The sequence below is a fragment of the Sorex araneus genome, chromosome 8, assembly GCF_027595985.1.
Source record: "Sorex araneus isolate mSorAra2 chromosome 8, mSorAra2.pri, whole genome shotgun sequence".
In the NCBI taxonomy this organism is placed as follows: domain Eukaryota; kingdom Metazoa; phylum Chordata; class Mammalia; order Eulipotyphla; family Soricidae; genus Sorex; species Sorex araneus.
The window spans coordinates 18,449-89,134 of record NC_073309.1 but is presented as its reverse complement, the minus strand read 5'-3'; the positions used below and the strand labels follow the sequence as shown (position 1 = coordinate 89,134).

At 48.1% G+C, this 70,686-nt stretch overlaps 3 protein-coding genes across 6 annotated transcripts in view; 1 reads left to right on the top strand and 2 right to left on the bottom strand.

The window, feature by feature from the left end:
- The window catches only part of GAS8 (growth arrest specific 8), a 17,289-nt gene extending 7,897 nt beyond the window's left edge, over window positions 1–9,392 (top strand). For 2 of the 3 annotated variants that reach the window (XM_055146379.1, XM_055146381.1), the window contains 7 exons: window positions 776–830; window positions 1,361–1,566; window positions 1,870–2,037; window positions 2,356–2,442; window positions 5,979–6,188; window positions 8,158–8,223; window positions 9,243–9,392. In XM_055146379.1, the coding sequence (XP_055002354.1) occupies window positions 776–830; window positions 1,361–1,566; window positions 1,870–2,037; window positions 2,356–2,442; window positions 5,979–6,188; window positions 8,158–8,223; window positions 9,243–9,392 (942 nt within the window). The remainder of the gene's footprint in view (window positions 1–775; window positions 831–1,360; window positions 1,567–1,869; window positions 2,038–2,355; window positions 2,443–5,978; window positions 6,189–8,157; window positions 8,224–9,242) is intronic. The other variant, XM_055146380.1, reaches the window with a different exon arrangement.
- A 154-nt stretch (window positions 9,393–9,546) lies between these two features.
- Window positions 9,547–11,909, bottom strand: LOC101557107 (5-hydroxyisourate hydrolase-like). Of its 2 annotated transcripts, none has more exons than XM_055146382.1 (4): window positions 11,550–11,909; window positions 11,008–11,204; window positions 10,091–10,226; window positions 9,547–9,783 (listed from the first exon to the last, which is right to left on the bottom strand). In XM_055146382.1, exons 1-4 carry the CDS (start codon window positions 11,607–11,609, stop codon window positions 9,694–9,696), a joined length of 483 nt encoding a protein of 160 aa, XP_055002357.1. In that variant the 5' UTR covers window positions 11,610–11,909; the 3' UTR covers window positions 9,547–9,693. The 2 variants fall into 2 exon arrangements, with proteins under 2 accessions (XP_055002357.1, XP_004600847.1); XM_004600790.2 differs by having other exon boundaries at window positions 11,008–11,147; window positions 11,550–11,900.
- A 10,571-nt stretch (window positions 11,910–22,480) lies between these two features.
- PRDM7 (PR/SET domain 7) lies at window positions 22,481–68,322 on the bottom strand. Its single transcript, XM_055145556.1, is given in 11 exon segments — window positions 22,481–22,624; window positions 23,202–23,215; window positions 24,229–24,422; window positions 26,774–26,841; window positions 27,240–27,511; window positions 28,017–28,118; window positions 29,278–29,434; window positions 30,844–30,893; window positions 35,615–35,722; window positions 35,910–36,033; window positions 68,317–68,322. Coding segments are annotated over 11 exon segments (1,239 nt in total).
- Window positions 68,323–70,686: the final 2,364 nt, after the last annotated feature.

The window sequence follows — 70,686 nt, the reverse complement described above, 5'->3', positions numbered from 1 at the left end:
TTTCCCTTTTATTTTTGAGCTGTATCTGGTAGTGCTCAGAGCACCATGTGGTACTTGAAGATCAAACCCAGGTCAGAGGTGTATAAATCATGCACTCATTACATGAACTATCTTTCGAGCCCCTGACTTTGGTTTTCAAAGGCTTTCTGTAGGAGCTGGAGCAATAGATAGGGTGCTTGTCTTGCATGCAGCCAACATCCTCAGCACCCATATAGTCCCCTGATCCCCCTAAGGAGTGATCCCTGAGCACAGAGCCAGGAGTATGCCCTGAGCATGGGGTTGTGGCCCCAAAATCAACAAAATAAAATGGGGCTGGGGAATGGCTTAAAGGTCTGGAGCACATGCTTTGCATGCAGAGGCCCAAAGATTGTTTTCCAGCACTGCTGGGAGTGATGGGAGTGACCTCCCAAAACACTACCAGGTGTGGCCCTGGAACAAAATAATTTATAAAATAATTACTGCAAAGCTTTAAATGAAGCTGCAAGTCTCAGCTGGAGCAGATGAGTGGGATCCCACGGAGAGTGTCTTTTGCCAGCCAGTCTGCTGTGGACACGCAGTGCCCAGAACATGTTCACACCTTTCAGCTGAGAGCAACTGTGCCTGAGGAAAGGGGTCTCAGACATGGAAGTAACTGAGCACGTGGTCAGGCCCTGAGCTGTGAGCTCGGACGGGAGAGACCCCACTGGCATCAGCATAGCTCTTTCTTGACAATAACAATAACAAGTCTCCTGAAATGGGCTCTGTTTGTCTGCCTGACTGCTCTCCGCCTTTGCAGAAGCACACCGAGGAGATCACTAAGATGAGGAATGACTTTGAGCGGCAAGTGAAAGGTTAGTATCTGTGTGCAAGTCCCTGGGCTAAAATCAGTGTTTAGGTAGAGTGGTGGTCTCTGAGGCTGAGGACCACCTTGCACCCCAAACAGCTAAGTGATGCAGTGAGGGGTGTGCCCCTCACCTTCCCAGCCAGGCTCACTGGCCACTAGAAGCAGGTGGTCATTTTATATCTCTTTGGCCTCTCCTATGGCTCCTTGTCTAAGGGGCTCCCATTCCAGAGTTTGGTCCTGACAAAGTCTCTGTCAGGGTCATAGGTGGTGCCCACCATGGGTTAGTGGCACTAGGCTGCTTACATCTTCTCCCCAGGGTATCTCATTGATGCCAGTCCTCATCAGGCAGGCACAGGGTGGCATGCATGCAGTCTCCTGTGAGCACCAGCAGGAAAGGCACCACTGACCGCAGCCTGTTAGCAGTGTTCACATGACCTCTGTCCTGTGGGTAGTTTTGGACCCTTGACAAACTTTGTCCACTCTGATGACACTGGGCATCTGCTTCTCCCCTGCTGAGCTCTTTTCTCTGTGTTTCAGAAATTGAGGCCAAGTATGATAAGAAGATGAAGATGCTTCGGGATGAGCTTGACCTGCGGAGAAAGACGGAAATCCACGAGGTGGAGGAGAGGAAGAACGGCCAGATCAGTGTGCTGATGCAGCGCCATGAGGAGGCCTTCACCGACATCAAGAACTACTACAATGACATCACCCTCAACAATCTGGCCCTCATCAACTCCCTCAAGGTACCAGATATGCCTCTTACTGCACCCTCCTGTTCTTATGGCACCCTCTCTGCCCGCCGGGTGCTGTGGGGAGGCAGAGGCTTGCCAGAGCAGCAATGGGAGCTGCAGCCACGTCCTGTTACTACAGCAGAGAAAATGCAGAGTAAGTTCAAGTGCAGGGATGCACAGAAAAGGCTCAGGTTCTGACTGTGTTTGGCCAGCAGGGCCTTAGTGTGGGCAGTAGAGAGCCTGGCTCTCACCTAGAAGTCTGCAGCCCCTGGGCACTTCCTGCTGAAAATTTGCACATCTATTTTCTGCCCATAGGAGCAGATGGAGGACATGCGCAAGAAGGAGGAGCACCTGGAGAGGGAGATGATGGAGGTGTCTCTACAGAACAAGCGCCTGGTGGAGCCTCTGCAGAAGGCGCGGGAGGAGATGAGCGAGATGCAGAAGAAGCTTGCAACCTACCAGAGGGACAAGCAGATCCTGTTTGTGAGTGTCCCTCTAACCCCCTCCTGTCCCGTGTGTCCCCGGAGCTCCTGGCTCTTATTCCTGGGCTCAGCAGAGACATCTCAGAGCCAGTTTGTTCCAGAGGCAGGAAGAAGAGCCTGCAGCTTTTTTCTCTGCTCACTCTCCTCCTGGGGCTGTCGGGGTATCGGAAAATGTCGTGGGGTTCCCTGCTGTGGGCTCGGCTGCTGGTATCTTTGAGTTTGTCCTTTGGTGGGAATTTGGGCGTCTTCCAGGGTTCTGTATTTCCTGGTTGCCTTGACCCTGACACCTTTATTCCCCTGCCCTCCGTTTTCTTCCTAGTGCACCAAAGCACGTTTGAAAGTCACTGAGAAGGACCTGAAGGGGCTGCAGTGGGAGCACGAGGTGCTGGAGCAGCGCTTCATCAAGGTTTGTTGCCAGGGTGCCAGCCAGGGATGGCCTTTCTGCTGCCCTTTGACTGGTCCAGGGTATTCTGACGCTGTTGCTGGAGCTGTGGGTTTGGAAGTTGGGCATCCCTGTGCCTTCTCCTTCAGTGGAGCTTTGAAGAAGGCCTCGGGGTGTCATAGAATGCTGGCTCTCTGGTGGGGAGCGGACCCCACTTTGTTAGCCCCACCCTGTAACAGGGAAAGGCCAGCTGACACCCCTGTGGACATGCTCCCTAGTTATCCGGGAAGAGGCCATGCAGTTTCCCTCTGGGGTTCTTGCTCAGACCACACTGTGGCAGTCTGGTCCTTAAAGCCACCTGCACTGCCTGCAGGGTGCTCCCCTGCCAGTGTTGCTGTTTCTGCTCTTTGCAGCCACTGTACTGCTCTGCTCCATGTCTGTGCACTGTTCACTCCCAGCATTGGAGCTGCGGTGCTAGAGCTTGTGTTCAGAGCTCCAGGTGTCGGAAGAGCTGTCCCCTGCAGTTACAGCAGGCTGGAGCTTGCCAGGTGTTTCTCTGTTGTTTTGTTTTGCTTTTTGTTTTTGTGTCACACCTGGTGGTGTTTGGGGGCTCTGCCTGGAGCTTTGGTGTCACTCCCAGCACTGTAAAGTAGGATCACTTGGTCCCAGGACTGACCGGAGGATCTCGTGTGCCAGGCATATCCTTAGCCCTTTGAGCCCACTCCCAGTCTCTGTTCTCTCCCATTTGAATGAAGTGTGTGGTTTGTGCCAGAGTCGTGCCCATCTCCAGGAAAAGCTCCAGCTCAAGGCTGGGGAGGTGGCTCAGTGGCAGAGCCCTTGCCCTGCATGCGTGAGGGCCTAGGTTCCTTCCCTGGCCCTGAGAAATCAAACCAAACCAAACCACCAACAAAGGGTCTTGATTTGTCCACAGATTTTTTTTTTTAAACTTGTAAAAATAATGTAAAATATATTTTTTAAAAATTAAAATTTGTCTTTTTTTTGTGTGTGTGTGTATGTCACACCTGGCAATGCTCAGGTGTGGTGAATCATTCCTGGTGTTGCTTGGGGGACCATATGGGATGCCAGGGATCAAACCCATATCGGCCATGTGTAGGGTAGTTATTGTGCTTTCCATTTGGCCCTTATTTTACTTTCTAATTTTCCAAATTTTATTTTATTAAAGCATTGTGAGTTACAAAGTCACTCATAGTTGGGTTTTTGTATCATTACATTGTTTTGGGATTACACCCAGTGGTGCTGAAGGATGAAGTGCTCAGGGGCCATTTCTAGTGGTGCTCTGTGGAGTGTGTGGCACAAGAGCTCGAATCTGGACTTTCTACATGCATAGCCTGTGCTCAGTTCATTGAGCTCACTCTCTCCTTGTCAGAAGGGTTTAAAGCTGGACTGGGTTGAGGCAAATCTTGGAGGTTGGATGTAGACAGTGGAAGGAAACATACATATAGACATACATAGTTTAGCACTGGCCATTCCTGTTCTTTCACTATAAAGAATGTTCTGGAAGGAGTCACACCACATATTCTCATGTGGCCTCTATACATTTACTTTTTTTGTGTTTTTTTTTGCAACACACCCAGTGGTACTCAGGGGTTACTCCCGGCTGTGCACTCATGAATCACTCCTGGCAGGCTCAGGGAACTGTATGGGATGTTGAGAATCAAACCCAGGTCAGCCTCCCTGCTGTGCTGTCGCTCCATCCCCTTACATGTTTACCTTTTAAAACACATTTCTGTGGGGCCAGAGTGGTGCATTAGTGGGTAGGGTGCTTGCCTTGCACAGAGCGGACCTAGATTGACCCCATAAGCCCCATATGGCCCCTCAGGCTCCAGCAGGAGTGATCCCTGAGCTCAGAACCATGAGTAATCCCTGAGCACAGTGTGGTACAAAAACAAAAATATTCCTGTGATGTTTTGATTTTTCACAGTGCTTAGTGAATGAATTGGGAGATGAGTTTCATCTGGTCATTTTTAGTGGGGATATGAGGTAAGGACATATCTCTGGTTGAAGAGAGCTGACTTGGGTTCGATCCTCAGCACTACCAGAAGTGATATGAGCACAAAGCCAGGAATAATCCCTAGAATGCAACTGGGTCCCCAGCACCACCCCCCCAAAAAATACTGGAAAATAAAAGGACACAACCTAGGGCAAGGTTGAACTCACCTGCCCATGGAGACTTTAGGGTTCACTTAGCTGCGTGTAGCTTCCTGAGCCCTTTCTTAGAGGAGGGTCCAGCGTGCTTCTCCTGCCTCCAACAGCTAGACTATCTCTGTCAGTGACATGGGTACCACAAGCCTGACTGCCCGAGGCATGGGCCCTGGTGTAGACACACACCCGCCTGCCTGAGGTGTGGGCCCTACTGTAGACACACACCTGCCTGCCTGAGGTGTGGGCCCTGCTGTAGACACACACCTGCCTGCCTGAGGTATAGGCCCTGGTGTAGACACACACCCGCCTGCCTGAGGTATAGGCCCTGGTGTAGACACACACCTGCCTGCCTGAGGTGTGGGCCCTGGTGTAGACACACACCTGCCTGCCTGAGGTGTGGGCCCTGGTGTAGACACACACCTGCCTGCCTGAGGTATGGGCCCTGGTATAGACACACACCCGCCTGCCTGAGGTGTGGGCCCTGGTGTAGACACACACCTGCCTGCCTGAGGTATAGGCCCTGGTGTAGACACACACCTGCCTGCCTGAGGTATAGGCCCTGGTGTAGACACACACCTGCCTGCCTGAGGTGTGGGCCCTGGTGTAGACACACACCCGCCTGCCTGAGGTGTGGGCCCTGCTGTAGACACACACCCGCCTGCCTGAGGTATGGGCCCTGGTATAGACACACACCCGCCTGCCTGAGGTGTGGGCCCTGGTGTAGACACACACCTGCCTGCCTGAGGTGTGGGCCCTGCTGTAGACACACACCTGCCTGCCTGAGGTGTGGGCCCTGCTGTAGACACACACCTGCCTGCCTGAGGTGTGGGCCCTGCTGTAGACACACCCCTCTGCCTGAGGTGTGGGCCCTACTGTAGACACACCCCTTTGCCTGAGGTATGGGCCCTGGTATGGACACATACCCGCCTGCCTGAGGTGTGGGCCCTGATGTAGGCACACACCCGCCTGCCTGAGGTGTGGGCCCTGCTGTAGACACACACCCGCCTGCCTGAGGTGTGGGCCCTGCTGTAGACACACACCCGCCTGCCTGAGGTGTGGGCCCTGCTGTAGACACACACCCGCCTGCCTGAGGTGTGGGCCCTGGTGTAGGCACACACCCGCCTGCCTGAGGTGTGGGCCCTGGTGTAGACACACACCCGCCTGCCTGAGGTGTGGGCCCTGGTGTAGGCACACACCCGCCTGCCTGAGGTGTGGGCCCTGGTGTAGACACACACCCGCCTGCCTAAGGTGTGGGCCCTGGTGTAGGCACACACCTGCCTGCCTGAGGCGTAGGCCCTGGTATAGACACACACCCGCCTGCCCGAGGTGTGGGCCCTGGTGGGGTGCAGAAATGTGTTTCTTGCGCAGGGGATCCCTTCAGTGCATTGTCCTGGCAGGTGCAGCAGGAACGGGATGATCTGTACCGGAAATTCACTGCAGCCATCCTGGAGGTGCAGCAGAAGGTGGGCTTCAAGAACCTGGTTCTGGAGCGTAAACTCCAGGCACTCAGCGCTACCGTAGAGAAGAAGGAGGTGCAGCTCAATGAGGTGCTGGCTGCCTCCAACATGGACCCTGGAGCCCTGACTCTCGTGTCCCGGAAACTGGAGGTATGTTGGGGGTCCTGGGGAGGAGCCCACACAGGTCAGGAGTCCCCTGTCTCGTGTCGGCCCCCTATATCCTGCCTCATGGTTCTGGTGGAGACCCTCAGCTGGCCTGGGCAGAACACGGTGGTTCCTGTCTCGAGTACAGACAGACTGCCGTACCCCTGCTTCCAGCCAGTGGTACTGGGCATGGTTCCCATGTCCAGGTGGTTATGAGCCTTGCCGTGTCTCTGGGCTCTTCCTGGCACCCTCCAGACCTCTCTGCCCATTACACTCCTCAAGATGGGCTCAGCTTGGTTCTTCTTAGCTGCCACTTCAGTGTAGCCCGGTGTGGCTCTGGGGGGCAGCTGCTCTCCACGGTGTGGCCTCCAGTGACACACTCAGACAAGACTGTGCCCCACGCACTGCTGTGTGTGGCCCCACAGCTAACCCTATTCCAACCAAACACCTCGACAGAGGGGACCTGAGCAGCGTCCAGTGTTGGTCTCACTGCAGTCTGGCCCTGGCAGGGGTCCTGCAGGTCAGCTCTGAGCCTTGCCTCTTATCCTGCACCCAGCCTGGGGAAGTGCTGGGCTGAGGGGAGGAGACCAGGGCCTGCTGGGTGCTCAGACTTTCTGCCTGTCCTCCAAGTCCCTGAACACATACCTTAGCAGCAGCAGTGGAAGGGTCTAGGGTGGGGACAGGCAGAAAGTCTGAGCTGCCCCACACCCATTGCCTGTGGGAGACACAGGAGTAGGAGGGGAGCAGGCCGACCCAGGGTGGGGGTGCAGCGGGGTGGGTTGAGGCCTGGGGAGACAGGAGCAGGCTGACCCAGGGTGCGGGTTGCTGCGGAGCCGGGTCGGGCCTGGGAAACGCTAGTGACAGGATCTGGGGTGCTGGTTTGTGGGAGTGGTGCCTGGAGGGACTGATCATCCAGAATAGCCCCTGGGGGCAGAGGTGATGCACCCACAGGGAGGTCTCATCCAGGCCTATAGCATACTGGCTTGGTGTGGGGGGCTCACCCCTTTGGGCATCACAGCACTATCAGATGGGAAATGACGTGCTGTTGGACGGGGTCCACTCCTCACCCTGGGCATGTGGCCAGCTCCTAAGTGCTACCCAGGGCAGCAAAGCTTGAGTTTCCCCTGGGTTGTTAGTCCCCTCTCCACCACCACCCCCCATTGTTCTGGGGCCTGTAGGGACACTGGCCTTTCCTGTCAGTTATGCACCTTGTGGGCAGGGAATGACACTCATGAACCACCACGTGAGGAGGGCTGTAGGGGTTCCCTGATCCAGACCAGCCTCACCCTCTCCAGCCCCTCACCACTGCGACAGTGACTTCAGGGGGACTGTGTCATGCATCCCCTGGGGCCTCTGCACAGGCTGCTCCTTCTGGACTGGTGTGCATAGTGGCTGTGTGTGAGGCATAAGAGTGGCAGGTTTGTGTAGTGGGTCTATGTGAGGGGTATGGGTGGTGGGTGTGTGAAGGATATGTGTAGTGGATGTATGTGAGGGGTGTGATGTGTGGTGTGTGTATGTGAGGGGTATGTGTGGTGGGGGTGTGTACATGAGGGGTATATGTGGGTTGGGTATGTGTGGTGTGTGTGAGGATCGTGTGGCAGGTGTGAGGGATATGTGTAGTGGATGTATGTGAGGAGTGTGATGTGTGTGAGGGGTATGTGTGGTGTGTGTATGTGAGGGGTATGTGTGATATGTGTATGTGAGGGGTATGTGTGGTGTTTGAGGGGTATGTGTGGTGGGATTGTGTACATGAGGAGTATGTGTGTGGGGGGTGTGTGTGTGAGGATTATGTGTGGTAGGTGTAGGTGACGGTGTGTATGTGTGGTGGGTGTGTGAGGGAATATGTGTAGTGGATGTATGGGTGGGATATGTGTGGTGTGTGTGTGAGGGGTATATGTGGCGGGTGTGTGCTCTACTGCACTCCCTGCCTGTTCAGGGTTCTACGTGTCAGACTCATGGTGACCTTCTCTCCTAGGACGTGCTGGATTCAAAGAACAACACCATCAAGGACTTGCAGTACGAGCTGGCCCGCGTCTGCAAGGTAGAGGCCCCTGTTGTCACCCTGAGCCCGATTCATACCTTTGACTTCTCCCTGCACGTCGTCACTTGGCGGACTCGTGACCTGGGGCATGTCTGCATCACGCTGACTACTCCCTTGCTGTCCCCTCTCTGAAAGTTTCTCATCTACCCACCAAGCTCTGACCCTCACTCACCTTACGGAGGCCAGAGGAAGGGCCTCTCCTGATCCCCAAATCTGTGTCAGTAATAGGCAGAACCTCTGAGTCTTATGAAAGCTGCCCACGACGGGGCTGGTGGGCACCCTGACGTAACCCTCCAGAACACTGCCTGGGCCACTCTTTCCCAGCCCAAAAGCCAGCTGCAAATCACTGTCCTAGCCTGGGAAGTCAGTGAGGGCCGCTGTGTGGCCCCAGCTCTGCACGGCAGCCATGGCTCTGTCTGGGCTTTTCCCACAGGGAACACAGCATGTGTACTGCACAGGTGGGACTCAGACACACTGTGACTGTCAGGAGTGGGAGGCTGCACAAAGTTGATGCCTGTTGGTGGTGCCTTTCAGCACTCAGCTCTTGGTGGCCCTTGGGCCCTGCATCTCAGACTCATATGCACAAAATGGGGACCACCAGTTGTGAGCTGGGGCTGTGGTTGAGAATCCCCAGGACCCGCATCTGATTGGAGTTGTGGCTGCAGAGAAGAGGCAGGTCCCAAGGCTGGCACCAGTGTGCACTATCATGTCCTCTTGGACCCTGTTGGTAGGGTCCAAGCACTTCTATTCTTGCTTTCCAGATGGGAAACAGGATGGGCACCGTGCTGGTGCCTGGAGCTGTTTTCAATGGAGGGGGCTGCCCGAATCTTCCCCCAGGGGCAGAAAGTGGGTGTCAGGCAGGAACAGTGTCCATCCAGGAGCAGCTCAGACCCCAGTGATGCTGAGTCTCTGCTTCTGCTCTGTTTTTCCATCTGTGAAATAGGTGTAACAGTAACCACCCAAGTTCAATCTCCAACCTGCCATAGGGCCCATGTCCCCCAACCCTTCTGTTCCCACAGGCCCACAACGACCTGCTGCGCACCTATGAGGCGAAGCTCCTGGCCTTTGGGATCCCCCTGGACAACGTGGGCTTCAAGCCTTTAGAGACTGCTGTTGTGGGGCAGATACTGGGTCAGGGCCCTGCGGGGCTAGTGGGCACCCCGACGTAACGCTCCAGACCACTGCCTGGGCCACACCTCTGCACACACCCAGGGCAGTACATGTGTGCTCCGTTGTGCTGTTAGTAAACGAAGGTTTTCGTATTTGCTGTATGGAGAAGTCACTTCAGGAGCCACAGCCCTGTCTCAGTGAGGACAGCAGCTCGAAGATCCCAGCATCTTTATTCCCTTGGTCCCCAGGGCAGCACCTGAAACCTGGTGAGGAACACAAAGCCCGTTCTGTCGAGGGCTGGGGGGTGGGGTCTGTGTATGCAGGCCAGCTGGCGATCAGGCGGAGAAGATGGCATGGGCTCTAGCTCCCTCGGTAGGTGGTGTAGGACCACGGGCTCAGCAGTAGGGGCACATGAAACTTGTGGGTCTCATCTGTGATGGTGAAGACAATCTGTGACCAAAAGAGAGGGAGTATTCCAGACACGGCTGTGAGTGGCTGGGCCCTCCTGGGGAGCCAGTGACAGGACAGAGGCCAGTGACCTTGAGAAACCTAGTGCTGCGGTACCCCAGTGGGGCGAGGAGACGGGGAAGTGGCCAGGCTGGGCTCGGCAGGATGCAGGCCGCACAAGAAGCTGAATCACACAAGGGCAGGGCAGGGACAGGTGTGTAAAGTACCCTGGGCACCTTTCTTCTGGGACCTCAAAGCAGGTGTGCTTGGCCAAGACTGCCCTGGGGATGTGGGCAGGACATGGCCTCACCTCCACATACGGGTAGAAGCTCTCCAGCCCTCTCTCCCTCCAGTAGCTCTCCGTGTCAAAGAACAGCTTGTAGGTGCCCACCTTCATCTGGCCGGGGGACATGAGCCCAGGGCAGCGGCCATCTGGGTTGGTGTAGCTGTAAGAGAACAGGGAGTGAAGGGTTGAGGGGCCACCCTTGGGTCCACCCTTGGCTCTTGGGTCTGCATAACCAGCAGCCACGACACACCCACAACCAATTCCAGCAGGTGACCAGGAACAGGAAAGCCCCGCAACAGGACAGATGCTCAATGCAGGGGGTCAGAGGACAGGCAGGAAGGGCAGTCTCCCAAAACTATCCCCTGATCAGTAGGCACTTGTAGCTGACATCTATGTGCTCAGATTTTCTCTATAAGTGCCCTATTCACAAATTGAACATAAAAGTGGGTTGTACTCTGTATATCATATTAATAGCTGTGCCCAAAACCCTGTCCCCCTGGTGCCTATGTCTAGCTACACTAAACATTCTAAGCTAGGGCAAGGCCTGTGCCCTCTGATTTGGAAAACTGCCTCTTCCTGCTGGCTGTGCACCCAGCATCTCTCCGCTGTGGGTGCCTGAAGGTGCTAGAGTTGACTGAGACAGGCCAAGCAGCCAGCCTCAGGTTCCCTCACCACCAGTGGGTGTCAGGTCTGGGTGGTAATTCCCCCACCCTCACAGTCCTCCCCTCCCATCTATGAAGAGGCAGTTAGTTTTGCCCTCTGGGGAGAACAAAAGAGAAACTCGCCACCTGGTCAGCTGCTAGCACAGGGTTAACCTGTTAACCTACTGATGATCCCAGCCCTGGGACCATCCAGAACTGTCTGTTCTGCCCTTTGGCCTCTGGGAGGTATCGGTCAGGACTCAGAACCAGCCACACTCTCCCTCAACTCTTCCCTTTTACCTTTTCCGCAGCTCTGTCCAAAGCTGGCCATGGTCCTCAAGCCTGGACAGTCGCAGGCAAAGACCCTGGGCTGGGACCCCGGAGGCGGTGTCCAGCACGTGTGTGGTCAGTGGGCTCGTTGTGGGTTCCATGCTGGGACCCTGGGCCATCAGAGAGGGCAGGGGTGAGTGGTGGGGGAGCAGCCTTACCCTGCTGGCCTGGATGAAGCAACAGCCCTAGAGTAAACACCTCTGGCGCCAGCGTCCCAGGTGCCCCTGAGCCCTGCGGGGCTGCGCCCGCTGAGTCAGCTCGCGAGGGCACAGGGTGGCCCCCAGCCACAGGCCTCGGAGCCCACCATGGTCCCATCCCCAGTGACCGCTGAGACCCGGGCCCACTGCACCGTCCTCAAGCAGCCGCTCCTTCAGCCCTCATCACTAGCCAGCCCCCGCCCTGTTGGGGGACCAGGTGTCCTTGGAAAGCTCGCTCTGGGCGCTGGCTCAGGGGTCACTTGTCACCACAGCCCCGGGCAGCTCGAGGGCCCGCGAGTCCGGGCCCGCCCTTACCTCCAGGGAGCGCAGGTGTCGCTGCAGGACTCGCAGCCGCGGGGTCGCCCCGCAGCTCATGCCCGCGACCTCGACTGAGGCTGAGACCACCCCCCGCCCCCGCCCCGGGCACCGCCCTCGCGCCGAACCGGCCCCCGGCACCGCCTCCACCACTGCCCCCGGGCCCGGCAGCGCCCCGCAGCGCACCGTTCCGGGTGCCACCCCAGCCAGTTCCCCCACCCCGTGCCCAGCGCCGCCCTCAGCGCACCGACCCGGACTCCGGCCCCGCCTCGGACCGACCCCTCCCGACCCCTGCCCAATCCCCTGCCGGTCCCTCCCGGTCCCTCCCGACCCCTGCGGGCTCCTCCTCCCCCAGGGCCCTCGGGGCCGCCCCGCTCAGGGGCGGTGGGGGTGGCGGGGACGCACGGACCTGGGACCACGGGACCCGGAGTGGCGGCGGGTGGGGCCGCGGGGCGTGGTCTGGGCGGCGGGGCGGGGTCTGGGCGGCGGGGCGGGGCCTGAGCGGGGCTACTCTGAGGGCAGGGAGGCGCGGAGGGGGTTTTCGAGGGTCGACGGGGGAACTGACGGGTGGAGGGGGCAGAGTCTGGGACGCGGGGCAGTGAGACGGGAGGGGGGCAGGGAGGGGGCAAGTGGGAAGGTGTAGCCCGCCCCTCTCTGTCGGAGCCCGCGGCGGGCACTGTCTCCATGTCCTCCCCGTAAAGGCCGCGTGAGGGGCTCTCGGCCCTGCAGTGGGCTCTCGACTGCGCCCACGCGGGGGCGGGGAAGGCCCCGTGGGCCCGGTGCGTGCTCGGGCACGGCCTGGCCCGGTCCCAGCGGAGGGACGGCAGGGTGGAGGCCCCGGCTGGAAGCACTTTCAGTCTGGCTCGCGGAAGGCCGGTGTGGACGTAACTCTGCCTTTCCTCTCGGTCTTCCCCTGTAGTCGGAGTGTTTTATTTCACTTTGTTTTGGGCCGCACCCAGGGGTGCTCAGGGCTTACTCCTGGCTCTGTCTCCAGAGCACTCTTGTGGCTGCTCTCGGGGAACCATGTTAGGTGCCGGAACCCTGCAGCCGGGCGTGGGGTTCCCACTGGCAGAGGGGCCAGTTCCACACTGAGAAGGCCAAAGCGGAGGAACCTTTATCTCCAGCTGGAGCGAGGGCCCGAGTCTCCTCCAGCACAGTGGGGCCTTGAGAAGTGCCCGGCTCTGGTTCTGGAACATCATACAGCGTGCAGTTACACAAGCGAAGTTGGCACCGTTGTTGGTGACAGTTTGCGGTTTCTTCAAGAATCGTGACCTTCCCCTCCCCCCGCAAAAAGAATTGTAAGGAAGCAGTCACAAGTTTGTGAGCTAATTGGCGTGCCCACCTGCTGTGCCCAGAGATATCCTACTTATCACGTGACTTGTTTCAGAGAACTAGGAGCCTGTGCTTTGGGGGAACAGAAACAGGCCTGACAGCTGAGCTGGGGCCTGTCGTGGCACATAGAGGCTTTCTCCGCCTCGTGCCAGCCGAGGTGCAGCCCTACTGGTTGTGTTCTCTCTCTGGCCCCTCAGAATTTAAAAAAAGTATATTCCTTATTCTTTTTTACCTAATTCAGTATCTAAGGCTACTTTGTACAGATATATGTGTAAATATGTTCAACCAGATGTGATAGAAGAAAAATATAAAATATATATATTATCTACCATCAGGAGCCTGATTATGAGATGGATTAGTTCATTTATTTATTTTGTTTATTTATTTGGGGCTGGAGCGATAGCACAGCGGTTGGGCGTTCGCCTTTCACGCGGCCGACCCGAGTTCGATTCCTCCGCCCCTCTCGGAGAGACCGGCAAGCTACCGAGAGTATCGCGCCTGCGCGGCAGATATACATACATGTGTGTATTGGATATGCCAAAAACAGTAACGATAAGTCTCTCAATGAGAGACGTTACTGGTGCTCGCTCAAACAAATCGATCAGCAACGGGATGACGGGATGATGATGGGATATTTATTTATTTTGCTTTTTGGGTCACATCCAGCGATGCACAGGGGTTACTCCTGGCTCTGCACTCAGAAATTACTCCTGGCGGTGCTCAGGGGACCATATGGGATGCTGGGATTCGAACCTGGGTTGGCTGCGTGCAAGGCAAACGCCGTACTCGCTGTGCTATTGCTCCAGCCCTAAATTTTTTTTTTTATTGTAACAGTGATTTACCAAATTGCTCGTAATACAGTTGTTCCAGGCATTAAATGTTCCAACACCAATCTCATCATCAGTGTGATCTTTCCACCATTGTCCCCAGTTTCCCACCTGGGATAACATTGGTTTGTTCGGGGCTGGAGCGATAGCACAGTTGGTAGGGCGTTTGCCTTGCACGCGGCCGACCCAAGTTCGATTCCCAGAATCCCATATGGTCCCCCAGCACTGCCAGGAGTGATTCCTGAGTGCAGAGCCAGGAGTAACCCCTGTGCACTGCTGTGTGTGACCCAAAAAGCAAAAAACAAACAAACAAAAAACCATTGGTTTGTTCTTTCCACCTTGCCACAGAGAGCTTAGGTTTATTGGGTTACTCCCATCACAGTGCTCCCATTCCCCTGTGTTTATTTGTAACCTCTTTCTTTTTGCTCTGTTAATTTGTAAATATTGCTTCTCTCCTTAAATCCTTTACATAGTTGACTCAGAGCAGTGTCCTTTTTGTATGGACGTAGGAAGACAATGCTATGATTTTGTAACTTAGGAGTTAATTGACTCTGAATGATTACCTCCTAGACATCTGTTCTCTCAACTTAAGCCTCAAGTGCCCTTACTTTCTAGCACCTTAAAAGCAGGGTCCTGACGAGGGACTAGATGGACCCAGGGCAAGCAGTGAGCTACCCTGGCATCGAAATGGACCAGGCCAAAGTGCCATAATGCTTAACTATAATTGTTATGGGCAAATGCTGTCATGATCCAAAAAGCAATAACTAGATTTAGACCCTAGTTATTAATGATTAATCCGGCCTGAGCACTGTAGTCTGAGTCTGTGGCGAGATGTCCCCAGGAGAGCCACCCTATAAGCTCAATGTATCTCTTACTGTGTCGATACAAAATAACTAGTATTAAGATGAGCAGAAACACCCCTAAGTGGTATTTTGCCCTTGAGCTGAAGAAGGGCTTTTGATATATTGATCTTGCTGCCAGATAGGGTATGGTGACTACCCTCAATGCAGGAGAGAGACTAGGGAGACCAGGGCAGCAAGATGGAGCATCGAGGGACTAGCAAGGGGGACAGAGGGAGAAGAATGTAGGGGAGGAATGCAGGAGCAGGTACGTGGAGAGACGAGAGACATGGCAGCAAGAGGGAGTGCGGAGAGATGAGTGGGAGAGACAGGAGGAGACAGGAATAAGGGGCAGTGTGAGAATAGAATGAGGGGCTCCGTGAGACTGGAACAGGCTCGTGGGGAGAATGGAATAAACGGCAATTGATTATCCGCCAGCCTGGTGGCCTCATTTCCTTCATCTGCCCATGGCATGTGCCGCCCAGGTGGGGAAGTAGCCTGAGGCCACCGAACGCAGGCTGTGAGAGGGAGAGCCGCCGGGGATCTCCCTTGCTGCCAGAGATTACACACCGACCCACCACCCCAGCATGCCCCTTTACAGGTACAAACAAATTTACTTCATATTGTTTGTTACAACACAAAGGCAAATGAAATTATTAAAACTTAGATCAATAAAAATCAATTTGTGATAGTTGTTATATCTCACAATGATGTTACTAAAGTCACTGAAGATTCACTGGGCTGGTTGGTGCTAGTTGAACCTTCTATGTTATGGTTCAAGCTCATTAAGCGTGGTGCAGAGGAGTATGCAACTTTCCCATCATATTTTCTGATCCTGCTGGCTGACAGTACTCTGAAACTTGGAGGTGTATCGGGTCCACGTAGGTCCAGGGGCTCTAAAGCTGGAACAGTTTGGTGGCTTGGCAGTTTGATGAGGTTCAGTTGTGGATCTGATTAGTTTCTGTTTCTGTGTTTGGAGGGTGTCCAGCATGGCTGCTGGCTGCTGTGCATTTGGGAGGAAAGATCTGCTTACCCCATTTTGAGAAGGCCCAGAGTTGTCAGCCCAGACCTCTCCACCTGGGAAGATTTGGTGGCAACATATTCTTTCTGAGATTAGTGGAGCTGGGCTGTTTCTCTCTGGATTTGTTCATTTAATATGGTGTCATTCCATGGGTATTTGTATGCATCCAAATGTCAGCAAGCAATATAAGTGGGTCCTGCCCCCATATGACAGAGGATGTCTATTTATTTATTATTTATAGATAAAGCTTTTTTTTGGGGGGGTCACACCTGGTGATGCACAGGGGTTACTCCTGCCTCTGCACTCAGGAATCACTCCTGGTAGTGCTCAGGGGACCATATGGGATGCTGGGAATTGAACCAGTCAGCAGCATGCAAGGTAAACGCCCTACCTGCTGTGCTATTGCTCCAGACCCGATAAAGCATGTAAGGATGGATAATAACCTCCAGAACTCAGTGAGGAGAGTCCTGCCTCCTCCTCCTCCTCCTCCTCCTCCTCCTCCTCCTCCTCTTTCTCGTCCTCCTCCCCCACCCCTCCCCCTCCTCCCCCCTCCCCCCTCTCTCCCTCCCCTCCCCCTCCCCCTCCCCTCCTCCTTCTCCTCCTCCTCCTCCTTCTTCTCCTCCTCCTCCCCCACCCCTCCTCCTCCTCCCCCCTCCTCCTCCCCACCCCTCCCCCTCCCCCACCCCTCTCCCTCCTCCCCCTCCCCCCTCTCTCCCTCCCCTCCCCCTCCCCCTCCCCTCCTCCTCCTCCTCCTCCTCCTCCTCCTCTTCCTCTTCCTCTTCCTCTTCCTCCTCCTCCTTCTCCTTCTTCTTCACAAATTTGTGTGTCCCTCTTGTGCAGGGGCCATACTAATTGTATTTATCTTTCCAAAATTTCAGAATATGAGCTTTCAAAGGTATCACTAAAATACAATCTTACGTTGGTTAAGAAATACATTTGGGGGCTGGAGCAATAGCACAGCGGGTAGGGTGTTTGCCTTGCATGTGGCTGACCCAGGTTCAATCCCTGGCATCTCATATGGTCCCCCCAGCACTGCCAGGAGTAATTCCTGAGTGCAGAGCCAGGAGTAACTCCTGAGCATCTCTGGGTGTGACGCAGAGTCTCTTGCCCCCCACGCCTGGCTGTCTTCACTGGGGCCCCTCGGAGGGGACAGGTTGCCTTTCCCTCCCCGCCCCAAGCAGAGCCTTGACAGTTGAAGACCTCCAGAACCCAGCCACAGCCATGCTCAAGGCCACTCGCCACACGTCCAGATGAGCCTCGTGCATGAAGGGACCAGCAGAGGAACCCAGGTGTGCGGGACCTGGGGCTGAGATCTCTAAGCCTACTCGGATTGGGACTGAGCCTTCTCCATACAGACCCCCCATTTTCCAGTAGCTTGGCAGCCACACTCACAAACTACCCCCAGCGCTGTGTAATCCCACAAATGGCCAACATCCTGAGACGGAATGAACTCAGGGCAAGCTGTGAGCTACCCTGGCATCAAAATGGGCCAGGCCAAAGCGCCACAACACTCAGTTGAGAGCATGGTCATAGACAAATGCTGTCATGATTCAAAAGTAACGACGAGGGGCTGGAGGGATAGCACAGCGGGTAGGGCATTTGCCTTGCACGCGGCCAACCCGGGTTTGAATCCCAGCATCCCATATGGTCCCTTGAGCACCGCCAGGAGTAATTTCTGAGTGCAAAGCCAGGAGTAACCCCTGTGCATCGCCAGGTGTGATCCAAAAAGCAAAAAAAAAAAAAAAAAGTAACGACGGGACTAGGACCCTGCTGGGTTAGGAAGACTAACCTGGCCTGAGGACTGTGGTCTGGAATATATAGTGAATGTCGTCAGGAAGAACCAAACTTTAAGTCTGATATATCTCTTACTGTGCTCATACAGAATGACATTGCTAGAAATTTTAGAAGTAAATTTACTACAACTATTTAAGTGAATTACTAGCTGAGGAAGGAAGAAAGTGACACACCCTGACACACCCTTGTTTGGACCCTACCCTTGAGCCGATCTCCTAGTAATCTCTTTAGATGAGATTTTGTTAATCTCCTCCAGAAATGGTCTTACCCTTCTTTGTTGATTTGTTAATGTTCAACCCACCTTTGTGTCACCACCCTGTGTAATTTGCTATATAAACTAAGACTGTGGGGGGAGGCGTGGGGGACAGAAGAAGAAGATGGGAGACAGAAGAAGACAGAAGAGACAGAGGGGAGACACACGAGAGACACACGAGAGGACACGGGAGAAGAACAGAGAAGACACAGAAGCAGAGACAGAGAGAGGTCGGAAGAGACCAGAGGAGAGACTACAGAGACAGAGACAGAGAGATAGAAGAGAGCACAGGGCACACACAGAAGCATCCGGTCCATACACAGCGGCTTGTGAGCATTGGACGTGAGTGGCGCGTGCGAGAGAGCTGCCCCAAGTGCCTGAGGACAACAGAACAACACGACACACATTGTGTCTCCCCGTCTAGCGCCGCCTTTGTAATTTTTTACAGGTCAGTATCCCTTCTTTTTTTGGGGGGGTGGGGGAGGTGGGCCACATCTGGCATTGCTCAGGAGTTACTACTAGTTCTGTGCTCAGGACTTACTCCTGGTGGTGCTCGGGGACCGTATGAGATGCCAGGGATTGAACCTAGGTCAGCTGCATGCAAGGCAAGCTCCCTAGCTGCTGTGCCCCTGGGTAATAACCGTTTATTAAGAGAAAAGGTCATACTTTCGGGACCAGAGCCCATAGTACAGCAGGTAGGGCACTTGCCTTCATGTGACTGACCTAGGTTCAATCCCTAGCACCACATATGATCTTTTGATCCCCCACCAGGAGCGATCTCTGAGTGCAGAGCAGAAGTAAGCCATGAGCACCATGGGGAGTGGGACCCAAAGAACCCACACATACACATAGACTCACACATACAGGTCATATGTGTGTTCAAATATGTGTGGGTGCTCACTGTGTGTGCTTGGTGGCCATGAGCCACTTCCCCATCGCAGCCTGCCCCCAGAGCCTAAGGAGGGAACAGATTAGTTGGTGATCAGTCACTATATATTCCAATTTCCGTCCCCATTCCAGACTCACACTGCCTCTTATTCTAGTCTCACACTCACTGTCTCCATCCAGTTTCGCTCTGCCCATTTTCACTCTTTACCACATTCCAGTCTTACCCTCCCATTCCTGTCTCCCAGCATTAGTAGGTGAGATAGTACAGTCAACATATATAAAAAGCCCTTCCTTCCAGGGAAGCTCTTCTAGGACCAAATCTCACCCTGCAGGAGATCCACACAAGGGGGAAATTTCATCTAAAGGCATATTTGTCCTTTCTTTAGTCAAAGTCCATTTAAACAGTAATCTTAAATTTACTTCTTAATAATCTTTCTAGGGGCTGGAGTGATAGCATAGCGGGTAGGGCATTTGCCTTGCACATGGCCGACCCAGGTTCAAATCCCAGCATCCCATATGGTCCCCTGAGCACCGCCAGGAGTAATTCCTGTGCATCGCTGGGTGTGACCCTAAAAGCAAAAACAAAACAAAAAATCTTTCTAGTTACTTTGTATGAACCCAGTAAGAGATATACTAAGCTTAAAGGGTGGAGGTAAGATGTCTCCTGGGGACATCTTGCTATGTATCCCAGACTGCAGTTCTCAGGCCAGATTCGTCCTTCCTAACCCTTATCCAGTTACTTCTTTTTGGGTCATGACAATTTGTCCATGACCGTGCTCTTATAAGTTTTGTGGTGCTTGGCCTGTCCCTTTGTGATGCTGATGGGGGAGACTGGCAGGCAGATAGGGAAGGCCCCTCCCAAGGAAATGGCAGTAAATTTCCTGGGGAGTGATAGCCCTGACCTCATGGAGAATTGGTGCCAGTCTCAAACAGACCCTGAGGAGGCTGGACCAACCCCTGCCAACAGAAGCTCCTGCAGAAACAAAAGGCCAGGAAAGGAATTTCAAAGACCATCACCACTCCCAACCCCCTTGGTAATCTCCCTAGCAGCGAACTTTTACCAGGTAGAAGTCCCACATGTGCTTGGAGAAACCCTATCTATAAAGGCCACCTTGAACAAAGGAAGCACACGCATATGCTTTCTGAGCACACGTGCTGCCTGCCCCCTTGTGGCCGAGCACATGTGGTGCCTGAGCACACGTCTGCATCTCCCTTCTTGAGATGTACTTTCATGCTTTCATGTCTAATGCTGGAGTGTGTGTAGGGGCTCTCTCCACCCTTAGAGAAGCCCAGGTTCTCTCTTGAGAGATTGTTCTCCACACACCCACTTTCTCTCCCTCCTTCCCTTCAAAGCCTCCAAATAAAAACTATGTAATTCCCTGCCCATTTACTCCTGAAATTCCTTTCTGCTGGGCAAGACAAGGACCCAGTAACCTGGGTCCTGGGTGGCAGAGGTGGATCGGGAGAAAGTGACCGTCTTTCTCCTCCCCACTTCACATGACCCACCTGTGGAGCCCACCAATATCAATGCCAGGGTAGCTCACAGCTTGCCCTGGGTCCATCCAAATCTCTTCATTGGGACCCTGCTTTGGGGGTGCTAGGAATGAAGGGCAACTGAGGCTTAAGTCAAGTAAATATGACAGATTCTCAGGAGTAAATATTAGGAATCAATTAACTCTCAAGTAGCAAAGAGCATAGCATCAACTGTCCTCCTGTATCTACACAAAAGGACATTGCTCTAAAGTAAACTGCAAAGGCATAAAGCAAAGAGAAAAGCAATATTATACTTACAAAATCTAGAATCCTCTGAGGAATCTGACTTTATAAGTCACAGGGTCTGATTAGGGAAAATGATCAACAGATAGGGGAAGCAAGCACAAGGAGAAGTTAAAGATGAATGAGAGTGCTTCAGGGGCATTGTGATGGGTGTTACTCAGTAAACCTAAGCTCTTTGCTGTGAAGGAGAAAGGACTGACCAAAATTATCTAATAGTCACACATTTCAGGAGACCTGGGCACCTCCTTTCATGATGAATTAATTTCAAATCTGAGATTTCTCTATCTGGGCCTGGTTTCAATTCATTAATAACCTAACCTGACTACCTCAGATCGATGCCATATTCTGAGTTGCTGTGTAGACTTGGGTGACATTTTCAGTTCTCTTTCCCTCTTACCCCTCTGCTTTAATGGTGGAAGGAAACATCAGAGGTCAGAACTCCATGTAGATAGAGTTTATTAGTGCACAGGGCTAAATAAACATGGGAGAAATTGGCATCAACATCTCTGAATCAATTGTGGAATCCATTTGTCTTTCTCATGTAGTCTCATTAAAGTTTTAGGTTTATTTAGGTTGTTTCTGTACTTGTTAGGCTCTAGGGAAGTGAAAGAGTTCAGTATAATTCCTTAGACCCACTCTCAGAGGTGGGTTATGTAGTTTGTGGTGGCTGCATTTGTTTTCTGTGGATGCTGAGATGTGATTTACTGTTCACGACTCATAGACATAGGGCTTCTCCCCTGTGTGTGTCCTCTGGTGTGTGAGGAGACTTGACTTTCGACTGAAGCCTCGCCCACACTCCCTGCAAACATAGGGCTTCTCCCCTGTGTGTGTCCTCTGGTGTGTGAGGAGACTTGACTTTCGACTGAAGCCTCGCCCACACTCCCTGCAAACATAGGGCTTCTCCCCTGTGTGTGTCCTCTGGTGTGTGAGGAGACTTGACTTTCGACTGAAGCCTCGCCCACACTCCCTGCAAACATAGGGCTTCTCCCCTGTGTGTGTCCTCTGGTGTGTGAGGAGATGAGACTTTAGACTGAAGCCTCGCCCACACTCCCTGCAAACATAGGGCTTCTCCCCTGTGTGTGTCCTCTGGTGTGTGAGGAGATGTGACTTTTGACTGAAGCCTCGCCCACACTCCCTGCAAACATAGGGCTTCTCCCCTGTGTGTGTCCTCTGGTGTGTGAGGAGATGTGACTTTCGACTGAAGCCTCGCCCACACTCCCTGCAAACATAGGGCTTCTCCCCTGTGTGTGTCCTCTGGTGTGTGAGGAGACTTGACTTTCGACTGAAGCCTCGCCCACACTCCCTGCAAACATAGGGCTTCTCCCCTGTGTGTGTCCTCTGGTGTGTGAGGAGACTTGACTTTTGACTGAAGCCTCGCCCACACTCCCTGCAAACATAGGGCTTCTCCCCTGTGTGTGTCCTCTGGTGTGTGAGGAGATGAGACTTTAGACTGAAGCCTCGCCCACACTCCCTGCAAACATAGGGCTTCTCCCCTGTGTGTGTCCTCTGGTGTGTGAGGAGATGTGACTTTTGACTGAAGCCTCGCCCACACTCCCTGCAAACATAGGGCTTCTCCCCTGTGTGTGTCCTCTGGTGTGTGAGGAGATGTGACTTTTGACTGAAGCCTCGCCCACACTCCCTGCAAACATAGGGCTTCTCCCCTGTGTGTGTCCTCTGGTGTGTGAGGAGACTTGACCTATCAGTGAAGCCTCGCCCACACTCCCTGCAAACATAGGGCTTCTCCCCTGTGTGTGTCCTCTGGTGTGTGAGGAGACTTGACTTTCGACTGAAGCCTCGCCCACACTCCCTGCAAACATAGGGCTTCTCCCCTGTGTGTGTCCTCTGGTGTGTGAGGGGACTTGATCTATTAGTGAAACTTTGCCTAAGCGTTACATGCTTGTCTCTTATGATTCTTGGCATTCCTATTCCTGCAAATACTCTGTATGTGTCCTTTGGATTTTCTTTCTGTCCTGTGTTAATCTTGTCCATTATTGTCTCATGTTTATTTGAGCTCCCCATTTTACTGCTACGTAGGTTGGGAAAGGCTGTTGAAATCCTTTTTTGCCCCATTCTCTTAGGCAAAGGTTTGGACCTTCCTTTGGACTTATGATTTTCAAGTTTTTCATTCCATGGTTCGTCAGGTTTGTCATTACATGCATCAGAATGTTGCTGCCACTGGTTCTGATCACCTGGACAGAAATTCACTGATTTTGGGTGTGTTCTTGCAGATGTTCCTGGGAGAATTAAAGAGGGATGACTGTGTTCCATGTGACGACTGAGGAATTTCTGATTAGAGAAGGCGAGAGAGCAGCAGGGACACGGATAGATCTCTGGCTTTGGTTCTGCTGAAAGAGAAGGTTTTGGTTAGAGTAGATGTTGACAAGGCTGTTTGGGTCATAGCTCTGTATCCTACTAAACCTGTCCTAGTTTTTCTTATTTTGTTGATAAAGCAAGCCATGCCTTCATGCCATTTGTAGCCACTGAATTTTCTTGCAAAATTCAGAAAGCATATATTTAGGAACTTTTTGACGTAAGGTCTAGAAGTGACCTTTCCATATACAAGAACCTTGAAGTTATATTACTCTCTGATGTTATTTATAAAGATCTTTTATGAGATGTAATGACATTTGATTCCAGGAGGTGAAATTATACCTTGTGATTTCCTCTGAGGGGAAAGGTATTAATTTGGTTAGGAAGCACCTCGCTTGGACTTGTGCCAATGTGGGAGGCAGGATAGGGTTGTGATTAGAGAGATTATATGTGACTAAGTCTAAATTTGACTCTTTTCATATAAAAAGTCATATTTGGGTATTTGGGGGCTAGAGAGATAGTACAAGGGTTAAAGCACTGACCTTTCATGTGGCCAACCCCAGTTCAGTCCTGAACACTACATATGATTTCCCCATCATTGCCAGGACTGACCCCTGAGCACAGATCTGAACAAGAATAAGTTCTGAACACTAAGGGGTATGGCCCAATCCTTGTCCATCCCAATAAACCCTTAAAAGTTATATTTAGGGCCAGGATTATGACTCAAGTAGGTAAGGTCCTAGGCTTGATCCCCAAACACTGCATGGTCTTTTGAGTACTGCTGGGTGTGACCTGGCAAAGTGGGAAGAAGTATCAGCTCTGAATATAGGTTAGATCCCAATACTGTATGATTTTCCAGCACTTCTGGGACACCAGTCCCAAGAATTTCACCTAGAGTAGTTCCCAAGAACCATTGAGTTCGACACCCAATGCCTAAAGCATTGAAATGAAGAATTAAAATAAATGTATGGCGTCTTCCTCCTCCAGGAAGTATTCCATATTAGACGAGAGAATTGTCTAGGCCCCATTTACTGAGGGATGAATTCCTGCTGCCTCAACTAGACCATAAATTACTCTCTTAGGTTTCAGAAAATCAAAAAGTGAAATATACCCTCCCTTAAGCCTTACAGCAAGTTACATATTTTATTTCATTCAGTCTTATATGATAGAAATTTAGTTTTATTTACTTGCATACAATTTTATTTTTTAGGTTTTTCAGTTTTGCCTAGTTTTGCTCAGGGTTACTACTGGATCAGTGCTGGGGGCTCACACATTGCCAGGGATTAGACACAGGCTTCTGCATGCAAAGATGTGCTCCAGCAGCTGGAGGGATAGAACAGTGAGTAAGGTGTCCATGATTGATTCCTGAGCATAGGAATAAGCTTTGCTCACTCCACCCCCAAAACAAAAACAAAAAAAAGTAAAATCCCATGTTTTTGCATAAGTTGGAGGCCCCAAGGCTTCTGTGTGTCTGTCCAAGCTCCCTCCTTGTCACCACCCTCATAATGCCTGATGTTCTCCTGCTCTCAACTTGCAGTGCTCATTTTCTCACCCAAACAAATCCAAAATCTTTGCCCACTTTCCTTATCTTTGCTTTTTGGTGTCCACCTCTCCTGTCTCCCTGTTCAGCAGAACCTACCTTTGTCTGCTGTTAGTTCACTCTTCCACTTGCTGCCCCATTTGATGCCGAGTTCTTGGCCATACTCGTCTCCATACCAGACCAGCAGTTCACAGCCTGGCTTGATAATACGGCAGGTTCGGTAAAAGATCTGCCTGTGATACTGAAAGGCCACTAAATTCTGCTCCTCATAATCCCTGGCACAATTCACATACCTGTGATTGAGGAGGAAGCAACCGAAAACAGACCATAACTATAAATTCCCTTTTTTTTTTTTTTGGGTCACACCCGGCGATGCACAGGGGTTACTCCTGGTTCTACACTCAGGAATTACTCCTGGCGGTGCTCAGGGGACCATATGGGATGCTGGGATTCAAACCCGGGTCGGCCGCATGCAAGGCAAATGCCCTACCCATTGTGCTATCGCTCCAGCCCCATAAATTCCCATTTTCTAAAGCTATTTCCACTTTGGTTTTATTTTATAGTCATGCCCTCAACCCACCCCTGAGCCTGGGTGTCTTCACCAGGGCCCCTCAGAGGGGGTGGGTTGAGTTTCCCTCCCCACCCTGAGCAGAGCCCCTGAAGCCAAAGACTTCCGGAACCCAGCCACAGCCATGCTCAAGGCCCCTCTCCACATGTTCAGATGAGCCTCATGCATGAAGGAACTGACAGAGGAACCCAGGTGTGTGGGACCCAGGGCCGAGATCTCCAAGCCTGCTCGGATCAGCCCTCTTCCACCCAGATCCCGCATTTTCCAGTAGCTAGGCGGTCACACCCAGAAAATCCCGCCCCCCCCCCCCCCACAGTGCCATATAATCCCATCAACGGTCAACATCCAGAGACTATAAAACCAAGCTCCCGGAAATGAGGCTGCGTGGAAATGAGGCTGTGTGACGTCTTATAGCCTAGTTCTCTCTCTTGGAGAACATGGCAAGCTACCGAGAGTTTCCTGCCCACATTGGGAGAGCCTGGCAAACTCCCCGTGGCGTATTCATATGTCAAAACCAGTAACAGTGATGGGTCTCATCTCATTCCCCTGACCCTGAAAAAACGTCCAATGCGGCACCGTTGGGAAGGATGAGTAAAGAGAGGTTTCTAAAATCTCAGGGTTAGGACAAATGGAGACATTACTGAGACCGCTCGAGAAAATCAATGATCAAAGGGATGATGATAATGATGATGATGATTTCCATTTTGATTACCCATAAAACCTAGTGACCAAAATATTAAACAAAACCCAGTGTTTGGGTCTGGAGTTATAATATTGCAGGTCAGGAGCTTGTCTTGCATGCAGCTCACCGTGTTCTATCTCCAGCATCCTATATGATCCTCTGAAAATTTCCAGGAGTGATTCCTGAGTGTAGACCCAGGTAAGCCCTGAGCACCAGAGGGTGTACTTACCCTCAAAACAACAACAAAAAACGCCAGCATGCTATACTCCAGTATGCTCTAAGTTTTCAATGACACTGGAATGGGGGAGTATGGGGGTGGTTACCGGTGTCTTAACACAATAGCATAAACAAATAAAGGTTTATTTGCTTTCAGAATTCTCTGACAAAGTGAGAACCTCTAGGGCAGTTCTAAGTCTAGGACCAGATGCTGCTTATCCCTGTTCTAGTTTGCTGCCATCACAGTTCCTTTTAGTTATCCTTGCACTGTGAATTTACAAGATACTAGGAAAACCATAGTTTAATCCTAAAATCAATTATTTAACATCTGTCTCCAATAAATACCACAGAATTTACTGGAGACGGATGAGGGTTATGAGGTCAAAGTGAAAAACTCCACTGTTTAAACGAGGACACAGTAAGAGTTAATACATGCTGATTAGATCAATTAAAGCGTGTATCCAGTGATCCTGGAAAATCTAGGCTCCCAGGCATTTATTTATTTTTTTTTTTATTTTTTTTTTTCTTTTTGGGTCACACCCGGCGATGCACAGGGGTTACTCCTGGCTCTGCACTCAGGAATTACTCCTGGCGGTGCTCAGGGGACCATATGGGATGCTGGGATTCGAACCCGGGTCGGCTGCGTGCAAGGCAAACACCCTACCCGCTGTGCTATCACTCCAGCCCCGGCATTTATTTTTTGTATACATATTTTTTCTAGCATAGATATTTATATTTTAAAGACACATAGTATCTTTTATTCTCCCCCCCTTCCTCACTAACATCTCTAGAAAGGAAAGAGCACAGTGTGGAGAAACGAAGAGTATCAAAGGAGACCATTGATACAGACACAGAGAACTATTTCTCTGTGTCTGTAGCACTGTGCTCCTATCTATCCTATCTACCCCTTCCCATGGGCCCTCTATGTTCATGCAGAGTTTACTCAGTAGATGGTGCTAATAAGATTATCCCATCAATCCATGTGCTAGCACAAAAAAGGTGAAGCTCCATCAATCCATGGAGGTGTGTTGGGGGGAATGTGGAAAGGCAGAGGACAGGGAAAAATGTGCTTCTCATCAGCTAGAAGTACCCACTGTTGGCTGATGAGAAGGAAAGAAAGGAACGTGGGCTTGTGAGAGAGGAAGTCCTCTATGGAATTTAGAGCCTGTTGGTCTTACCTCATCCAATTTGCCAAAGATTCATCCACTCCATCCACATACTCATAACAGTTTCTTCCTTTGGTGATCTGGGTTTAGAAAAGGAAAAGCCTTTTTTGGTGGGTAGGGAATAGAAGAATGACATCCTCTATTGTCAGCAATGCTTTTCACCTGCATAGCCGAAATCTCTAATTGAGACCACATGATATGCTTCTTGGTCATTATCTAATCATCTCAGTTGGAATGCTTACTTAGAGCAGGAAATCTCAAGGTAGGAACTACTTCTCTGTGTCTGTAGCACTGTGCTCCTATCTACCCTTCCCATGGGCACTTTATGTTCATGCAGAGTTTACTCAGTAGATAGTGCTAATAAGATCATCCCATCAATCCATATGCTAGCACAAAAAAGGTGAGGCTCCATCAATCCATGGAGGTGTGTTGGGGGGAATGTGGGAAGGCAGAGGACAGGGAAAAATGTGCTTCTCACCAGCCAGGAGTACCCACTATTGGCTGCCTCTTCATCATTTGTGATCTGACCCTCGTAAGGGCCAAAGTGCAAACCCAGTGGCAAATCGGATGCTTCATTCCATATTCCAAGTCCAGCCTCGGGGATGCCTGATGGTCCAATTCTCAATCCATGTGGCAGAGTCAGGGCTGAGCGGTTAGAATGCCCCTTGGCTACTGCATTGTCCTTTACAAATATAGGCGATCCATGAGCAGAGCATTTGTTGATGAAGAAGTTCTGACAGTTCTCACAATCTGAACAGAGGGCAGAGGGATTAGGGAAAATATCATACATACTTCTGGGATCCAAAGAGGTAGTACAAGAGTTACGACACTTGGGGCTGGAGCGATAGCACAGCAGGTAGGGCGTTTGCCTTGCACGCGGCCGACCCAGGTTCTAATCCCAGCATCCCATATGGTCCCCTGAGCACTGCCAGGGGTAATTCCTGAGTGAAGAGCCAGGAGTAATCCCTGTGCATCGCCGGGTGTGACCCAAAAACCAAAAACCAAACAAACAAACAAGAGTTACAACACTTGCCTTGAATGTAACTAACTCCAGCTCTATACTAGGCACCACACAGTCCCCTAAGGAGAGTCAGGAGTAATTCCTGAGCACTGCCAGGTGTGACCCAAACTACATGCCCCCCTTGAATACATACTGCAGAACATAACTTCTAGAAGAGTCCAGCAATGACATCACTGGGGTCAAATTGTACCAAGACATAGAGTCTTCTTTACAAGTGAGCAAAAGGCAACTTACATAGGTAATCATCATCCTGGGGTTCGCTGATCTCCTGATATGCACGGCCCTTTCTTTCTCTTAAGCTGTACATCTTCACCTCTGGCTCCTTTCTCCTGAGTTCTGCGTTGGAGAAGAGGTGAGTGAGATTGATGAGGTTCTGGAATGTTAGTTTCTTTTTTCTTTTTTTCTAATAAAGATTTAATATCCTCCTACCAAGTTATGTCCTTCTATAAATTCTGTCCCCTTTTCCCTATCCCTTAATGACTGGTTTAGAGAAAAGGAGTCCACATTGACCACAGATGTCTAATTCAATTTTAATTACCATTTATTTCATATATCTATATATTAGCTGAGCCACACCCCATTATTTTATAGACTTTTCATTTAAAGAAGTTTTATTCTGGGCTTAACCCCCATTACCACATGTCCTCCTGGGCACTGCTGGGTATAGGCCTGGAAGTATCCAAGCACCATATACTGTGGCCTGGGAGGGTGGTCTGGATAATCTCTAGCATCGCAAGGCCCAAGCTGCACCACATCTTCAGACTTCAACACTGAAATGTAGGTCCAAATGGTTGAGAATTTCAGAACCCCAGAGCCTCCTGAGCACTGTTAGGGAGGGGCCCTGCTGTTCATTTGTAGAGCTGGAGAGATAGCTCAAAGGGCTGAATAGTCCCCTGAGCACCCCTGGGAACATTTCCTGAGTACACAGCCAGGATTAGCTCCCAAGCACTAGCAGGTATGTCCCAACCCCCCCAAGAGTAAAGAAGATTCATGCACAAATTTTATGTTGAGGCACAGTATGTGCAGTGAATCAAAGCCTGAATAAACAAGAAAGTATGGTTCCTATGACTGCAGAGGGATTTACTTGACAACTTGCATGTATGCATCCTCTGACATTCAATTTAATATTTTCAATCACTATATGTACTAAGGGTGGAGAGATAGTACAGCCAGTAAGGTGTTTGCTTTGCACACAGCTGACCTGGGTTTGATTCCAGCACCCCATAGCTAAGTGCTTCTAGGAGTGATCCCTGAGCATAGAACCAGGAGTATCCCCTGAGCACTGCTGGATGTGTCCCCAAAACAAACAAATCAGTGACTAAATGTACTTTACATACTAGTATCTAGTGAATATATAACAATTTTCTGGGACCCTAGAGCTAACTTTAGTACTCCATTTAGCCAGCTTAAATCACAGTGCAAAGTACATCCCACAGAATTAGGGCATGGTTTTTAGAAAATTTCTAAGAACTGAAGATTCCAAATGATTACTTACCCAATTTTGGTTTCGAATAATGTCCAGATGTACTAGCTTCTCCAGGAGGGAACAGTGGTTTCTGGGCTTGCTTTGTGCACTTCGTGTTTAGCAGAGTACGTGTTCCTGACAATTCCTTTGAGCTAGATTCATTACTAATGGGTGTCCTGGACCTTCCCTTCAAGGTGAGTCACATATTAAAAGACAGCATACATTTCTTTAATTACTTAGCACTCATACTGTGTTTTCTTTTCCTTTTTTGCTTTTTTGGGTCACACCTGGCGATGTACAGGGGTTACTCCTGGCACATGTACTCAGGAATTACTCCTGGCTGTGCTTGGGGGACCATATGGGATGCTGGGAATCGAACCTGGGTCAGCCGTGTGCAAGGCAAACGCCCTACCCGCTGTGCTATCGCTCCAGCCCCTGTGTTTTCATATATATGACTTCAATTAATACATCAACAGTATTGTCAATACCTAGAGCTTAAATTTCAGAGGGAAAAGAAAGGACCTAAATGGTATTGAATATGAGACTAGAACCCATGTCTTAAGATCTTTTCCCTTCACCTTTCTTTCAGAATTATTCTCCACAGGGCTGGGTGATAGTACCACAAATAGGGCACTTGCCTTGCATGCAGCTGACCCAGTCTTGAGCCCCTCCAGTAGTGATCCCATAGTGCAGAGCCAGGAGCAAGCCCTGAGAACCAGCATAAAACAAAACAAGACAAAGATAATAAATAAAGAAAAGGGAAATCTTCTGTAAGTGAATAGAAAGGGAAACTGAAAATTACAAAGGACCGAGCATCTGAAAATGAGGTGAAGGACAAGGGCAAACCATTTGGAATGCTGGTGATTGAAGTTGGGTTGGACACGTGCTACACAAGTACCTTACCTTCAGTACTTGGCTCTCAGAGGTCACTCTTGGAAATGCTTAGGGAGTCTCTGGGGTGCCAGGGATCAAACCCAGGTCAGTTGTGTGCAAGGCATGCACTTTAACTCCTTTATTATCTCTTTAGCCTCTTTTATTCAGTGTCAAGGCAAGCAGGCTAAGCAAATGATTTAAAAAAACATGCATGTAAAAAAAAAAACAAAAAAAAACATGCATGTTGCTTACTTAGTTTCATTTCTAGCACCACATATAGTCCTCTGAATCTGGCCAGGAGTGACCTCTAAGCATAGACCAAGTAGTAGCTCTTAAGCAACCCTGTATATATGACAACTTGGGGCCCACAAAAACCCCAAACCTAACTACAGGCTAACCAAAACAGGTGGTAAATTAACACTACTGCAAACCAAGCTACCTCATCAACTATAAAACAAGAACAGGAAGTGTTAAATAATATATAACATGTATAATGTAGTATTGTAAGAGAGGAATAAATTGTTAATCATTAATATATAATATTACACATATTATATATAACAATTCCATATGTGTTGCTATTAGCAATAGAAATAATGAATAATGATATAGCACATTGTGATAAAATAATCAGGAAAGTCAGGCAGAAGATTCTAGGATACTCTGCTCATTCTCCTATTCTTACCTGGGTTTAAATCCACAATGAAACTGGGAAACACTCACCTTCTGGTGTTTACTCTGCTCTGCTCGGAAGGCCACCCGAAGAGATTTGACTAAAAGATGAGGAGGAAGAAATGTTTTGGTTTGTAAATATTTCCAGACTCTGAAGATTCTTATTACTGGACACAGAATTCTGAACCTGAGATTGAGTAATGCAAGGATTAGCCAAATATGTTTTTTCTTTTTACTTTTGGGTCACACTTGGCAGTGTTCAGGAGTGACCCCTGGTGGTGCTGGGGGGCCATATGTAGGTTAGGATTGTGGTGGGATTTGTGTTTTTCAGCCACACCCAACAATGCTCAGGCATCTGTACTGCTATGCTCATTGCAGCACTATTCACAGTAGCCAGAATCTGGCTATTCCTGGGTCTGTGCTCAGTCACTCCTGGCCTCATTTGAAGACCTTATGTGGTATGTGGTTATGGAGATTGAACTGGGTTGATCCTATGTGATGCACAGGCCTTATCCCTGTATATCTTTTTATTTTGTTGGTTTAGTTTGGTGTTGGGGCCACACCCAGGAATGTTCAGGTTTTACTCCTGCTTCTGCACTCAGGGATCACTCCTGATGGAACTGGGGGGAACATATGGGGTGCAGGATATTGAACTCATGTGCATGACAAGCTCCTTGCATACTATACTATCTCTTTGTTCCCTGTTTGGCTCCTGAAAAATATTTTATGAAATATTTTCAAGGCCGATGGTTCGATAGGCCTATGCTTGGGGATGACCAGGGTTATACATGGTGTTACTCTGGGGATTCAAGCAACCCTGTGGGTTGAATTCAGAGACTTACACATGCTGAGCATGTGCTCTATCATGTGTATCTCTCTAGTGGTACATTTACTATTTTAAAAAAATTGATTGGGGTGCGAATGATATAAGGCAGTGGTAGACCACAAATATAGTACGTGTGAAGTCCTGGGTTTGATTCCCAGCATTGCAAAAATAAATAGGTCTTTCAGGACCAAAATACTCAGCAAATTTGGAATGGAAGAAATTACCTTAAATTATTAAAAGAATACATAGAAATCCACATTTAATTTCATAATCAATAATAAAAACAGATCTTTTTTTTCTCCTAAGATAAAGAACAAGGCAAAGATGCCTATTCTTTGTTTAGGAAACACCTGTCAATATTCAGGGGCCATTCTTGGATCTGTGCTAAGCAATGACCCATGGCAGTGCTCAATAGATCAAATATGGTGATGGAGATTGAACTAGATTCAGCTGCGTGCAAAGGAAGTACCTGAACCTCTGTACTATGCCTCTGTTCTTTTTTTTTTTTGGTTTTTGGGTCACACCCGGCGATGCAGGGGTTACTCTGCAAGAGCCAGGGGTTACTCCTGGCTCTTCACTCAGGAATTACCCCTGGCGGTGCTCAGGGGACCATATGGGATGCTGGGATTAGAACCCGGGTCGGCCGGGTGCAAGGCAAATGCCCTATCCGCTGTGCTATCGCTCCAGCCCCTGCCTCTGTTCTTAATATGATTTTTTTGGGGGACGTACACCCAGTAATGCTCAGGGGTTATTCCTGTCTCTGCACTCAGGAATAACTCCCTGTGGTGCTCAGGGGACCATATGGGGTGCCGGAGATCAAACCCAGGTTGGCAAGTACTTTACCTACTATACTATCACTTCAGGCCAAACTGACTCTTCTTGTTACTTCTATCTAATATAATATTGGAAATTATAACCAAAGTATTAGGTAAGAAAAAGAAAAAGACAGAGGCATTCAATTTGGAATGTAAGAAATAAAATTTTATCTATTCACAGATGACATGATCTTATGTGTATAGAATTCTGATGATCTCTTTTTCTCACAAACACACACACACTGGCACACATATACACTGACACACAGACACACACACCTTGTTAGAACTAGTCAATGAATTGAACAAAATTACAGAATTCAAATTAAACACTAAAAAACCAATTGCAGGGGCTGGAGCAATAGCACAGCGGGTAGGGCACTTGCCTTGCACGCGGCCGACCCATGTTCGATTCCCAGTGTCCCATATGGTCCCCTGAGCACCTCCAGGAGTAATTCCTGAGTGCAGAGCCAGGAGTAACCCCTGTGCATCGCCGGATGTGACCCAAAAAGCAAACACAAAACAAAAACAAAAACCAATTGCAGGGGCCAGAATTACAAATCTGGACTAATGATCATGCTTGTATGCGTGAACTTAATGAACTTTTATTTTATTTTTCCTTTTTTGTTTTTGGATGTTTTGGGTCTACATCCAGGAGGCTCAGGGCTTACTCTTGTCTCTATGCTTAGGGATCACTCCTAGCAGGTTCAGGGATCCATATGGAGTGGTAGGGATTAAACTTGGGTCAGCCCTACTTTCTGTATTATTGCTCTGGACCCCTGCATGTAAAGTTTGATTTCTGGCACCACTTGGTGCCTAAGCACTTCTGTGAGTAACCCCTGAGCACTGAACCAGGAGTAACCCATGGCATGGTTGGGTGTAATCCAAAAACAAAAAGTAATTACATTTCTACGTACTAGCAAGCAACAACCCAAAAGAAAATTGAGAGTGACACTTTTACAGTAACAACAAAAATGGATGAAAAGTTATGAAAAAAATCTAACCAAGGAGATTTACACAAGGGGGCAGATGATATGGCTCAGTATTCAAATGTATGCTTTGCAGTGTAAAAAAACATCCCAATTAAAAGATTTACACAATGAAATGTATAAATTACATAATTTAATTTCTCCATCTCTCTCGAAGAGCCTGGCAAGTTACCGAGAGTATCCCACCCGCACTGCAGAGCCTGCAAGCTCCCCGTGGCATATTCGATATGCCAAAAACAGTGACAAGTCTCACAGTGGAGACATTACCGGTGCCTGCTCGAGCAAATCGATGAACAACAGGAGGACAGTGCTATAATGCAATGTAAAATCATAGATTAAATTTATTAATTTTGGGGGCCATACTATGACTATAAAAGAACAGAGAGGGGCTGGAGAGATGGTATAGATGGTGTTGCTCAGGGGCTATTCCTGGCTTAGTACTTGGGAGGCCACACCTGCCAGTGCTCCAGACCATTGAGTTATCTCTCCAGCCTATGCTTGAAGCTTCTGGTTTTGCTTATTCTATTTTTGTTTTGTTTAGGGATTACTCTTAGATCTGCACTTGGGTATTACTCTTAGAGGGACTCAGATGTGGTGGGTTGCTCACATACAGAGCCACAGCCTTACCCACTGTACTCTTTCCAGCTCCTGAAAAACAATCTTATAGTATATCGGATAAGGTGATTGCTTTACACGTACTTTACTCATGGTCGCCCCCAGTATTCGTGTGACCCAACAGCCACCCCCATCCCCACTCCCCACCAGAATTAATCGGTCCCTGAATGTACAGCCAAGGAGTAAACCTTGAGCACCACCAGAAGTGGCTACAAAACCAAAAAGGGAACAAATCAAATCGGAGTAAATGCTCTGCATGTGGGTTCAGTCCCTGGCACAGCATGGTGCCAAGCATGAGCCCCAGCGGAGTGACACCCAAACACAGACTAGAATTTTCTGCAAGCACGACCAGGTGTGTCAAAAGGAAGAAAGAAGGAAAGAAAGAAGGAAGCGAGGAAGGAAGGAAAGAAGAGAGGAAAAAACTAAGAACAGTATGGATAACTATGCAAGAACAGAGAAGCACCACCAGGTGGAAGGAGGGAAGGAAAAGGGAAGGGAGGAGGGATGGAAGGAAGAAAGAAAGGAAGGAAATGCCTAAGCACAGTATGGATAACTATAAAAGAAGAGAGAGCGGTTGGAGAGATGGTATAGCAGGTAAGGCACTGACCTGGGATCGGTTAATTTCCGGCACCACACATGTTGCATGGGGGAGGGAGGGAGGGATAGAGGTGGAGAGGGAGAGGAAGAGAGGAAGGGAGACAGAGTGAGAAAAAGTGAGTGAAAGAGATTGATAGAGATATTAGTGAATAGGGACCCAAGAGATAGTACAGTGGGCATGGAGCTTGCCTTGTATGCCTCTTACCCATGTTCAATACCCAGCACCACATATGGTCCCTGGAATCTCACCACAGTGTCCTTGAGCACAGAGCCAGAAGTGAGCCCTGAACATCACTGAGTGTGTCCCCAAAAAGCAAAGCAAAGTAAATAAATAAGGTTACAAATAAAACTAAGATATTTCAAAGTCACCTGCCAATCCTTTCTCTTTTTCTTATGGATAACTATTATTAGAGTGGTGCAACTTACTCATATTTATATTTTCATAATTTGATTATTAATGTATCTAAATTACTAATGTATGTAGTATAGCACTTAAATATATGGCTGGGCATGTCACTCAGCAGTAGAGCACTTGCTCTACTTGCATGTTTAGGGACTTGGGTTCAGTTGCTAGCACTGTAAATAAAAACTCAATTTTGTGCCAGACAAATAGTACAACAGGTAGAGCATTTGCCTTGCACATGGTCCACTCAGATTTGATTCCCAGCACCCCATATGATCCCCCAAGCACTGTCAGGAGTGATTCCTGAGCGTAGAGTCAGAAGTAAACCCTGAGTACTGCCAGGTGTGACCCCAAACAAAAACAAAACAAAAATAATTATTTAAATCATGTAAAATATGTAATGTTTTTCATAATTCAAAACTGTATGTATAGAATATCCTTTTACTGTCTTGCACATTTGTGTTTTTTACAAAACATTGTTACCTTTATAAAAATTATAGCCTGAGATCCAGCTGAAACCTAAACGTAAACCAAGTCAGTTTCATGAAGACATTTTTGAACCCTCTGCCTCCCTCACCTTGCTGATTCGGTGTCCATTCTTCATCAGACTCCTCAGTGTCATCTAACTGAGTTTTGATGGCTTGTCTTCGGTGACTCATAAATGCTGGTCGAGCTGCTCTGAGACCTGGAAACAAGAAAAGTGTTTTTCTAGAACAAAGCAAAATGATCTAGCAGCTTCACATAACATCAAAGAACAAAATCTTCCTTTACATCTGTTTCCACACAGAAGGGAGTAGCCTAAGCTTGAGGTAAACTAACACAAGGCTTGAAAACTCATTCCCAAGGCTCTGGCAGCCATCTCTCCCTGTTACCTATAGATATTAGCTCCTCATAGTTCCTCTTCACATTCCTGTGCCGGATTTTCTCCCAGTCTCCCATCTCTGCCCATTCTTCCTTGGAGAAGTACATAGAAATATCTTTGAAAGCATCTTTGGACTAGAAAAGATATGGATTCCATTAGTGAGTTACAGTTACAGAGTCATCTAGGCATTCTTAATTGGGTTTGCTGGGTGCAGCCTGCGGCTTCTGGGTGGGATCTGTGAAACAAACACAATGACCCCTTTCCCAGAGTGTCCTGATGAATAGGACATGTCCCTGTGTAGTTGATGCTTACACTATGTCCCGTTCTCTCACGTCCAGAAGGACCAAGTGCTCCCCTCTGTGTACATGCAGAGAAGTTTACCACTCCTTATCACCAGGATCCTCTCCACATCTCTCCTACCATCTACCTTGGAGCCTGGTGCAGCTCTGCCCTGCCCCACCTCCCACTCCTCTTACCATGGGTTTCAACATTAGTTTTCTTGCCTTTCCCTGAGTGTTCATCTCTGCTGGCCTGTTCAGGCTCATGGTGACAGGACCCCTGCCTGTAAGACTTGTCCAGACCTCCTGGTCTCCGTCTCCAGATCAATAGGTCTGTGGAAGAAGAGGCTTCTAAGAGCAAACAACCTAGAGCACTGCCCAGAGCCAGTATCCATCATGATTAGGTAGGAAGAGGTGGGACCCCACAATGACTAGAGGATGCTGAAAAATGTCTGAAGGGTATTGATTATCAATTCCCTGTCTAAGACAGATCATCCTGATGTTAATTAGACGTTACGACTTTAATTTGTCACCATCCTGCCCATCTAAGGAAAGGCAGCCAAGAGGTGACCCTGACTTTGGGTGTGTAATGAGGTGCTGTAAGGGAGGAGGCATGGTGGTCCCTGACATGGTGGGATCCCTGTAAGGAATGAATGTTCATTGTGGAAGGATATTGAGCTTTTCCACCAGGAAATTATGGAAAAATCTGGGCTTAGAAACAACACCAATAAGAAATAATGAAATTGTGCCAGATCTATAGTCCAGCAAGGAGGGTTTGCTTTGAATGGGGCTTACCCAGGTTTGATCCCCAGCATCCCATATGGTCCCCTGAGCACTGTTAGGAGTAATTCCTGAGTGCAGAGACAAGAGTAACCTCTGAGAGTCTCTGGGTGTGACCCAAAAAGAAGGAAAAAAATAATGAAATCATGCAATTTGTTGCAACATAGATGTAACTGGAGTATCTTAGTTAAGGGAAATCAGAATGACACGTATGGGAAATGAATGGAAGGTAGCAAAGGTGGAAAAATCACTGGTTATAGATTTCAGAAATAAAAATTCCAAGTTAAGTGAAATGGAGGGGTAAAACAAGAAGATGAGGTCTGGAAATATAAGGGCCACATGGGCCAGGGGCCTTAGGCTTTTTTATGATGCAGAGGCCAGCTGTCTACATCTAAGCCACTAAATCCAATACTACCTTAATCTTGGGACTCAAACTACGACAATTAAATTAAAAAATGTATCTTTTAAGAAATGGAGAGGTGGTAAGCATGGAGGATGGGGCGGTGGGTGGCTGAATTGGAAGTGGGATTATTGTATGTCTGAAAACCCATTGCAAACAACTATTCAAGTCCTGTGTCTAAATAAAAGAAAAACCGAGCACCAGGGCCAGCAGAGGCTTGCGACGTGGGAGCCTGTCAGATGTCGGGCACAGGATCCCTCAGCACCACAGGCAGCGCGCGGCCGCCGAGCCCAGTCAGTAGCGCTGGAGACTGCATGGGTGGCCCCAAAGTAAAGAGGCAATAAGCTGGGCGGAAGGACGGGGACAAGGCTCATTTAGAAGGCACTCAATGTGCCTGTGAGTCACCGGGACCGCGGCGACACGCCCTCAGGACCGGTCTCTCAGGCCTGCAGGCTGGGGGTCTTTCCTCAGGGGCGTCCGCTCCCCGACCTTTCTGTTAGAGCGGGTCTTTGAGGTGAAGGGGCTGGGGCTCTGCCCGGTTCTCTCAGGCCTGCAGGCTGGGTCCTTCCTCAGGGGTGTTCGCTCCCCGACCTTTCTGTTAGAGCGGGTCTTTGAGGTGAAGGGGCTGGGGCTCTGCCCGGTTCTCTCAGGCCTGCAGGCTGGGGGTCCTTCCTCAGGGGCGTTCGCTCCCCGACCTTTCTGTTAGAGCGGGTCTTTGAGGTGAAGGGGCTGGGGCTCTGCCCGGTTCTCTCAGGCCTGCAGGCTGGGGGTCCTTCCTCAGGGGCGTTCGCTCCCCGACCTTTCTGTTAGAGCGGGTCTTTGAGGTGAAGGGGCTGGGGCTCTGCCCGGTTCTCTCAGGCCTGCAGGCTGGGGGTCCTTCCTCAGGGGCGTTCGTCCCGACCTTTCTGTTGGAGCGGGTCTTTGAGGTGAAGGGGCTGCGGCTCTGCCCGGTTCTCGGCAGCCCTGAGGTGGGGCGAGCCTGGTCTCTGTTCTCAGATAAGGGCCTGAGGGAAACCGGCGGTACCTGGAGTATTGGGGGTGATCTGGAGCATTAGATCCGTTTCCCTCTGGGAGTCTTTGAGGCTGCAGTGCTTTGGGGCATCCTCTGAGGAGACCCTCCCACGACCCCCGCCCACCCCTCCCCCGCCCCGTGACCCCTCGCCGGGTCTGTGGATCTAGTTTCCTTGGAGCTGAGGGGCCCCGGGGCCTCCGAGCAGGAACTGGAAAGTCTTGGGCTTGGAGTTCCTGAGCGTTTCGCATAGCTAACCCCTACCATTGCTCCGCACCGCCGAGGACTCGCCGGGACGCCAGCCTTCCCGCTCGAGGCGCCTCTCTGTGAAGCCTGGTCAGCGGGGAGCGCCCGGCCAATTGGCGCTCAGCAGTGGGGAAAGGGGTGGGGCGTACGCGAGCCCTGCCTATCAGTCTGCCCGGCCGCCCGGCCGGCCGGAAGTCCTGCCCCACCCACTGGCATCTGTCAAGAAGCCTGGAACTGGTTGTGCATGCCTTTCACTCCAAATGATGGACCTGGTGCAGGAGCCCGGGCTGCTCACTTCGTGCCCTGCGGCTTGCGTGTTGGGGATTATGCCAGGGACCCCCTTAGGAAACAGTATTCTCTAGCTCTTTTTTTTTTTTAATTTTATTGAATCACCATGTGGAGGGTTACATAGTTCTCAGGATTATGTCGGTTATACAATTCTCAAACACCCTTCCCTTCACCAGTGCCCATCTTCCATCACCAACCCCCCCAGTATACCTGCCGCCCCCTCCCACCTCCCCAGTTCCCACCCTTGTACATGATAAGTTTCACTTCATTTATGCCTTATCTCGATTACATTCCATGTTTCAACACACAACTCACTACCGTTGTTGGGGTTTCCCCCCAAAAGAAAAGCAGTCCTATTGCCAAGGAGGCATTTGATAGTTCTCCACTGCTAAGAATATAGAGATATTAAGTCCCGCTGTTTGTTACATAACTTTTCTTTTTCCCCCTTGCCCCGCGCCACCGAGTTCACGCCTGTTTAGTAATCGCCACGCTGCCTGACAAGGGAAAAAAAACCGAAAAGGATGGTTATTTCCCGTCATCAGCAGGCGTGGGGCTCTGGCTTAGTTGATAGACTAGTAGAGTGTCTGCAAGCAGTTTCTGGAACAGAAGGTCTTGCGCTGGTATTGGCTCCGGCTCGAGATTCCACCAGCGTCCCACTGTTCCATGTACATAATTTTTCCCCTTATATCCCATTCCCACGCCACCAGGTCTGTTTGCTTAATGGACATCACACTGTAGTTGACGACACGCCGCGTTTCTTCCCGAGAAAGAAGGAAATTTCTTCTCAGCCGGCGTGGGGATATAGCTTAGTTCAGTCTAGAGAGATGGCTACCACTTTGATTGCCTTCAATATTTCAGCAACAGACTTACTATTCTTGTTAGGATCTCCCACAAAAGTCCGACCCATTAAAAAGGGAACCATTACATATTGCTGATGCTGCGCGGTTTTGGGTTTCTGTATAAAGTCCAGGGAAGGTACAACCAGAAATAACATCACTACAAACTTTTACCCTTTTATGGTGCTCATAAGATGGAGAAGCCTAGAGAGAGGCTCGGCGTCTCCATTTTGCGCTCAGGAAAACCTCGGATCCTGCGCTGTGCTCAGGAGGGAGGAGTTGAGAGAGAGAGAGGTTAAAAGAATTGGGGGATGCCCGGTTCCCACTGTTTCAGCGCACCGTGGGGTCTCTGGTCCCATGCCGGAATTAGTTCAGTGGGCTGCTTGCTTGGAGTCCAAGGGCGCTTCCTTGGGCTCTTCCATCATGCTCGCTCCACAGCCGGGTCCCTCTTTTTAAAAGTTTTGAAGTGTCGGCGCATATGCTGCCTGAGCCCATGTGCTGCTTGCGCCCACATGGCCAAGCACATGTGTCGAGAGCACATGTGTTGCCCGCATCTCCCCTCTTGAGATGTGTACTCTCAAGTTGCTATGGATGAGGTTCTATTCATGGTTCTATTCATTCATAGAATGAATTAATGTTCAAAGAACTTCTATTCATAGTTGTTATGAATAGCAACTATTCATAGCAACTTATTATAGAAAATAAGCTTCTCTGGTGGAATATGGGCACTGGTGAAGGGACGGGTGTTCGAGCATTGTATAACTGAGACATAAGCCTGAGAACTTTGTAACTTTCCACATGGTGATTCAATAAAATAAATAATTAAAAAATTAAAAAAATAAGCCTCTCATTTTCTATACGTTGTTGCATATGATCACCATTATGTACACAGTTTAGATGCTTTATTTTTCTACTTTTTTTCCAACACCTTAAATCACGAGAAGGGCCTTCTATTCAAGAAATCCACCATTTGCATTATTAAGAAAGTATCTTTTTAAAATATTTTTTATACTTTTTTTTTTTTGCTTTTCGGGTCACACCCGGCAATGCACAGGGGTTACTCCTGGCTCTGCACTCAGGAATTACTCGTAGCGGTGCTGGGGGACCATATGGTCTAAATTCTCTACGCATTTTGTTATTATAAAGCAGCAATTTTTGCTGCCATTTTTGTCTTTTAAGGAATTTACATTGCCAAGAAAGGCTGGATTAAAATTTTACCTTCCATCATGCCCTCAACCCTCCCTCGGCCCCATTTTCCCAAAACGATCAACAGCAAGAATCCGGGCCAGCGGCACTGCAAGCCAGAGAATGCTCTGGACTCAAGACTGGGCCAACAACACTGCGGTGCCAGATGGAGAAGGTGCAGAGTCCCCGTCTTCTCCAGATGGAATCCTGGCGACACTGAGCTTCTACTAACACGGCTCTGGTTTGTGGGACTGGGATATCTCTCCAAACCGTGCAGCCGCATAAGCAGCCTTTCCTGATATCCAAAGAAAACACTCAGAAATGGCTCCGTGGGGTGGAGCCAACACAGACACCAGGTGGCCCCGGCCGCCGAAAGTCACGCCCTCGAACCACCCTCGGCGCCATCTTGCCACATTCAACAGAGAAGAACCGGACATTCCGGTAAGCAACTCGGCCCGAAGACTGCTCCAGACCCCAAACCGGGCCAGCAACACCGGGGAGCCAGACGGAGGAGGTACGGCCGGTACGCCTTCTCCAGATGGAGCCCCGGCGACTAACACGGGACCCCGCTTTTGGGGTGCTAGGAACTAAGGGCAACTGAGTCGAGAAAGCAGATGCCCAGGAGTAGATCAACTCTCAAGTTACAAGAGCATAATATTAACTGTCTCCCCGTGTCCACACAGAAAGGACATTGCTTTAAGGTAAACTATGCAAAAGAGAGAAAAGCAATATTTAACTTACAATACAAGTTCAGTGTCCTAGAAGGATCTGATCTTACAAGTTAACAGAATCTGATTAGGGGAAAAGGTGATTAATTGGTTGGGGAGGAGAGTGCAGAGAAGAGTTTACAGATAAACAGAGGAATGGGAGTGTCTCCAGAGTGTTTAAACCTAAGCTCTCTGTGGCAAGGAAGGAAGGATATACCAATGTTATCCTAAAATGTTTAGAGCTATACTTGAACAGTTTTTGGCATATCGAATATGCCATGGATAGCTTGCCAGGCTCTGCTATGTGGGCGGGATACTCATGGTAGCTTGCCGGGCTCTCTGAGAGGGATGGAGGAATCGAACCCCGGTCGGCCACGTGCAAGGCAAACGCCCTACCCACTTATGATAAAAGTCCCCACAATCTTGCCAAACTCATAAGAAGCAGGGTAGTCACTGGTCACTATTTATTTTGTTTGATTTGAGGGCACATCTGGAGATTCTCAGAGCTTATTTCTGACTTTGTACTCAGGGATCACTTCTGATGGGTATGGGGGAACTATAGGAGATGATGGGGGTTGAATCTGGGTCAGCTGTGTACAAACAAATGCTCTACCTTCCCTTCTGTACTATTGCTCCAGCCCCACACACTGGTCAATGTTTATTAAAGTTAAAAAATTATTTTATAGCCCCCCCACGTGTGCACAGGCATATCTTACTGGTAACTTTAGAATTTGTTGCATTATAGCAAGGGTCGTGGTTTTCCCGATAAGTATGTGGCTCTTCTGTTGAAACTATAGGTGTGTGGGCAGTCTGTTTTTGTTTGCTGAGTCCCAAAAAGAGTTGCTTTATTTTATTTTATTATATTTTATTTTTGCTTTTTGGGTCACACCCAGCGATGCTCAGGGGTCACTCCTGGCTCTGTACTCAGGAATCACCCCTGGCCATGCTCAGGGGATCATATGGGATGCTGGGAATCAAACCCGGCTCGGCTCAGTGTAAGGCAAACGCCCTACCTGCTGTGCTATCACTCCAGCCCCAGTTTTTTTTTAATTTATTTTTTATTAGTGAATCACCATGGGGTACCATTGCAGACTTACAAACTTTTGTGCTTGTGTTTCAGTCGTACAGTGATCCCTCCACCCATCCCTCCACCAGTGCCCGTTTTCTACCACCAGTGGTCCCAGCATCCCTCCCCCTCCTCATCCCCTTACCCCACCCTGTGTAAAAATAAAAATAAAAAGAAAAGGCGCGCAGGCGGCGAGGCAGGCGAAGGAAGGAAGAAGGCCAAACTGGTTGCTTGATCGGTTTATTTCATGTCCATCTCCATTCTCCTCTGATTTTCCTCCTGCTTCTTTCTCCCCCATCCTACTTCATTCTCTCTCTCTCTGCCTCTCTCCCGGCTCTCGGTCTCTCTCTCGATCTGTGGATCTGGCCCCCGTGGATCTGGCCCCGTGGATCTGGCCCCCAACCCACTCTTACAGCCTAGTTAAATCTCCACAGCATGAGGGGGTTGGGGCATACACATAGGTGTGGTCAGCAATAGGGTAAGGTTCTTTTCCCTCAGGGGATGCTTCTCCTAGGACTTAATTATCTTTCAGCAGGAGGATCCACCCAAGAGCAGAGTCCCATGAATGTGTTTCTCTTCTCCTCAGCCAGCAAACATATAAGAATTCATAATATGTGGGGGCCCTGCCCTGTCCAGCAGGTAGGACCCTTTGTGGGACTGAGAAGGGGACGCAGCCGAATGAACAGACGCAGAGACAAAAGGAGGAGGAAAGAGAGAGAGAAAAGGGGCTTTTATTCACTGGCAGCTACAGCATTTATACCTGCCTGCTGGGAGGCAGTGGTATGGTATACGTGCCTGGACCCCCGTATGGGTAGTGGTCAATCATAGATAAACAATGGCGGGGCAGTAAGGTCAGCAAGGTCAGCAATGGCAGGAAGTTTAAGTAGGCCTCTGTTTGAAAGAAGCCAGGCTCTGTAAAAATGGCTCCTTACGTCTGGCTTCCTATATCTGGCTTCCTACATCTGGCTTCCTACATCTCCCCCTGTTTTGTTTTAAATTAACTGTGATCAGGGGAGGCATTGTCCGGTATCCCTTGTAACAAAGAAAAAACTCCATTTTTGCAGGGAGAGGAGGGAAGGGATGATCGGGTCTATGCAGGGGGCTCCTCACAGGCCCAATCGAACCCTGGTCTTGGAGTAACCTCTATGCTATACCGGAATACCTCACAGGGAGCCGGGCCCGGGTATCAGCCCTCCCTTGCAGTGCTTTGCCTGGCAACCTGATCCACTATAAGGAGTCCTTGGGAGCCCGGCATCCTTCAAGGTAAAGAACTGGGGAAAGATGAGGTATGAATCTGAACAGAGGCATCAGCGTTCTGCAAATCAAGCATGATAGTGAACCTATATAGGCTTGACTTTAATACCAGATAAAGCTGATATAAATATTTAGAGCTATTTTCCAGCATCTCTTCCTTTTCTGTTTACAAAACGTCAAAGATCATAATAGTTCCGATGGGTTGCAGATTTAGTGTCAGCTACTCTTTTATGAAGGAGGCAGAATCCTAAGACCATTAGAACAAACATGATCAATAAAGCTGTACCAGCACTACCGATAGCATGGGTAATGCTTTGCCACCATGACCTAGGGTCAAGACCCTGTAATGCATCTGCAATGCTCTGGGCTAGGTTTTCATACTGAACTTCTGGGAGTTTATCCTTAAACACTCGAACAATCTCATTCTGAAGGGCAAGAGTGTCTAGAGACATGTTTCCTTTCAAATCTTGCAAATGGTATCTAATTTTTTCCCAAGTGTAAGCGGACCCATTATATCTATGGGGGGTGATACAGACAGAGGAACTATTCCAATCACAAAACAGTCTCATTTGCTGCTCTAAAATATCAACCCGGCCCTGGACCCAAAGTAACGCTTGTTGTAGAATGTCCAATCGTTGTTCAACATCATGGTTGACAGTGGCCTGCATTGTCCAAAGGTGATGAGAGTCATTCTGCCATGTTTTGACAAAATCATGTGTCTGGACCGAGGTTTGAAGAGCTGTTCCTGCAACAGCAGCAGTAGTGGTTACAGCAATGAGTCCCAGGACAGCTGCAATCAGGAGCCCAAGGAATCGTCGGGAACGCCGGAGCAGTCGTGTCACGACTTCAGTCAGGAGCCCTTCAGCGGGGGAGCGTTGCCATTCTCTGGTCAGGTTCACTGGCAGCCATATATGTGATCTGGCCTTTAACAAAATTATACTGTAGGGAGAGTCTTGGATTGAGAGGGAAGAATTGAGACAGGTGAATAAGGCACAATCACGACAAGAAACCCTTTTTCTTGCAGAGTCAAAAGAGAGGGTGCCACGAGCAAACACATAGGGATGCTTAACACATGCTTGCATGTGGAAAGAGGAGCTATGACTGATATTATAGGTAAAATTGAACTGCTTAGAGCCCCACAAGTAACCATCCCAATAATGGCCAGGGCTTAAGGCTGCAGCCACCTTCCATAAATCAGTGTGTTCCGGATAGAGTGTTCCATTACATATAGCTCGAGGGCGAGGCGGGGCATATCCCCAGTCATGCCATTCCAGCAGTTTTTGGGTCTGGATGTATACTCTTGGGATGGAATTAAAAAGGGTGATAGTCCATTCGACTGCAGGGAGAAAATGACATTTAATATAATCAGAATCATCAGCACAGTCAGGGACGAACTTGCCTTTAGGTCCCCAATCTATCAGCTCATAATCTTTACGATAAGATAGTTTGCCCAGTGGGGACCGGCATTCTGTCCACTCCCTGGAAGAGCCTTTCCAATCTTTCATAGAGATGAACTCACAAACTGGAATGGGAGGTTGACCTAGAGAGGTTAAGTTAGTGGGTGTAACATCAATGGAAAGAATACGTGTAAGAGAAAATCCAGGAATACGTGTGAGAGAAAATGCTTTTTGCGAGTGATCAGGGGCATTATAGATTAGGGGCTTTGAGTGATCAGGGGTAGTATAGATTAGGGGCTTGGTATGAATCCAAGTCTGAGGGCGAAGAGGGAGGCAGGGAGGCACTCCAATGCAAACAGGGTCGAGTGAGTATCCTAGAGAAAAATTAAAAGGTGTTCCTTCTTCATTCGGCAACCGAGGCATCTGTGAATCCCACGGAGAGGGTAAAAGAAGGGAATTGTTAGTCCAGACACGGGGTCCTGACATGGTCCAGTCCACAACCTGTAAAAGTGGAGGGTGAGGGACATAAGTCCAATAGACATGTTCAGCTTTACCTACTACGGGAATGCAGAACAAGACTGCCAGGAATAGGTTTTTAGGGAAAAAGAAAGTGTAGGGCACCCTGGGGGTATTTTCTCCTTCTTGGACCTGATCCTTGATGTGGCCCCAGAATATTTCGCAAAGGCTAGAGGCCTTTGTCTGGGGGCTTCTTCTGCCAATCTGTAGAGATTGCATCTTCTTTGGCAGATCCTCTGTTGATGGAGGTTTCTTCATTTTCAGCCAGGGCAGTGGCGTTTGCCTAGGAGAGAGCAGAAGGAACACTGTCCTCAGAGGATTCATTTATCCTCTGGGCGGAGGTTGGTTCAACCAGAGCAGGTGCGTCAACCTGCCTTATCAGTCGTTCAGGAAGCCAGCGGGCTGCACCACCAGCAGCATCAAATATGCAGGCTGACCCTCGGCCCCATATAAGGACTGGATCGGGGCCCTTCCATAGACCACTCAGAGGGTCTTTCCACCTTACTTTTGCGTAAGTGGGGCTGGTGGAAGTATGCCAAAAACGGTCCGCCGCGCTGCGGCTTTCTTTATCCAGTATGAGAAAGTTCACAACAAACAAAGCATGAGATAGTAACGTCTTGGGGGAAAGCAAGGCTGGGTACAGTTCCTTTTCTGTCCGGAGCTTCTGAATATAGGATTTAAGCGTGAGATGAGCTCGCTCCACTATCCCCTGCCCTTGAGGGTTATAGGGGATCCCTGTACGATGGGAAATCTGCAGCTTCTTGCAAAAATGCTCGAACTTTTTTCCAGTGTATCCTGGACCATTGTCTGTCTTTATTAGCTGCGGTTTGCCTAGTACAGAAAAGCAGTACAGGACATGAGCAATAACATTTTTTGAGGCCTCTCCAGTCTGGGCTGAGGCACAAATAAACCCACTGAAAGTGTCAATGGTCACATACACATATTTAAGCTGCCCAAAGGAAGGAATATGAGTGACATCCATTTGCCAGATGGCATTAGGGACTAGTCCCCGGGGATTGACCCCTAAGTGAGGCACAGGCAGGAGAGATACACAGGAAGGGCACTGGCGCACAATCTGTCGTGACTGCTCACGTGTGATTTTAAACATAAGGCGGAGAGTTTGAGCATTTAGATGGTGAAGGGCATGTGCAGCCGTGGCCTCCTGCAGCGGATCTGTTTTTAGAGTTAGTGCTGCGAAGGATCGGGTGGCCAAGTGATTGCCTGTTGCCAATGGCCCAGGGAGGTTAGTGTGGGCACGAAGATGGCCTATGAAAAATGGAGCTCGCCGGGAGTGAATACACTGTTGGATTTGCAAAAACAATAGTGTTGCAGAAGAGGAGGGCTTTATGTAACTAATGGTCTCCAGTAATGGTATGGAAAAGGCCACATAAGCACTATCTGTATATAAGTTGAAAGGAAAAAGGGAAAAATTTTTAAAAACCATTAGAACAGCCGTGAGTTCAACCAGCTGAGCAGAGGATTCCTTTGTGGAAAAAGAAACAGTCTCATCCTCACAGACATAGGCAGCCTGGCCGTTGGAGGATCCATCAGTGAAAATCACTTTAGCCCCAGGAATAGGGCTGGATTTGGTGACAACAGGAAAAACCCATTGATGTAAAGCCATAAATTGTATCAACTTATTGGGAGGGTAATGATTATCTAAAACTCCTGAGAAGGAGGCGCAGGCAATAGGCCAGTCATCGGTATTTTGAAGAAGCCAGTCTAAATGTTCCTTATTATAGGGTTGAATAATAGAAGCTGGTTCAAGACCAAAGTGTTTGCGAGAAAAACCTCCTTCCTTCAATAATTAAGGATGCCACTAAGAGATAGTAGGGTACAAGAACTTTCTTTGGTGTGGCAGGAAGGTGAATCCAGGAAACAGGGTTTTCCTGCCAAATTAAGCCCGTGGGAGAATGGGAAGTAGCAAAGATAAGGAGGTGAAAAGGGCGCTGGTAATCTAGAGAACAAACAAAATGATTTTCAATTGCCTTTTCTATGAGAACTAAAGATTCTCGGGCCGCTGGTGTCAGACTTCGAGGGGAAGAAGGGTCAGCATCACCACGCAAAAGGTCATAAAGGGGCATAAGGTCTCCTTTTGTAAGTTTGAGATAAGGACTGAGCCATGTAATATGCCCAAGCAGTTGTTGAAAGTCATGTAGTGTCTTTAACGAAGTAAGCTTCAATTGCGTTTTCTGCAAAAGTGCACGGGACCCCTGGAGGCGGAATCCAAGAAAGGTATAGGGGTCAGCAGTCTGAATTTTATTGGGGGCAATTTGAAAGCCAGACTGAGTAAATGCACAAATTACTTGATTGCAGCAGAGCATAGTGGCCTGTGGATTAGATCCAGCAAGCAGTATATCATCCATATAATGAACCATATAAATGTCGGGCCATTGTGCCCTGATGGGAGCAAGAATTTGAGCCACAAATTTTTGACACAGTGTGGGACTATTTGCCATTCCCTGGGGTAAAACTTTCCATTGAAAACGTTGCATGGGCTCTTTATAATTAGTAGCTGGTAAACTAAAGGCAAAACGGGGGCGATCGTCAGGATGCAAGGGAATTGAGAAAAAACAATCTTTTAAATCGAGTACTATCTTATACATTTCTGAAGGAATGGCTGCTGGGGACGGCAGTCCAGGTTGAAGTGCCCCAAAAATGACCATGGTTTTATTTACTGCTCGTAGATCCTGTAGCAGTCGCCAACTGCCGTTTTTCTTTTTTATAACGAAGATGGGTGTGTTCCAGAGGGAGGAGGTAGGCTCTATGTGCCCTGCCGCGAGTTGTTCCTGCACTAACAGCTTGGCGGCCTGTAATTTTTCAATAGGGAGGGGCCACTGGTCCACCCATACAGGTTCATTGGATTTCCACAGGATCTTATCAGTATGGGGTGCAGGAGGAGCAGTGGCAGTTACTGAAAAAAACCTAGGCCTGTGCGGTCATTTTTCACTGGGGCAAGGGCTAGCGGCGCAGGCATGCCCTGGAGGTTTTTACCTAAACCTTTTCCGGGAGAATAACCAGCTGCGAGGAGCATGTCTAGGCCCTTGGTGTCAATTAGTAAAAGGTCCATTTGTGAAAGAATATCCCGGCCCCAGAGATTGACAGGGAGTCCGGGCAGAACATAAGGACGTACAGTCCCGGATTTGCCCTCCTTGGTACGCCAATCAAGCGGGGATGAATTTAACATAGGGTTTTGGGATTGGCCTATACCCTGAAGGTGAGTCAGCAAGGGGGTGAGGGGCCACTCTTTTGGCCAGTCTCTTTTGGCAATTATTGTTACGTCTGCACCAGTGTCAATCAGACCTGAAAGCTCCTTCCCGTTGATTTCTAAAGTCATTATGGCTTTGTGACCAAGAATGCGCTGGGCAAAGAATGCAAAAGTGTCTGGCACTGGGGGTGGTTCTTCTTCTGCTGTTATAGGAATGAGTAATAGCTGTGCTAGCCGCGTGCCAGCGTCCAAGACAGAGAATGGGGAGGTTGATTCAACTACTACTCCAATCTGCCCTTGAAAATCAGCATCTACAATCCTGGGGAGTACTTGCACATCCTGAGCAAGCATATTGCCTCGTCCAATAATTAGGCCGAAAGTTCCAGATGGCAAAGGGCCACAGGCATTGACATACACTATCTGCGGGCCCTGTTCTTTAACTAATATTGTGCGGGAGGTGGCACAGAGGTCCAATCCGGCTGAGTAGGGGATGGCTTTGCAAAGGGATTGGACGCCGATAGGCTGAACGGCCCATGAGTTTGAGGAGCCCCAGTCATGGGAGGGGGAGCGGATTGGGGGCCCTGGGGCTGGCCCCGAATCCAGTTTCCCGGCCTGGCCCTCTGGCGGCACTCCGACATCCAATGGAAACCCTGTTTACACACAGGACAAGGAGTTTTAGGTCTGGGCCGCGTTTTTTTATTGGGGCAGTTTTTTGAAAAATGTCCAGGCTGCTGACAGCCAAAGCACAGCTTGTTCTGGCTGTTCGCTGGTTGAATGGCAAGTTGTTTGAAAGCAGCCCCTATAGCAAGCCCTATATTTTGTGTGGTGGGATCAACATCAGAGCATAGCCTGATGTATTCTGAAAGAGTCTTCCCACGCTTATGGGGGCGAAGTGCGGCCTGGCAGGTGGAGTTAGCATTCTCATAGGCCAGGTGGCGGATCAGCTCATTATCTGTCTCTTCGCTTCCCATAAGTTTTTCAGCTGCCTCCGTGAGGCGCCCAATGAAATCACTATAGGGCTCGTTAGCTCCCTGACGAACCTTAGCTAGGGATGTTACAACCGACCCTTTAGAGGGAAGCCTCCTCCAGGTCCGGAGGGCAGCCGTTTGTATCTGGGCAAGCAGCCCTGGGGGAAATTGAGCCTGTACCTCATTAGAATCGAAGGGTGCCTGGCCCTGAAATTTAGCAAAGACCCAGGATGAAGAAGAGCCTCCTGCCGAGACATTGCTGCGCGCCATGTCTTGGCATTGATCAGAATAATCAGTTTTCCACAAGAGATAGTCTCCTCTACTCAGAACAGACTTAGCGACTGAGAACCAGTCGTTCGGTGTGAGCCATCCCTCACTAAGGGAGTCCAAAAGGCCAAGCGTAAAAGGAGCAGTGGGGCCGCAAGAAGAGACAGCAGCCTTTAAATCTTTCAGGTCCCCGAATTTTAATCTATTGTAGCTCTGGCGGATTGGTGCTTGAGGAGTTACTTCCTGAGGGGGATTTATCTCTTCAGGATGTGTCCCTTCCTCAGGCTGATAGGCCTCCTCAGCTTCTCTATCTGAGGAATCATCATCGGGTCGAGCCGTGAAGGAGGTGGGGTAATTGAGGGCCCGAGAATGGGACCTGGTGACTGGGAAGGCAGCCACGGGCTTTAAAACTAAAGTGTGGCGGGGTGAAGGAGAGACCGAGCTTTTCTTACTAGGCCCTTGAGAGAGGCTAGGTCCTCGAGAGACGGTAGAAGGCTGCAGGGCACTCACGAGTTCCTTATCCAGCTGCCTTATTTGAGTCAAAAGTTGGACATATTCCTGCTTCTTTTGGAGAACTGCGCGTAAAGCAGCAGTGTCCCGGGCAAGCTGGCGACTGTCTCACTGGTGTCATAGGAGGAAGTAAAAAAGGCAGTGGCATGGGGCAGATAAGGGGGTGGCTGTTTTCTTAACGGGGGCCAAGGGGCTGAAGGCTGATACCTAGCTGCCTCATTTTCCAGTATAGCCCCGTCCTCCGGGGGCAGGGATTCGGGTTCCAGAGGGGAGGGATCAGAGATGTCAGAAATCACAGGATAGAGTCTCGGAGGCGCCTCTGCTTGGGAGGGCTCAGATAGGGGAGCAGGATGGTCAGAGTCTATAGTGGCAGAATTTGAGGAGTCAGCCTTCTGCATGGGAGGGGCCTCATTACCACAGACTGAGGGAGCCTTAGGACTCTTATATCTTTTCCTCAAAAAAGTCTCACATTCGGAAACAAGGCGCTGAATCTCCGGCTGTCTTTGTTGCATCTTAAGAGTCTCATTTATTAAGTTCCAATAAGAAAAGGCAGAAGTAGGGACTTTATCAGGACCATACCGTGCATAATAATCTTCCATACAATCACCTACTCTGGCCCATTTCTTTTCACTAATAATCCCCTCCTGAGGGAACCAGGGACAAATATCTTCTATAAAGAGAAAAAATTGCACTAGGTCTTTTTTCTTTACTTTTACTCCACGGTCTTTAAGGGAGTCTTTCAGGATATTGACAAAGGGCTCTTTTTTAGAAAGTGTTTGTCCCATAATTTTAGGGAGTAAGGGAGTGGAATTTATTTCTATCAGCGGGAAAAGCACCTTTCGAAAATGCAAATAGTAACAAAAATAAGGATAGTGAGAAAAACGATGCAAATAACGGGGATTTCCCAGGGGTGAACACAGACGAAGGAAACAGAAGATAAGCAGGCCATAAAACAAGAAGAGAAAAAAGAAAGGGGTACTGGAAGGCTGTTTCTGCCAACTAGACAGAAATGAGTACACAGGAGAAAGTGATTCAAGCTTCCAGCAGTGACTGTCTTCAATGGGAGGCTGTTTCTGCCAACTCGACAGAAATGAGAACACAGGAGAAAGGGATTCAACCTTCCACCAGTGACTGTCTTCACTGGGAGGCTGTTTCTGCCAACTCGACAGAAATGAGAACACAGGAGAAAGGGATTCAACCTTCCACCAGTGACTGTCTTCACTGGGAGGCTGTTTCTGCCAACTCGACAGAAATGAGAACACAGGAGAAAGGGATTCAACCTTCCACCAGTGACTGTCTTCACTGGGAGGCTGTTTCTGCCAACTAGACAGAAATGAGAACACAGGAGAAAGGGATTCAACCTTCCACCAGTGACTGTCTTCACTGGGAGGCTGTTTCTGCCAACTCGACAGAAATGAGGACACAGGAGAAAGGGATTCAACCTTCCACCAGTGACTGTCTTCACTGGGAGGCTGTTTCTGCCAACTCGACAGAAATGAGAACACAGGAGAAAGGGATTCAACCTTCCACCAGTGACTGTCTTCACTGGGAGGCTGTTTCTGCCAACTCGACAGAAATGAGAACACAGGAGAAAGAGATTCAAGCTTCCACCAGTGACTGTCTTCACTGGGAGGCTGTTTCTGCCAACTAGACAGAAATGAGTACACAGGAGAAAGGGATTCAAGCTTCCACCAGTGACTGTCTTCACTGGGAGGCTGTTTCTGCCAACTAGACAGAAATGAGTACACAGGAGAAAGGGATTCAAGCTTCCACCAGTGACTGTCTTCACTGGGAGGCTGTTTCTGCCAATTAGACAGAAATGAAAACATAGGACAAAGAGATTCAACCTTCCACCAGTGACTGTCTTCACTGGTAGGCTGTTTCTGAGCTAACTCGATGGCAATTAAAGTACAGAAAGAAATGGTCACTGGCAGGCTGTTTCTCTAACTCGGCGAAAATGAAAGCACAAAAGGCACAAGAAGGGTGGGGGGGACGGGGGCACTCATAACAAACCACTCAGATGCATGTCTGGCCAGTGAGGAACTTAGCCGTAGTGGATCAGCCTGAGAGGTGACTTACGGCCGGTGTCTAAACCAGCACCACCCTAGACCATATGTTCCTCGTGGAATCGCAGACAGCCCAATCGGACTCCGTAACCTTAAAGGGATCTTAAGGATGCCAAGTCGTGGAGCCACAGACTCAGTACAAGGACGAGGACGTCCAAGACTGCACAATCACACATACACACACACACACAAGACAAGGGAACTCAAGACTTTCCGCCAGTGACTGTCTCGTCCTTAACACTAGACTGTATACAAGTCTGGTCCCATGCCAGGGTGTGACGAGACTGTATTCAAGCCCGGTCCCAAACCAGGGTGTGCGCCAAGAGAGAGGCGACCCTCAGGGTGTGCGCCAAGAGAGAGGCGACCCTCAGATATACTCACCTTCTTCGTGAGTTTGTCGGCCGACGTGAACTTGACCGGGCGTTCGGTGATCCCCTATTGCCCCACGCTGGGCGCCAGGTGTGGGGGCCCTGCCCTGTCCTTTGTGGGACTGAGAAGGGGACGCAGCCGAATGAACAGACGCAGAGACAAAAGGAGGAGGAAAGAGAGAGAGAAAAGGGGCTTTTATTCACTGGCAGCTACAGCATTTATACCTGCCTGCTGGGAGGCAGTGGTATGGTATACGTGCCTGGACCCCCGTATGGGTAGTGGTCAATCATAGATAAACAATGGCGGGGCAGTAAGGTCAGCAAGGTCAGCAATGGCAGGAAGTTTAAGTAGGCCTCTGTTTGAAAGAAGCCAGGCTCTGTAAAAATGGCTCCTTACGTCTGGCTTCCTATATCTGGCTTCCTACATCTGGCTTCCTACAATAATATTAATTATTTTGTATGGACACAATAAGAGATGCATTAAAGCTTATAGAATTGCTCTCCTGGGGCCATCTCAATCTCAGACTACAGTGCTCAGGCCAGATCAGTCTTTCCTATCCCAGTCTCATAATTACTATTGGATCATGACAGCATTTGTCTATGATCAAGCTCTTAACTTATAGTTAAGAATTAGGCACTTTGGCCAGGCCCATCTCGATGCCAGGGTAGCACATAACTCACCGCTTGCGGGATCGAGGGCGGGGAAGTACCGGTCTCCGCCCACATCGGACACTTAAAGAGAGTGCAGCCACGTGGGCTTTCCCATTTCTCCGCGCCCGCACCCCCAGAATGACTGACGAAGAGGACGGAGCTGCTTGGGACACCGGCAGCCCACCAGCAACCTGCAGTATGTGACTTGAGAGTTTCCGCCAGGTCCCCCGAGCGGGGGCCTGGCGTTTCTCTTTTTTTTTTTTCTTTAATCTATCTCTCTTCCCCTCAACCTCTGGGCACAGCACAGCATCTATCCCACTTCTGAGCACAAAATGGAGAGACGCACCCAAGTGCGTGGCGCGGCTGGCGGGGGATCGAGGGCGGGGAAGTACCGGTCTCCGCCCACATCGGACACTTAAAGAGAGTGCAGCCACGTGGGCTTTCCCATTTCTCCGCGCCCGCACCCCCAGAATGACTGACGAAGAGGACGGAGCTGCTTGGGACACCGGCAGCCCACCAGCAACCTGCAGTATGTGACTTGAGAGTTTCCGCCAGGTCCCCCGTGCGGAAATCTCTCTCTCTCTCTCCTTCAACTTTCTCCCTGGACTTTAGTATCAGCAGTATGTAATGGTTCCTTCTTAATGGGTCGGACTTTTGTGGGTGTTCCTAACAAGAATAGTAAGTATTTTGTTGAAATATTGAAGGCAATCAAAATGGTAGCCATCTCTCTAGACTGAACTAAGCTATATCCCCACGCTGGCTGAGAAGAAATATCCTTCTTTCTCGGGAAGAAACGTGGCGTGGTGTCAAACATAGTGTGATGTCCATTAAGCAAACAGACCTGGTGGCGTGGGAATGGGAAATAAGGGGAAAAATTAGGTACATGGACCAGCGGGACGCTGGTGGTATCTCGAGCCGGAGCCGATATCAGCGCAAGAGCTTTGGTTCCAGAAACTGCTTCCAGACACCCTACTAGACTATCAACTAAGCCAGAGCCCCACGCCGGCTGATGACGGGAAATAACCATCCTCTTCGGGTTTTTTTCCCTTTGTCAGACAGCGTGGCGATTACTAAACAGGCGTGAACTCGGTGGCGCGGGGCAAGGGGGAAAAAGAAAAGTTATGTAACAAACAGCAGGACTTAATATCTCTATATGCTTAGTAATGGAGAATTATCAAATGCCTCATTGGCAATAGGACTGTCTTTTTCTTTTTGGGGGGAAACCCCAGCAACGGTAGTGAGTTGTGTGTTGAAACATGGAATGTAATCGAGATAAGCGCAAATGAAGTGAAACCTATCACGTATAAGGGTGGGGACTAGGGAGGTGGGAGGGGGCGGCAGATAGACTGGGGGGGTTGGGAATGTAAGATGGGCACTGGTGAAGGAAGGGGTATTTGAATATTGTATAACTGACATAATCCTGAGAACTTTGTAACCCTCCACTTGGTGATTCAATTAAAAAAAAAAAAATAACTCACCGCTTGCCCTGGATCCTTCCCGTCCCACGTCGGGGACCCTACTTTGGGGTGCTAGGAACTGAGGGCAACTGAGGCTTAAGTGGAGAAAGCAGATGCCCAGGAGGGAATAACATTTGAGGCCAATTAAGTCTTAAGTTATAAAAACATAATATTGTCTTCTTGTGTCTATACAAAAAAGACATAGCTTTAAAGTAAATTATTCAAAAGGCATAAAGAGGAGAGAAAGGCAATGTTATAATATTCAGTGTCCTAGGAAGTTCTGACCTTACCAATTAACAGAGTTTGATTAAGGGAAGAGCAGATAAACTGGTAGAAATGGTTACAGATAAACAAAGGAATGGGAGTGACTCGGGAGCACTTTGATGGGTGTGACTGATAAACCTAAGCTCCTAGTGGCAAGGGGGAAAGGACAAACCAATGATATCCAACACCACCCCACCTCTGTGGCAGGGCATTCCTTTTTGATTTCTCTCCTTTTGGATGTTGTGGTTTGTAGTAGAGATATTAAGTGGCCATCATGTTTGTTCTATATTCTACTTTCAGCTCACCTCTCCCATCCCGAGTGGGCCCTCCTAGCACCCTTTACTTGGTGGTCCCTTCTCTATCTGAAGTGCCTTTTCCCCAGCATGCAAGGCCAGCTTCTAAGCTGTGGACTAATCCTCCTGGTACTTAACTCTACTGTTCTTGGGTGTCAGTCTCCCATTCTGTTACTTTATATTCCACAAATGAGTGCAATCTTTCTATGTCTGTCTCTCTCTTTCTGACTCATTTCACTTAACATGGTACTTTCCATGTTGATATACCTATATGCAAAATTCATGACTTCATCTTTTCTAACAGCTGCATAGTATTCCATTCTGTAGATGTACCAAAGTTTCCTTAACTAGTCATCTGTTCTTGGGCACTGTTCTTGGGCACTTGGATTTTTTCCAGATTCTGGCTATTGTAAATAGTGCTGCAATGAACATGTAAGTGCATATGTCATTTCTACTATACTTTTTTTCATCTCTGGGATATATTTCCAGAAGTGGTATTGCTGGGTCAAATGGGAGCTCAGTTTCTAATTTTTTTGAGAAGTATCCATCCTATTTTCCAAAAGGGCTGAGACATTCGGCATGTCTGTGCATGATTGATTTCTATCTTCAGTGCTTTCTAGTCTGAAAAGGTAGTTGATACAATTTCTATCTTCATGATTCTATTAGGGTATGTTTTGTGACCCAGCACGTGGTCTATTTTGGAAAATGTTCTTTGTGCACTGGAAAAAAATGTGTATTAAAGCCCTGTATACATTAGCCCTCTTTCTTCTATCTCTTCCTTCAAAGCCAGTGTTTCCTTGCTGAGTTTTAATCTTGTTGATCTCTCTAGAGGTGAGAGGGCAGTGTTGAAGTCTCCAACTACTATTGTGTTGCTAGCAATGTCCTTGTTAAAATTTGTTAGCAGTTGTTTTAAGTATTTAGCCAGTCCCTCATTAGGTGCGTACATGTTTAGCAGTGTGATTTCTACCTGCTGTACATATCCCTTGATGAGTAGAAAATAGCCTTCACTGTCCCTTCTAATCTTTTTCAACCAGAAATCTGTGTTGTTGGATACCAGTATGGCCACCCCGGCTTTTTTGAGGGATTTGTTTGCTTGCAGATTTGTTTTCCAACTTTGACAATGAGTCTGTGTTTGCTCTGTTTAGCTGTGTTTTTTGTAGGCAGCAGAATGTTGGATTCATTTTCCAAATCAATTTTGCCACTCTGTGTCCATTAATAGGTACATTTAGACCAAATAGGGTTAGGGTTTAAGGTTAGGGTTAGGGTTAGGTTGAGAGAGAGGATGAGGGTGAGGGTAGGGGTTAGGGTGAGGGTTAAGGTGAGGGTGAGGGTTAAGGTGAGGGTGAGGGTAGGGGTTAGGGTGAGGGAGAGGGTGAGGGTTTAGGGTGAGGGTGAGGGTGAGGGTTAGGGTTAGGGTTAGCAAGGGTTCGGGTTAGGGTTAGGGTTAGGGTTAGGGTTAGGGTTCGGGTTCGGGTTAGGGTTAGGGTTAGGGCTAGGGCTAGGGTTAGGGCTAGGGCTAGGGCTAGGGCTAGGGTTAGGGTTCGGGTTCGGGTTCGGGTTAGGGTTCGGGTTCGGGTTAGGGTTCGGGTTCGGGTTAGGGTTCGGGTTAGGGTTCGGGTTCGGGTTAGGGTTCGGGTTCGGGTTCGGGTTAGGGTTCGGGTTCGGGTTCGGGTTCGGGTTCGGGTTCGGGTTCGGGTTAGGGTTAGGGTTCGGGTTAGGGTTCGGGTTCGGGTTAGGGTTAGGGTTTAGGGTTAGGGTTCGGGTTAGGGTTAGGGTTAGGGTTAGGGTTGTTAGCATTAGGGTTAGGGTTAGGGTTAGGGTTGGGGTTGGGGTTGGGGTTAGGGTTAGGGTTAGGGTTTTGTTACGATCTGGAAGCAACTGAGAATGGTCAGTGTATAAATCCATCTACAGGATTTATAGCAATTATATGCCTATCCTTCCTGTTTTACAAAGTGATTTTATGATATGTGAACAGTATGTTCTCTGGGGATAGAAATTTGAATATCCTTATGCTGTGCTCTTAAATATATTTTTATTTTTTAAATTTTGTTAAGGCACCGTGGTTTACAAAGTTATCCATAGTTGAATTGTAGACATGCAAACTGCAGCACTGATCCCAGCACCAGTCTCAACCTTCCTCCATCAATATTCCCAGGTTCTCTTCCCCACCAACCCCACCCAGCCTACCTTCTTCTTTGTTAAAGTTTGGGTCTCTTGATCCCGTCATTGTTGACTCTGTATTTTGGATATTTACTCTATTATTCCTTAACACCACATTTGTACCTTAGTCCTCTGTTTCTTATCTGTCTCTTCTCCCATTCCCCTCCATCTTTTTGTTTCTTTCTCTTCCTTATACTTGGGGGCCGAGGTTGATTTGGGTATCTTCCCTTTAAAACATTGCATTTCCTCACCAAGTTATTCTAAATACCACATATAAGTGATATTATCCTGTGTTTATCCTTCTTCGTCTGGCTTATCATTTAAAATGTCTTCTAGTTCTATCCATGTTGCCATAAATTGCTGTGCATTTTTACCATTGAACTTAAAAACATAAACAAAAAAATGTTTTAAGTATAGAGACTTATTTTGTCGATTTTTAAAAAATGGACAATGTTTTTTTACTGAACTGAAAGTTTCTTTGTATAGGAATATGACTTAGAGAAAGCTTCTATATACCATAATGTACTCAGACAATAAGCTATGTGGAGATTCACTGACCCTAAGTGCCAAGAAGAGGGAGAGATGAGACTAAGCATTATGTAAGCATTCCCATTTTTAAGAAAAAATTAAGGAGCAGGATATAAGGGCCAGAGTGATAGTATAGTCAGTAGAACACTTGCTTTGAACCCATCAACCTAGGTTTGATCCTCAGCACACCATATGGTCCTTTGAGCCCACCAGGAGTGGTTCCTGAGTGTAGAGGCAGAAGTAAGCCCTGAACATCACCAGAGAAGGAGGAGGAGGAGGAGGAGGAGGAGGAGGAGGAGGAGGAGGAGGAGGAGGAGGAGGAGGAGGAGGAGGAGGAGGAGGAGGAGGATTGTGGTGGTGTGGGATGGGGTGGGAACAAAGACTTGGTATGGTGGGAGTGGCCAGAAGAAGCAGCTCTGAGACTCCTAGGAATGCAGGGCCTGCCATTTGTCCAGAGACTCACATTCAAAAGTCATCTGGGAGCCACTTTTCAGCCATCATGTCTTCAAGTTCATTGGCATTTAAATCTGTAAAGCCCGACTTCTTAGAGATATAAACCTTCTGGTATCCAGGGCACCTAAATTTAACCCTATGCAAAGCCTCAATCACAATGTTCTTGTTCTGAAGTTTGTGTAGATGGACATGATGACTTGACCAATGTGAATCTTGGTGACCATGTCCTGGGACTTTTCAAAAGCATCCACATAACTATTAGAGTCTCGATATTAGGGCCAATGTACACCAAAAAGGACTCTCTCCAAGTTCCCTTAGAATAGCCTATACAAGCAGCAGACTAATACACAACCAAGAAGGCCTCTTGATGCTTTAGAAGTTGGTGGTCCCCCACATGTGGCTTATGTGAAGCAGGGAGGAGAGAGATGGTCACTTTCTTCCGATCTGCCTTTGCCACCTGGTGTCTGCTGGGAAGACTAGGACTGATCAAGTCTGCAATAAAGACTAGGACTAATTAGCCTCTGCACAGCATCTTCAGATCTTCAGAGCTGACACAGTAAACTCCTGGTGGCCCTTTATCAGCAGGAGATGTAATTATATCAGAAGGACACCCATTCTTCCACAAATTGCCTCTCACCCCTCCAACCAGAACCCTGCTGTGTTACTGCTGACGTACACACATCTTCCAGTAGAGGTGGTACTTCATGGTTCCCTTGGATTCCTTGGTTTGCTACAATTTATGCTTTGATTAAAAATGTGCTGTCGGGTGAAACATGCCATTCAGGAAGGGTTCTTTGTTAATTAGTAAGACAAATCAGGTCAAATGTTTTGCATAAAGATTTTGCATGTCTGCAATTCTGAAATGGCTCAAATTTGACTCCTTAAGTGATTTTGTTATAAATGATAGAGATAAAAAGAAATCTAAATTTTTGGCAAAGTTCTGGAAATGATGGCAAGAGACAGATTTTTTTCTTCATTAACATTGTTTAACAAAGCGTGCATTATAGAAATAATTATTTTTAAATAATAGGAATTTCAAAATCACTTTCTTTGTGTAAATTTAAAGTAGCAGTTTCTGGTAAGAGATTTCTTGACCCTTCCTGTTCTTTGGGGCCAATATTGCATAAGACTTAGATCCTTTCTGGACAAGAGTCCCTAGAGGGCTGGCTCCATGATGTCAGACGTTTCACAGTTAATACGCAGTTAATCTCTCCTCTCTCTAAGAGGACAGGACTTCCTGTCTGTGCTCATTGCCTTCCTGACAGATGCTGCAGACACTTCTACTCAATGCCAAGAATGTAGTGCCCTGGCAGTGTGTGGCCAAGAGTGTGTGGGCAAGAGGAACAGTATAAGAATCACTGGAGTCCCTGAGAATAGGAAGAAAAATCAGTGAAGAACTGCAAATGAAAGAAATCCTAGTTACGAATTTCCCAGAGATAATATAGAGATAGCACAGAGGGTAGGGCACTTGACTTACATGTGTTCAACTCGTGTTCAGTTCTTGGTACCCCACACGGTCCCCTGAGCAGAGAATCAGGAGTCCCTGAGCATAGAGCCAAGAGTAAGACCTGAGAATCTCTGGGTGTGGCCCAAAAAACAAAATAACAAGAGTTTTCCAGAGTTGAGGACTGCAGCAACCAAGAACAAAGAGGCCAGAAGGGTTCCAGCAAAAAAGACCCAAATAGAAAGACCTAAGACTCATTATAAACCAAGTGGCAAAATTCAAAGATAGAGACAGAATATTGAAAGTAACAAGATCAAGACAGGAACATACAAAGAAAAGTCCGTAAGATTCACAGCTGAACTATCACGTAAGACTCCATCAGTGAGAAGAGAGTGAAGGTCCATAGTAGAAAAAATTCAATAAAATGAACACCACTCCAAGAATATTTTATCGAGCTAGATTATCTTTAAGATTAGAAAGAATGATACAGAGCCTCATGGCTAGGCAATAGCTTAGAAAGTTCATAGTCTTGAGCCAGTTTTGCAGTGTGTTAAAGGAGCATCTTTAAAAGACAGGACACACTTTCCAGCACGTCATTAAGCATGACATTCACTCATGGTGCATATGTTTGCCTGCTACTAGATTAATAAAGGTATGTTTACTCCTAGTTTACTAAGTAATTTTACTCATTTTAATAAATCATCAATGTATAATTTGTATTGAATGTTCTATGTCTGGTCAATTTTTATCCATATATATTTATTACAATATTTTACTTATAATATAGACACTTGGTATATATTTATAACACAAAGCCTATATTCCCTTTTAAGTAAAAAACACATTTTTATACTTTTGTAGGCCTATTAAGATTTTCCATGTAAGAGAGTATCAGGCTAAGTGAAATGAGTCAGAAAGAGAGGGACAGACATAGAGGGACTGCACTCATTTGTGGAGTGTAGGGTAGCATCACATGAGGCTGACACCCAAGGACGGTAGATACAAGGGCCAGGGGGATTGCCCCATATCTGAAAGACTGCTTCATGAGCGGAAGGGAGAAGGCAGATGGAATAGAGAAGGGATCACTAAGAAAATGATGGCTGGAGGAACCAGTTGGGATGGGAGATGCATGCCGAAAGTAGATAATGCACCAAACATGATGACCTCTCAGTGTCTGTGTTGCAAGCTATAATGCCCGAAAGTATAGAGAGAGTATGGGGAAAACTGTCTGCCTTAGAGGCAGGGAGAGGGTGGGAAAGGGGGGAGGGTATACCAGGGATATTGGTGGTGGGGAATGTGCACTGGTGGAGAAATGGGAGTTCGATCATTGTGAGATTGTAACCCAAACATGAAAGCTTGTAACTATCTCACAGTGATTCGATAAAATTTAAAAAATTAAAAACAAAAAAGATTTTCTATGTAAAATTTTCTTAATTTTCCTCTTCTCTTACTACATTGTGTATTTGTAAGATTTATCTATTTCATGTAAATTTTTAAATGTGCTAGCATAAAATTATTTACACTATTAATTTTTAGAATTTATATGCCTACTAAAAGAGAAAGATACACTTTGAAAGAATTTTTTCAACTTATCATTGACTTAAAAGTTTGTGAAATTTTAGGATTTTTAGCTTTAATCATCATATGTAGGTGTCACCTCTTCCTTAAGAAAAATCTCTTTCCACATGTGGGATATAAGAAAAACATAGTCAGGGAACATCAAATGACATAATCAGAATTGGAGACTTTGTCTACAGAACTGAAATTATATGGGAGGGGACATTTGAGAGGGACACTGGTGGAGGGATGCAGGTTCTTTGTTAATGGGTGTGATGTCGAAATGATATATTCATGAAAAGTACAATCAGAAATATTTTAAATCCCCACACTTTAATAAAAATAGGGGAAAATTGTAAAAAATACAAAAGTGTGCGTGCAGAAGTGGGTGATGTGTGTGTGTTATTCACGGGCTCTCGGGGCAGTGCTCTCTCTCTCTGCTCACATTCAGTGCTCTCGAGCTGCTGTATATGGACTGGATCCGGATGGTTCCTCCCTGTGCTCTGATTCTGTGTGTGCCTCTGTGTTCTCTTCTGTCTGTCTCTCTATCTCTGTCTTTGTCTCTGTAGTCTCTCCTCTGGTCTCTTCCGACCTCTCTCCATCTGTTGTCTCTCCTCTGATCTCTTCCAATCTTTCCTCTTCCGATCTCTCTCTGGAGCCCTTCTGCTTCTCTCTCTGGAGCCCTTCTCGCTCTCACCTCTGACTCTGATTCTTTCTTCTGACTCGCTTTATGCTCTTTCTTTCCCCTGCTTCTGGCTCCAATGACTCCCTGATTCTCTTTAGCTTTGTGCTCTGCTTCTGTGTCTTCTCCCCTACTTCTCTTACAGTCTTAGTTTATATAGCAACCACATAGGGTGGTGAAACAAAGATGGGTTGAACATTAACAAATCAACAAAGAGGGGTAAGACCACTCCTCCGGGAGATTAACAAAATCTCATCTAAGGAGATTACTCCAGATTACTAGGAGATCGGCTTAAGGGCAGGACCCCATCCAGGGTGTGTCCCTTTCTTCCTTCCTCAGCTAGTAATCCACTTAAATAGTTATAGTAAATTTACTTCTAATATTTCTAGCAATGTCATTCTGTATGAGCACAGTAAGAGATTTATCAAAACTTAAAGTTTGGTTCTTCCTGAGGACATTCACTATATATTCCAGACCACAGTCCTCAGGCCAGGTTAGTCTTCCTAACCCCAGCAGGGTCCTAATCTCGTCGATACTTTTGGATCATGACAGCATTTGTCTATGACCATGTACTCAACTTATAGTTGAGTATTGTGGTGCTTTGGCCTGGGCCATTTCAATGCCAGGGTAGCTCACAGCTTGCCCTGGGTCCATTCCACCCCTTGTCAGAACCATGTTTTTGGGGTGCTAGGAACTAAGGGCAACTGAGTTGAGAAAGCAGTTGCCCAGGAGTAAATATTATTGGAGTCAATCAGCTCCCAAGTTACAAACTATAATATTAACTGTCTTCCTGTGTCCATACAGAAAGGACATTGCTTTCAGGTAAACCAAGTTCCCTGCGGCAAGGCTAAAAGGACAAACCCAATGTTACCCTACAGAAAATAAATGAATAAAACAAGGCCATAATACCAAGAACATCTTCTAGATGTTATGACTTTATGACATGTCTTGAATTGTGCCTTTCAGTTTTCCTGCATTATCTCTTAGTGTTCACAATAACTTACTTAGTGGGAACTGCTATTCTCATGATTAGATACAGAGGTTGAGTAAGTCAGTTGACAATGCAACTACAGAATGCAGAGATCAGCAGGATGGAAAAAGACACCTTTAATCCATTGGTTTCATGGTTTACTATTCAGTGATAAAGAAATAAGTGCTGACACAAGCCACAACATGGGCCAACTCAAGAACATCCTGCTAAGTGAAACAAGCCAGATAAGATGGTCTTGATCCCCACCCCGATTACTTCTGTGTGTGAAATATCTGGACTCAATTATTCTATCACTTCACTTGTATCATGTGTCATCCCGTTGATCTTCGATTTGCTTGAGTGGGCGTCAGTAACGTATCCATTTGTCCCTGTCACGTGCTAGTGCAGCCCAATGATATTTGCTCGCTCCAGGAACAGGAAGAGCCTCAAATTGTTCATTCAGGGATTTGACAAAGAAATCTGACCATCTAGTTGTTGGGCGGCCACGCGGTCTTCTGACGTCCCGTGGAATCCAGTTGGTAACAGCTCTAGTCCATCAGTCCTCTCTAAATCGCATTACATGTCCAGCCCATCTGATTTTTGACGCCTTGGCAAACGAGACAGCGTCCCTGATTCTTGACTGTTGACGGAGGTCAGAACTCCGGATTCCTTCTCTCACTTGAGTGAGTTGTGATACTCCTAGCATAGCTCTTTCGATTCCTCTTTGGGATACCCTAATAGCGTTCTCATCCTGTTTGCATAGGGTCCAGGTCTCTGAGACATATGATAGTGCAGGAAGAACAGTGGAATCGAAAAGATGTACCTGGAATCAGAGGTTCTTCATTCTCTTAACCACCTCTTCGATGCTCTTGAAGGCATTCCACGCTGCTCTCTTCCTCCTGCACAGTTCTGGCACCAAGTCGTTCCTCATGTTGATTTCTCGACCCAGGTACACATACCTGCTGCATTCGGAGATGTTTGTTCCACTGAGAGCAAATGGAGCTTCAGGGACCAGTTTGTTTTTCATGAACATCATCTTGTTGAGATTCAGCTGCAATCTGACCTTTCCACACTCGTGGTCGAAGTTGGCTAGCATTTGTGCCACTTGACTAATGTTTGGTGTTATGAGAACTATGTCATCAGCGAAGCGGAGGTGGTGTAATTGCCGACCGTCTATCTTCACTCCCATTCTTTCCCATGCCAGTTGTCACATGATGTTCTCGAGGGTGGCACTGAAGAGTTTCAGTGAAATGTTATCACCCTGCTGCACCCCTCTCTTTAAATCAATGATCACTTCCTCATAGAATGGTGAGATCCTGGTGGTGAATCCACAATACAGCTCACGGAGGATTTTTCATTCGAATGCCTAACAACCCAAATCGTACGATTATGCTTGAATAGATGTGGCTCACTGTCTGCAGTTTCTATTTTCGTCGCCTATGCACCAACTTCCAACTACAATGAAGAAGAAATTGAGAGGTCCTACATGGAACTGGAAAAGTTCTATAAAGAAGACCACACTTTCTACAAGATCATTGTTGGTGATTTTAATGCCAAGATAGGTCCGAGAAGGTCGCCCAAAGAACTCCACATTGGGACCCATGGCCTATAATGGAACTATCAGGGTGAGAAACTGAATCAATCATGTCGACCAAGACCATCCATGGTAACTCACAGTTCCAGAATGTCGAATCTAAATGCTGGACATGGGAGTCTCCTGGTGGACAGTTCCACAATGAAATTGACCACATCATATTCAATCAAAGGTTTTGAGTGACCGATGTCGCAGTTGTCCCAAACTTCCAAACGGGATCGGACTACTGTCTCCTTCGTGCAAAATTCTACTCCACAGAGCGGGGAGAAAAGTCTGCAAAATTTAAGTCTAAGAAGAGAACTCCCAGAATGACCACCAACTGGGAGCTCTTTGGCACTACTGCAGCAACGTGGGAAGATGCCGTCCTTGACAACATCGACGAGGAATACGACCTACTGGTTCAGCACCTCCATGTCCGTGTGAAGAATGCCGAGGGTGAGAAAGCCGCAAACAAACGCCTGTCCTCAGAAACTCTCGAGCTCATTCATCAACGTGGTTTGGCGCGAGCCTCAAGCAACCACAAACTAACGTCCGAGCTCACAAGCTGTGCAGAGATGCGATAAAGGAAGACCTCAAAGAGAGAAGAGCAGCAGTGTTGGCCAGTGCAGCAGAAACCGGGAAAAGTATTCGCAATGTTTGCCTATCCTTCGCCAACTACAGGACCAAGATGACTGCCTCCCGACATCCTGATGGATCTATCACATCTTCCAGAAAGGCAGTGGAGAGGATTATTCATGACTTCTACTCGTATCTCTTTGACAGCCATGTCCACCTGCCACATACCGAATTCCTCAGGATAGATATGTCGTTCCCAACGTCCTCCCTTCTGAAATCCGACATGCCATTTCATTGGTAAAGACGCATACAGCGCCTGGTCCGGCCAAGGTCAGACCCGAATACCTAAAGAATCTGCTGCCAGTACTCATCAATACACTGGCTCGACTCTTCACACGCTACCTGTCTGAATGCAAGGTTCCATCTCAGTGGAAAACCAGTAGGACCGTTCTGTTATACAAGAAGGGAGACATCCATGACATTGGCAACCAATCTGTCTGCTGTCTGTCGTCTACAAGTTGTTCACTCGTGTCATCCTGAATAGAATAGGCAGAACACTAGACAAAGGACAACCATGCAGGCAAGCCGAGTTCCGAAGGGGATTCAGCAAGATAGACCATATCCACACAGTGACCAAACTCATTGAAGTTTCTCGAGAGTTCAAGATGCCGCTCTGCCTAACGTTCATCGACATAAAGAAGGCCTTCGATTCTGTTGAGACTGAAGCGGTCATCGAAGCCCCAGCCAAACAGGGCGTTCAAACACAATTATTCTATAGGCAGAAGAAATCACACAAGTGTCTGCTAGGCCCACAGAAAGGGAGTGAATGGGGAAAACCTTTGTATTATTTTCCTTTGGTATGATGGGAATGTTTTGGCAATAGAAAGAGGTTTTAGACCATTGTGGATATACCAACTTCCTGAATTATTCACTCTACAATAGTTAATTTTATATGCGGATTTATCTTCAATATTTTTTCAATAGTAGAATAAGTGTTAAACAACACAGTGTTCATCAAGAAGTTGTTATATCATGGTTCTCCAAATGTTGTTATTAATCAGTCTCACAACCTTTGGAAGGTTGTTAGAAAGGCCAACAGGAAGCCAACCCCTTGTGAAGCAGAGATCAAAGGGGCTCTGATGCTGAAAACCAGCAAGCCAGATTTTCACAAGGCCTTTGGGATCTAGTGTGCTAGGACTGAGGGCCACTGCCCTGTGCCCCGAAATCAAAACAGAACCTTTCTCAACAACACTCAGGCAAGTTCAGTGAAAACTGACACACAGGCAGCTGGACTCCCTGGAATCGGGAGGTTAAGTTTGAGGTGGGTGTGGTGGCGAGTGATGATGTCACCACTCCTCTCCAGCACTGACTGGTCAAGAATGAGCTGGGACTCTGTGCTATCAGGGGGCAGCCTTAGCAAGCCCGCCACTTTCACCTCCCTCCCTCCTCGGGACACCGGGCTGCTGACCCTGTGCTCGCTGACCAGCTAAGACCAGATCACAGTTTCTCTAAAACAAAGCAGGAGAGTTGAGGACTGAGCCAATAATAATTCTGTCCATGTTCCCAGGTTCCAGTGAGCTCCAAATTTATTCCCAGTGCAGCCAATGTTTTTAAAAGGCAGTTAGGTATAGAATCAGAATTAAGTTTATTTTTATTCTAGTTTTAGAGGTCTTCCAGGACAAAATTCTTGAAGGAGTAGTTAATTCTAGAGTGTCTAATGAAATAGAAAAAAAAATACCTTCACACACACAGTTACCCTTGGCCCTTCCCACTTGCTCGGCACTGCTTCTCAAACTCTCAAAATTCAGAATTGTTAGGTTCAAAATTCCAGTTCCTATTTTTACAGGTTTCACCCATAAAAACCTGACTCTAAAACCTGAGACAGGGAGAGATCTCACACACACACACACACATACATATATATATATAAAATATATGTGCTTATATAAACAACAATAATGATTTTCTCCAACAATGTAGTCTAAGAAAATTGAGTGTTACTGCTGAGAATCTTACAAGGTTCATGACCTTCTTAATACCTATTCAAGAATATTTATTGAAACTTTAATGAATTAAGGTGGCATCCCTAACTGGGATTGTGGCAGGGAGCAAAATAATGTTCCTACTTTCCAGAAGTTTTTGAAGATAAGCTTCAGGTTATGCTGGTCTAAACACTAGGTGAGTAGCTGTGGAGGATTCATCTTTGACACTCGCTGTGCTTGGCTCTGGGAAAGCTAACTACTAGGCTCTGCTTGTTTAGTCTTCACTCTGTGCTGAACTTTGCAAGTACATTTCCTATAATGAGCAGATGTGATGTGAAACTCAGAGGGGTAGAGTCACTTGTCCAGAGTCACACAGCTAAGGGAAATGGCAGCTGAGCAGGAGTAGTTCTGGTCATCAGACTCAAACTTCCCGCTCAGCACATTTCACTTCTCTTCTCGCCACAGGGAAGTGCCTTACCTTCATTCCGCCCCCCTTTTTCCCAAATGAGAATAATTTTAGTCTTTTTTTTTTTTTTTTTGCTTTTTGGGTCACACCTGGCTCTGCACAGGGGTTACTCCTGGCTCTGCACTCAGGAATTACCCCTGGCGGTGCTCAGGGGACCATATGGGATGCTGGGGATCGAACCCAGGTCGGCCGCGTGCAAGGCAAACGCCCTACCCGCTGTGCTATCGCTCCAGCCCTAATTTTAATCTTTCAATGCCAAATACATAAATAGAAGTAATTCAACATTCCCAAATCTTATATTCGAGGAGTGCTGTATTATGATTTCAGAAGAAAATTATTTTAGTTTTCCTTCCCTCAAAGTAAGGATTAATGCAGTTACAAAATGAGGACAGTATAAAAAGGTGTTTTTTTGTCATTCATTAAATATTACCTGAGCAGCTGTATCTTAAGACAAACACAGAGGAACTGGCCTACCCAATCCACATCTTTGGAATGACAAGCTGGTGTAGAGACTAATTTTGGGTTGGAATGGTGTTCTGTAGGGGAGAGACTGACCCGAGCTCAGGGTGAGTTGTGGCTGGGACAAGAGAGCCTCCAGGGAGTCTTGAGGGCAGCATTCTGCACTGAAGTGATGCTGACCACTGAGGAAGGAGCGGCAGCTAAGGCCTTGTGTGGGAAGGAGTCTTAGCAAAGAAAACGCAGTGCCAAGGCCTTGAGACAGGGAGGCACAGGCTGGCTGGAGGAGAGGAGAGAGGCTTGGTGGCAGGAGCAGACAGGCTGTCTGGTTGGGAAGCAGAGGGCCCCTGCACCACATCTCCAGCCCCTGGAAAGCTTATCAACAAGAGAAGGAAAGTATCAAATCACTGCAATCCATCCAGATATAACCATTGTTAATGTTCTGCTTTGGAGTCTTCAAACCTTTTTATCTATGCACCCATATTAACAAGCATGGAGCTATTGTACATTGTACGTTTGGTGTACATTGAGCTATTAACTTTTCAAATTAAAATGAGAATACTGTATGATTTTAGTCTATTTTTTCTCTCAACAATGTAGGTTAAGCCTCACTTTAGCTCAGTGAATATGGTTTTATATCATTATTTCATTGAATTCGGGGTATTCCATTCTTTGAAGAGATCAAAATATATTTGGTCAATTTATGAAGATGGAAAGATTGTCTCTTTCCTCCACTTGTGGACAAACTATAGCTACAGCACCCCCTCACGCAACCCCTCACACACCCTAAATTTTCCTTCCCACTCAATGTAGCCAGATTCTCTTTTTCCTCACTCTTAGTTCATCCCAAAGCCCTGGCCTGCCCCTGATCTTACTCCTGGTGTCTGAGTGCCAGTCTGGTCGAAAAAGATGTAAGGCTTGGTTTTGGCAGGGGTGAGGATGCGATTTTTACCCTGATCCAAAACAGATGGAGGAACCCGGGAGATATCAGAATAAAAAGAGATTTGGCAGCTGGGTCTCCCTTTGGGAATCATGGAGGCCAGGAATGATGAGCTAAAAGTTAAAAAAAAAAAATAATGGCTCATTTGCTCTGACAGAAGCATGTGTGTGTGTTGCTGAATCTCAATGTGGACTTTCAGGGAAGCCCTTGCCACAGCATCATGGGGAGCACTGGGTCGTCAGCCCATCTCCCACCCACCTCCACTTTCCTGACCACACTCCAACAGGCTTCCTTCCTCCTCTCTCCCACCTTGTTCAGCCTATCCTTTGGGGCTCCGTTGGGGCTGGACTTCCAAGGGGGGTCTCATTCCACTGTCCCTCCGCATGAAGCTATCACCAAATCCCTTTGTGAAGTGGTATTCTCCTTTGCACCCCAAAGCTCCCTGTCAAATCTCCTTCAACATTCTCGTTAGTGACTATAACAAGTACCCTACTTTTTAATCCTGTTGATGTCTTCAGAGCCTTTCACCTCTGGGCATATAAAAAAGGAGTTTTGCTTTCCTTACTCCTACTGCAGCCCCATCACCCACTGGCTACCCCGATAAAGGGCACAGCATGCACATTGCCCCTGGGGAGTCCTAGACTCAGATGGGGACACACCAGCTCTGTCACTGCCTGATTCTGGGTGATCACTTTACTGTTTCTGGTCTGGTTGTTTGGTTGGTTTTTTCAGGTGCTGGAACCCAGGTCTCACACACATAAGACATGCATTTTACCACCAAGCCACATTCCTGGTCCTTGGCCCTTGTGGGAAAAGCTCCTGCCTCACAGGATCGTGAGGAATGAATTCCACCAAGCTGAGAAAGCACCTTACAGTGTAACGAGAAGGGATCAAGAAACCCAGCTATGTCAGGCACATCATACCACTTCTTCTTCCAGACCTGTCATTTTGCCCAAACAGGGACCACATAGGTCCTTTTATGGTTG

Excerpts from the sequence above, each read along its gene's own strand:
- LOC101557107 (XM_055146382.1), bottom strand. The coding sequence starts at position 11,609 with ATGAGCTGCGGGGCGACCCCGCGGCTGCGAGTCCTGCAGCGACACCTG. Across the intron at positions 11,205-11,549 it reads GACACCTGCGCTCCCTGGAG|GCCAGCAGGGTAAGGCTGCT; the intron begins GTAAGGGCGGGC and ends TGCTTCATCCAG. Across the intron at positions 9,784-10,090 it reads GCTTCTACCCGTATGTGGAG|ATTGTCTTCACCATCACAGA; the intron begins GTGAGGCCATGT and ends TTTTGGTCACAG.